The sequence below is a fragment of the Hemitrygon akajei genome, chromosome 31, assembly GCF_048418815.1.
Source record: "Hemitrygon akajei chromosome 31, sHemAka1.3, whole genome shotgun sequence".
Classification (NCBI taxonomy): domain Eukaryota; kingdom Metazoa; phylum Chordata; class Chondrichthyes; order Myliobatiformes; family Dasyatidae; genus Hemitrygon; species Hemitrygon akajei.
This window is the reverse complement of record NC_133154.1, coordinates 176345-248011: the sequence shown is the minus strand read 5'-3', so window position 1 is coordinate 248011 and position 71667 is coordinate 176345. Positions and strand designations below refer to the sequence as shown.

Below are 71667 nucleotides of genomic sequence, written 5' to 3'. Positions count from 1 at the left end.
GGTCTCATCGAAATCTTTCAAATGTTGAAAGGCCTAGATGGAGTAGATGTGGAAATGATGATTCCCATGGTGGGAGAGTCCAGGATGAGAGGGCACAGCCTCAGGATAGAGGGATGTCCATTCAAAACAGAGATGCAGAGAAATTTCTTTAGCCAGAGGGTGGTGAATTTATGGAATTTGTTACCAGGTTGTTGGGTGTATTTAAGGCAGAGATTGATAGGTTCTTGATTGGACATGGCATCAAAGGTTACAGGGAGAAGGCTGGGAAATGGGGTTGGGGAGAAAAAAAAAAGGATCAGCCATGATTGCATGGTGGAGCAGACTTGGTGGGCAAATAGCCTAATTCTGCTCCTATGTAGTGGCACTAGCAGGCTTCCTCACTCTTCTTCTGGCCATTGCCAAATTCAGGCCATCCTCTCAAACCTGAGGATATGGTTCACAATATCATTGCCTTGTTGATAAGGCATCTTCTTCCTAAAAGCATAATTTCTCATCTTTTGGGCAAACAAAGTCTCAGAACAGCTTTTCCATCGAGGGTTTGGAGACTTCTTCCTCCTCTGAGGTCTCCACCGTTTCTCAGGCATCTGCTTCACTTTTCACCACAAGGACTCTCTGTGACCGAGGACCACAATCGCACCCCACTTCTCTCAAAGTTAAAAAACGTTTGTCATTTAAGTTTGCAACGTCAAACTTACAAAAATGAGCAAAAAAGAAAACTGCCAACATTTACAAAAATGTATGTCCTAGTTAACTCATAATTCTTTCAATGAATAATGGACCAGTATTCCCAGACCCTTTTGTTCCACCACACTCCTCAGTGCCCTACTTACTGTCTAAGTCCTACACTGGTTTGTCCCCCCAAAATACTGATAACTTACAGAATTTTTGGATGTGTTGCACTGTACTGCTGCCACAAAACGACAAATTTCAAGACAATTATCAGTGATAATAAACCGATTCTAAGTTCCAATAATAAACATACTTAGATCAGAGAGTGAGGTTGTGTTCATGGGTTCAATGTTCATTAAGAAATCTGATAGTGCAGGAGAAGAAGCTGTTCCTGAATCACTGAGTGTGGGTCTACAAAAGAAAGAGGGCATGCCCAGGTGGTGAGGTTGTATCTGCCTTTTGAAGATGACCCCAGTACTGGGGAGACTAGTGCCCATGAAGGAGCTGGCTATCTGCACTTTTTCCAATCTGTGAATTGGAGCCTCCATACCAATGATACAAACAGCTCTCTACAGTGGAGTGGGGGTGGGAGAGAGAGAGTGAGGAAAGAGGAGGAAGACAGGAAAGGAGAGAGTGAAGGTAAGAGAACGATGAGGAGGAGGGTAGGGAGAGAGGGAAGAGGGGGAATAATTAAGGAGGGGCTTGGTTGGGAGAGGGGTTGAGGGAGAAGTGGAGGGGTGAGGGTCAGGGGGATGGGGCAACACCCGCCCAATGGTAGTAGCGAGGAGAGGGAGATGGACACCAGTTTGTTGACCGCTCTCGGGTCTCTGCTTAATCTGCATTTTTTTCTGCTGTCGTGCATCAATGCAATCTCCACCCCCAGTTATGGTTGTACCAGCACTCTCGAGAGTCAAATTCGCCAAATCCTTCAGATCAAAAAATTCCCAGTTCATTTGCTTTGAAAGTACATGTCTTAAAGAGAAATTAAAGGGTGCGAACTGCAGTTCAGGATATGTAGGAAGTATTTAGTAGCTCTGTGAGCAGCCCGCCCTTTGTCACCGTTTGTTGTCAGTGCCGTCTTTTTGGGACGTTCATTCGTTATGTGCCGTGTCCTTGTAGGACACAGTTAATGATAGGACCGTCAACGGTATTGACCTACAGAGGGATCCTGGGGTCCAAGTCAACAGCTCCCTGGAAGTGGCCGCACAGGTTGACAAGCGTACTGCAATACTTGACTTTATTAGTCGAGGCACTGAGTTCAAAAGACAGGAAGTTATGTTGCAGCTTTTAAAAACTCTAGTCACGCCACATCTGGGGTATTGAATTCAGTTCTGTTCGCCCTATTACAGGAAGGGTGTGGAATTTTTGAGAGGGTGCTGCCTGGATTAGAGGGCATGAGCTGTAAAGAGAGGTTGGACAAACTTTGATGGTTTTCTCTGGAGTGGCGGATGCTAAGGGGAGATCTGATCGAGGTTTATAAGATTATGAGAGGCACAGATAGGCAGCTGGCATCTTTATCCCCAGAGCGGAAAGTTCTAAAGCAGAGGGCATACATAATAAACACAAAGTGCACTGCAGATGCTGTGGTCAAATCAAGACGTACAAAAAAGCTAGATGAACTCAGCAGGTCGGGCAGCATCCGTTGAAAGAAGCAGTCAATGTTTCGGGTCGAAACCCTTCGTCAGGACTAAAGAAGGAATGGGCAGGGGCCCTATAAAGAGGGTGGAAAACCAATCAGAGGAAAGATCAAGGGGTGGTGGAGGGGAAAGGCAGGAGAGGTGAAGAAGGAATCTAAGGAGAAAGCACTATGGGTAGTAGAAGGCAGAGTCATGAGAGGTGATAGGCAGCTAGGAGACAGAGTAGAGGTGGGATGGGGGAAGGGAGAGGGAGGGAATTACCATAAGTTTGAGAATTCGATCGAATTCCCCTTAGATTCCTTCTTTACCTCTTATGCCTATCCCCTCCCCCACCCCTTGATCTTTCCTCTGATTGGTTTTCCACCCTCTTTATAGGGCCCCTGCCCCCTCCTTCTTTAGTCCTGACGAAGGGTTTTGACCCGAAACGTTGACTGCTCCTTTCAACGGATGCTGCCCGACATGCTGAGTTCATCCAGCTTTTTTGTACGTTTTGGGCATACATAAGATGCGTGTCTGTGGGGGATAAATTCAAAGAAGATGTGTGGGGCAATTTCTTTTACATAGGAGGTCAAGAAGGCAGATGTTCAAGGCTGTTAGACACATGGATGTGGAAGGAATGGAGGGATAGTTAGTTATAGACTGTGTAGATAGTGTCTACACGGTAAACTGAAGGGATTAGTTTTGTAAGCTGTTTACTTAGTAGTTTAATGAGTTTGTCACAATATGAGCCAAAAGGCCTGTTCCTCTCTGCGTTTTGTGTAAGTGAGAGGTAATGGAGAGGATGGTGATGAAAACATTTGGTGCCCTTGACTTTGTAAGCTGAGACAAGTACAGAAGTTGGAATGTCACTTTGTAGATGTATATAACATTGCTTGGACCACACAAAGAATATTGTGTATAGTTCTGCTCGCTCCATTACAGGAAGGATGTGGTGGCAATCAAGAGGGTGTAGAATATGTTGTGTTAAATGGAGATGTATAAATCATAAAACAGATACGTAGTTTCCCACAGAAGGCAGAGAGTGGTGATAGATCAAGTGTATTCTGCCCGGAGGTTGGAGACCAGTGGTGTTCCAGTGTCTGTTCTGAGACCACTGCTCTTTGTGACTTTTATAAATGATTTGGATGAGCAAGTGGAAGGGTGGATTAGTAAACTTGCAGATGATGCAAAGGGTGGTGGTGTTGTAGAGTGTATAATGCTGTTGTAGGTTACAACAGAACATAGATTGGATGCAGAGCTGGTCTGAGATGTGGCAAATGGAGTTTAATACAGAAAAGTGTGATATGATACAGCCTGGAAGGTAGAACTTGAATCTCAGCAGTGTGGAGTAACAGAGGGATCTTGAGAACATTCATAGATCCTTCAAAATTTTTGCACAAGTTGATAGCGTGGTTAAGAAGATGTAATAGTCTGGGGATGGAGCTGAAAAGCCACAAGATAATGATGCAGCTTTATAAAATGCTGGTTAGACCATACTTAGAATATTGTGTTCAGTTCTGGTTGGCTCATTATAGGAAGGATGTAGAAGCTTTAGAGAGGGTGCAGAGATTTACCAGGATGCTACCTGGATTAGATAGCATGTCATGAGGAAAGATTGAGCAAGATAGGGCTTTTTTCTTTGGAGCAAAGCAGGATGAGAATTGATAGAGGTATACAAGATAAGGAGGCATAAAGAGAGAGAGAACAGTCTGCACATTTTTCTCAGGGCAGCAATGGTCAAACTAAGAGGACACTTTTAAGGCAATTGAAGCAGTGGTAGAGATCCTTGGAGACATTTAGGATACTCCGAGAAAGGCACATGGATAATAGCAAAATGAAGGGCTAGATGGGAAAATTCAAAAGGGCAAAGAATGCAGGACTGAAGGAGCTGTATTTAAATGTGCGCATTTGGAATAAGGTGGACAAACTCGTGGTGCAATTACAGATTGGTCGTTATGACGTTATGGGCATCACTGAGTCATGGCTGAAAGGCAGCCATAATTGGGGTCTTAACATGAAAGGATATATTTACACATATATTTAAGGTGGAAGTTGACCGTTTCCTGATTGGTCAGGGCACCAAAGGATATTGTGAGAAGGCAGGCATATGGGGTTGAGTGTGATCTGGGATCAGCCATGATGGAATGGTTAGAGCAGTTTAAAAGGTCAGTACACCCTGGGTCAAAGGGCCTTTGCAGTCTGGGTCTTTAAGCCCCTGTACGTCCTCCTGATAGTAACGAGAAGAGGATACAATGTGTCCCAGATGGTGAGGGTCCTTAGTGATTGACATTGCCTTCTTGAAGCACCATGTCTTGGAGATGTCCTTGATAGTGGGGAGGATTTTGCCCGTGATGGAGCTGCAACCCTTTTGTAATCCTGGACATTGGGACCTCCAGACATACTTTATTGATCCCGAGGGAAATTGGGTAAGCAGACCAGGCAGTGACACAACCAGTCAGGATGCTTTCCACCGTACAGACCAGGCAGTGACACAACCAGTCAGGATGCTTTCCACCGTACATTCGTAGAAATTTGTAAGACTCTTTGGTGACATCACAAATCTCAAACTCCTAATAAATTAAAGCCACTGGCATGTTCTCTGAGATGCTGACACCCAGGAACTTGGTACTGCTCACACTTTCCACCACTGACCTCTCAACGAGCACAGGTGTGCATTCGTCCAACTTCCCTATGATTGAACAGCTCTGAGCTCAAAGCTGGAAAGTTGGCACTTATAAGTCATGCCTTCTTTCTGTGGCTGCAGTACAGTATAAATCAAGGAATTGAGATGTTGAAGAATCAGAGTTGTTCATTTCTGACTTTGATCCTCACATGTAATGTTAACTGAGGCAACCTCCTGCATATTTCTTTTTGAGAATTCCAGGGCTTGTTTCACAGTCATGCAACAGATAAACAGGTCATGCCTGTCTGGATTCCTCTCTGAGCCAGTCCCATTTGCCTGCATTTGTCCAATATCCATCTAAATCTTTCCTGTCCATTTGTCCTTTAAATGTTGTTAATGTAACTGCCTCGATCACTTCCTCTGGCAGCTCATTCCATTTATGGACCACCCTTTGGGTGAAAAAATTGCCCCTCAGGTCCCTATTAAATCTCTCCCCTCATCTCAAATCCATGAACTCTGGCTCTTGATTGCTTAACCCTAGGGAAAAGTACTCTGCACATTCTATCTGTGCCCCTCATGGTTTTGAACATACATCAGTCTCCTATGCTTCACGGAGTGAAGTCCCAATCTGCCCACCTTCTTCATAACTCAGTCCCTCAATACTCGGCAACATCCTCATAAATCTCTTCTACACTCTTTCTAACTCCATGGCATCTTTCCTAGGGCTGAACATGTGAATTCTGTGATGAAGTGCTTTGAGAGGTTGGTCATTGCTTGAATTAACTCCTGCCTAAGCAAGGAGCTGGACCCACTGCAATTTGCTTATTGTCACAATAGGACTACAGTGCCTGTGATCTCATTGGCTCTTCACTTGGCCTTGGATCTCCTGGACAACACAGTTACTACCTCACTAGTTTGCTCTGATTTTTAAACAATTTTAAAAAATTACTTGTCATAACAGTATTTTTAACAATACCTACGTCAGACTGATTTTTATTGATTACAGCTCAACGTTCAACACAATTATAATCAACAAGCTCTAAAACTTGGGTGTCTCTACCCCCCCCCCCCCCCCCCCACCGCAACTGGATCCTTAACTTGCTCACTTGGAGACCACAGTCTGTGCAGATCAGAAATAACACCTCCTTGGTGACAATGAAAACTGTGCAACTCAAGGGTGTGTGCTTAGTCCACTGCTCTACTCTTTCTAAACACCTATATATTTGCCAATGACAACTATTGCTGTCAGAATTTCAGATAGGTGGAGTGTGACAGATCAGCTGGCTGAGCAGTTTTGCAACAATAACTTTGCTCTCAACGTCAGTAAGATCAAGGAACTGATTGTGAACTTCAGGAAAGGGAAGTTAAGGGAACACACACTAGTTCTCATCGATGGTAGTTTCAGGAACAATTTCTTCCCCTCTGCCATCAGATTTCAGGGAACCCGTGGACATAACCTCACTATTTTACTCTGTTTTTGCACTATTTACTTATTTAATATTTCTTGTTGTTACATTGTACTTATTTAAATCTATTGCATTGTGCTGCTGCTGCAAAAACAACAAATATCACCATGTTTGTCAGTGGTAATAAACCTTTCTGATTAATAGTACTGTAAGTGCAGTCACACCAACAAGCGGTACAACTACAACATGACGTCCCGACTCCTGTATTCAGTGTCCTTACTGATGTGTCAAATACCTTCTTTACCATCCTTACAGGGAACCTTGTATCTGCCTTCGTAGGTCCCTCTGTTCTACATTTCCCAGGGTCCTACCATTCACAACGAAAGCACTTCTTTGGTTTGTCTTCCCAAAGTTAATGCCTCACACTTGTTGGAATTAAAATTTCATTTGCCATTTCTCGGACCACTTCTTCAGCTGATCCAATATCCCTCTATAACTCCTGATAACCTTCTCCAATTTGGATGACACCAACTATTTGAGCGTCATTCTCAAACTTTCTATGGCGCATCTGTCAAAAACTGCCCCTTTAAATCTCTTTCTTATCTTAATCCTCTGCCCTCTATCTTTAGTCTCTCCCACCCTGGGAGAGAACGACGATGACCATTCCCCTTACCTAAATTTCTCGTGCTTGTATAAACCTTGTCAGGTAGTCCTTCACTCCAAGGAAAAAAGTCCTAGATTACCCAGTCTGTCAATCATAGAGCACTATAACACAGAAACACTTTGACTTATCTACTCCATGCTAAATTGTTATTCTGCCTTGTCCCATCAACATGCATACCGTAAGTCCTCCATACCCTCCCATTCATGTACCTATCCAAACTTCCCTTAAATGTCACAATTGAACCCACATCCACCATTTGTACTGTCAGCTCATAACACACTCTCACCACCCTCTGAGTGAAGAAGTTCTCCCTCATGTTCCTCTTAAACATTTCACACTTCACCCTTAACCTCTAGTTGTAGTTTCACCCAACCTCAGTGGAAAAAGCCTGCTTGAATTTACTCTTTTCTATACCCCTCATAAATTTTGTACATCTCTATCAAATCTCCCCTCATTCTCCTATACACCAAAAATAAAGCCTTTACCTATTAAACCCCTTCCTGTAACTCAGGTCAAGATTTAGCAAAATCCTTGTAAATTTTTTCTCTGTATTTCTTCAATCTTATTGACATCTTTCCCGTCAGTAGGTGACTGCAATAATCCAAACTTGGCCTTATACAACATCAACTCCTTATAGAATCAGAATCAGGTTCAGAATCATTATCAATGGTACCTGTTGTGAAATTGGATGTTTTGTGGCAAGACAAAATTTTCTATAAAGTTACAATAAGGAATTTAAAAAAATAGGTAGTGCAAAATGAGAACAAAATAGTGAGGTAGTGTTCATTGGCCATTCACTCCTGAATGGTGGAGTGTACTTCCCCCCTGACAGTAGTAAAGAGAGGGCATATCTTGGATGGTGAGGGTGCTTAATGATGGATGCCACCTTCTTGAAAATGTCTTCGATAGCAGAGAGGCTAGTTCCCATGTTGGAGTAATACACAAAATGCTAGAGGAACTCAGCAGGTCAGGCAGCATCTTTAGAAAATAAACAGTTGACGTTTTGGGCCAAAACCCTCATCAGGAAAACAGGAAAGTAAGGGACCAGAATAATAGGGTGAGGGGGGTAGGGAAACAGTACAAGCTGGCTGGTGATTGGTGAAGCTAGGGGTGAGAGGCGGATCAAGTAAAAATTTGGAAGGTGACAGGTAGAAAACGTAATGGGCTGAGAAAGCTGTAATCTCATAGAAGAGAAGAGTGGATCAGGGAAGTAAGGGAAGGAGGGGCATTGGGGGTATGTAACAAGAGAGGAAGTTAAGAGGGAAACCAGAGTGGAGAATGGAGAGGGGTGGGAGGGAGGAAAATTACTCTGTTAGAGAAACCAACATACATGCCATTATGTTTAAACTACCCAAATGTTGCTCCTCCAACCTGAGAGTGGCCTCATTGTGACAGTAGAGGAGGCCATGGACTGACATGTCTGAAAGGGAATGGGGACTGGAATTAAAATTATTGACCAGTAGGAAATCCTACTTGTTGTGCATGGAGAGAAGATGCTCCATGAAGCACCACTCAGGCCACATCTGTAGCACTGGATACAGTAGATAAGACCAAAAGATTCTCAGGTGAAGTGTTGCTTCACCTGAAAGGACTTCCCGGGGCCTTGAATGGATGTGAGGGAGGAGATGAATGGGCAGGTGGAGCATGAGCTGGTTGAGTCTGTAACCCTCTGGAGCTTTTTCCAATCCTGTGCATTGGGCCCTTCATACCAGGTGGTGATGCAACCAGTAAGAATACTCTCCATCGTGCGTCCGTAGAAATTTGCTGGTCTCCGGTGACATACAAAACCTCCTCAGCCTTCGAGGAAGTACAGCAGCTGGTGTGCCTTCCTCATGACGACAACCATATGCTGGGCCCAGGACAGATCCTCTGAGATGTTGACACATAGGAACTCAAGCCCTCTGGACAAAGCGGCATCCCCCTGTAAATTTCCTGCAATCTTTTCTCCAGCTTAATTACACCCTTCCCAGAGCTGGGTGCGTGCCCAGTGCTGCACACAGTGACCAACCTCAGCAATGGCTTTGGAACTGATGTTCTGGCTCCTGTATTCAATGTCCAAAAAGAAGAGAGAGGGGGACGGGGACTGAGTGAGGGTGGGGATGGAAGGGAACGGGGTGAGCGAGGGGGGATGGGGTAAGCGAGGGGGGACGGGGAACGGGGATAGCGAGGGGGGCCGGGGTGAGTGAGGGGGGACGGGGAGAGCGTGGGGGGACGGGGGAGAGCGAGGGGGGAATGGGGACGGGGAGAGCGAGTGTGGAATGGGGACAGCGAGAGGGGGACGTGGAGTGCGAGGGGGGGACGGGGAGAGCATGGGGGGGACGGGGAGAGCGTGGGGGGAACGTGGAGAATGAGGGGGGAAGGGGGAGAGCGAGGGGAGACGGGGAACGGGGATAGCGAGGGGGGACGGGGAACGGGGATAGCGAGGGGGGACGGGGAACGGGGATAGCGAGGGGGGACGGGGAACGGGGATAGCGAGGGGGGATGGGGAACGGGGATAGCGAGGGTGGAATGGGGACGGCGAGAGGGGGGCGTGGAGTGCAAGGGGGATGGGGAGAGCATGGGGGGGGATGGGGAGAGCGAGGGGGGGACGGGGAGAGCGGGGTGTGGACGGGGGAGAGCGGGGTGTGGACGGGGAGAGCGGGGTGTGGACGGGGAGAGCGGGGTGTGGACGGGGAGAGCGGGGGGAACAGGGAGCGCGAGGGGGGAATGGGGATGGGGGAGCGAATGGGCAACGGGGGGAGCGAGGGGGGGGACGGGGAGTGCGAGATGGGGACGGGGAGTGCAGGGGACAGGGGAGCGAGGGGGGGAAGGGGGAGAGCGAGGGGGAAGGGGGAGAGCGAGGGGGGAAGGGGGAGAGCGAGGGGGGAAGGGGAGAGCGAGGGGGGAAGGGGAGAGCGAGGGGGATGGGGAGAGCGAGGGGGATGGGGGAGCGCGAGGGGGGAATGGGGATGGGGGAGCGAATGGGCAACGGGGGGAGCGAGGGGGGGGACGGGGAGTGCGAGATGGGGACGGGGAGTGCAGGGGACAGGGGAGCGAGGGGGGAAGGGGAGAGCGAGGGGGGAAGGGGAGAGCGAGGGGGGAAGGGGAGAGCGAGGGGGATGGGGAGAGCGAGGGGGATGGGGAGAGCGAGGGGGATGGGGAGAGCGAGGGGGATGGGGAGGGGGAAGGGGGATGGGGAGGGGGAAGGGGGATGGGGAGGGGGAAGGGGGATGGGGAGGGGGAAGGGGGACGTGGAGAGCGAGGGGGAAGGGGGATGGGGGAGAGCGAGGGGGAATGGGGATCGTGAGAGTGAAGGGGGAACGGGTACGGTGAGAGTGGGGGTGGATGCAGTCGGTGAGTGCATGGGGTGGAGAGTGAGGAGGAAGGGAAATGAGGATGTGGTCTGAATGTTTACAGAAGGAGGAAGGGAGAGAGTAGAGAAAAGCCGCAGAACCATCGTTAAACTGAAGCTATTTCAAGATGTTTCTCAACCTGTGCCTGCGCGCCCAATAACTCACAGCCATCTCTGATGCTCTCTCACCACTCCTTGACGTGGATCTGACTGCTCAGAAAGCAAGACAATAAAACCTAGGAAAAGAATTAGGCCATTTGGTCCATCACATCTGCCCTGCCATTCCATCATGGATTATTATCCCTCAACCCCATTCTTCTGCCTTCTCCCCTTAACCTTTGACACCCTGATTAATCAAGGATCTATCAGCCTCTGCCTTAAAAATCCGCAATGACTTGGCCTGCAAAGGCTTCTCTGCCAATGAATTCCACAGATTCAGCACCCTTTGGCTAAACTTCTCACCTCTCTTCTAAATGGATGTGCCTCTACTGAGGCTGTGACTTCTGGTTCTAGACTCCCCCAATACAGGAAACATCTTCTTCCAGACATCCTGCCAGGATCATGACCAATCAGAACTTCTGTCGCTCAACTCCCTCTTCCCCCCCCAACCATTATTAACTATTATTGACTCAACAGTGCAGGTATCTCCTCATTGCTTCACGCACCACGTCCCTCACCCATCATTTACCCTGTCAGACCCAACAAAACTGGTATCTTCACATTGCTCCAACCCCTTCCTTTCATCCCTCTTCACCTCACCTGTCCTTTACACCCTTCTGACCTAACAAGCCAGAATCTCCTCATTGCTCCACACCCCCTCCAAAGCATTTTCCCTAAGTAACCCAAACACGTCACACCTGCTTTGCAGCACCATCTCTAGCTGGGGGCTGGAACTGAACCCTGTCATGCCAAAGCTGACATAGTGATCCACCATGGCACATCAGTACTTCCTACCTCCAACCCCCACCCTCAAGCCAAAGAACAGTACAGCACGGGAACTGGTCCTTTGCCCTACAATGTTGTGCTGAATTCATTCATGCGCCCAACTCTAAAATGGTAATGTTATAGACTAATAAAGGCCAACACACAATATGCCTTTTTAACCACCTTCATATATGAGTGACATTGCAATTCCTTTACTGATGAGGTCAGTATGCCAAATATTGTCTTCACCGCCCTGTCTACCTGTGACTCCACGTTCAGGGAACCATATATCTCAGGTCCCTATAATATTCTTCTATTTGCAGAATTTCTCCTTTCAGATAATCAGATTTTAGTATCCACTGTCCTGATAGAAAGATCCACACTATCCACCCTATATGTGCCTCTCTGTAAAGCCACCCGCCCAGTATCAATACATAACTCAGCCCTTCGAGTTCCACAACATCCTCGTAGATCTCCTCTGTACTCTTTTCAGTTTCATGACATCTTTACTGCAGAAGGGTGATCAAAACTGAACACAGTGTGGCCTCACAAATGTCTTGTACAACTGGAACATAACATCCCAACCCCCATACTCAGGGCACCTTCTTCACCACCCTGTCTACCTGTACCCAGTGTTCCAGCTGCCTTCCACCTCCATTCTCCTCTCCCATAACTCTGAATGACAGGACAAGGGAAGGTAGAGAGAAAATGTCTTGCCGTAGGTTTTCATTCCTTTTAATCTCTTGTCACTACAAAACTCATGAAGAAATCAGCAAATTGGCAATTGTAGCGAGCTACAACCATCCCCCATACCCCCACCCGCTGAAAACTACTGGTGGGGGTGGGCAGATGAAAGGGGTGGGGAAGTCAATGGACAATCAGTTCTCAGCTTTGCAATGTCGGTCAATTATATGACTAACTGGTCAGCCAATTAGAAGGGGAGCTACCTGGGCAGCCAGTCAATCAGAACTGGAGCTCTCCTGGCCCATGATTAATTGGGCAGGGAGAGCTGGTACATGAATAAGCCAGTAAGAAGGGGAGCTCAGTTTGTAGTCAGCTGATGGAATGAGGATCTCCTTCTGGGAAGGCAGCCAATCAGAGCCAGGGCAAAACACAGTGAGGGCATGACTCCCTCAGACTGGGGCACTCATAGAGCCAGCCAATGGGGCTGGGAGGGCAGCTGGGTAGCTCAGCATCCGATCTAACTCCCAGGGAGTGTTGGCTAGTAGACCATGAGCTGCCCCACTGTGCCGGCCAATTATATGGCTCGTCCTCCTGGAGGGAAACTGCTGATCTGATCGTAAAGAGGATTGAGATCTGGGCTTGGTGCACCAGGTCAAGGGGTCAGGACATTCAGTCACTGTAAGGTGTTACACGGAGTCAGGGTTCAGGAGACACTGAGGGACTGGGACAATGTGCTTGATGGGGGACAAGCACAGGAGTCAGGGTTCAGCATCTGGGGAAGGGGGTCAAGCAGTGTCTGAGGTCAGTGGTTGATAGTTGGAGTCAGGGATCACTCAGGGATGTCGATGACTAGGTCATCGTCACCGTCAATGGGCTCGTCCTCGCTGCCCTCACCAGTGGTGCTAAACATCTGATGGGGGACAGTGCTGAGGATGGTGGCAGGAGGCAGCTTGGATGAGAGGGCAGGGAGAGGGTCCGGGGGCCCTGAGAATGGGAGGCTCACAGAACCTGGGGGGCTGGAACGTAGCGAGGCTGGAAGCTGGGGGTTGGGGTGTAGGGAGTGAGAAAGAGTGGGGTAGGAGATGGGGGAAGCGGAGTAGGGGATGAGTGGGGTAGGAGACAGGGGAAGCGGAGTAGGGAATGAATGGGGTAGGAGACGGGGAAGCAGAGTAGGGGATGAGTGGGGTAGGAGACAGGGGAAGTGGAGTAGGGGATGAATGGGGTAGGAGACAGGGGAAGCGGAGTAGGGGATGTGGGGTAGGAGATGGGGAGACAGGGCAGGGGACGAGTGGGGTAGGAGACGGGGCAGGGAATCGGGGAGGTGGGGTGGGAGACAGGATAAGATCAGGAGCAGGAGGGAGGGGAGCGAGGGGTGAGGGAGGGGGAGAGAGAGAGAGAGACATAGAATTAAAGAACATCACTTACAGAACACAATGTCACTGAGAATCAGTGGTGCAGCTGAGGCACCTCATTACTCCCAACCCCTCACTGCCCCCTACTCTTCCTCTTTGCCTGCATCCCACAACCCTCCCAATCTCTATGTGCCCTTCATTCCTGCTCCTTCTACCATACCCGCTTCTGTCCCCACCATCCTGTCTCCTTCCCCACTCTCTCCACCTCTCACACCCCTGTTGACCCCCTTCCTCTTCCACATCACTTCCTCTCTCCCTCTCACTTCTGCTCCTCCTGGTTTACTTCCCTCTCTCCCCCACCCCCCTTACTCTACTCCACCCTCTCACCTTTGTTCCCTCTCCACCCCTCTCCACGTTCAATCCCTCTCCACCCCTCCTTCATTTCCTCTCTACCCCCAGCTTCATTCCCTCACCACCCCCACCTTCATTCCTTCTCCAACCCCACCTCCATCTTCATTCCCTCTCCACCCCCACCTTCATTCCCTCTCCACTCCCTCCACCATTCTCTCTCCAGCCCCCCCCCCCCCCCACCTTCATTCCCTATCTCGCTTTTGTTTCCACGCACTGATTGTCTTTCCTTCCTGGTCTCACTCCCTTCCCCTCCTATCTCAACTCTCTTCGCCTTCTCCCGTCATCTCCCCCTCTCATCCCTCGAATCTCACCTATCCTCTCTCCATTCCTCACATTCCTTCACACTCTTCTTCACTTGTTCCTGATTCTCTTTCTTCCAATTACTTTGCCCCTTTATCCTTTCCACACATTCCCCCACCCAAACATTCTCTCTGGACCCTTTCAACTTGTCCCCACTCCCCTTGTCTCTCCATCCCTCACCTACTTGCTCCTCCTTCCCTCACCCCTCAGTCCCTCCCCCACTCTCCAGCCTACCTTGCACCTCTTGCCTTTGGGGGGCTTGCCTCTCTTCTCACGTTTGCCCCGGTCACCACGAGTGCAGGGGAGGGGGCCGGTGGGGGTTGCAGGGGGTCCCTGGGGATCTGCATACGTGGAGAGGTACTCACTGGGGAACTGGGTGAAGTTTGGGGAGCCCACCTGTCAACAACACATGGGGGTGAGTGCAAGGGAGATGACATACGAGGTGGGGGAGGTAGATTTTGGGAGGGATGTGGGGGACAGTGTTGGGAGTGGATAACGGCAACGGGGCTGGGGGAGGCAGATGATGGGGGGGCGATGATTTCAGGGTCGGGGGAATGGGCAGCGGCACTGGGGTGAGGCAGGTGACGGGGGGGAGGGAAACGATGGCGACGGGGGCGGGGGAAAGCAGATGACGGGGGGGGGGGGGGGAACGATGGTGTCAGGGCCGGGGGGTGGGTGATGGTATCAGGGGCGGGGGGAGGCAGATGACAGGGGGGGGGGGGAACGATGGCGATGGGGGCAGGGGGAAAGCAGATGACGGGGGGGGGGGAGGATGGTGTCAGGGCCGGGGGGGGGGTGGGCGATGGTATCAGGTGCGGGGGGAGGCAGATGCCGGGGGGGGGGGGGGAATGATGGTGACGGGGGCAGGGGGAAAGCAGATGATTGGGGGGGGGGGGGGAACGACGGTGTCAGGGCCGGGGGCGGTGGGTGATGGTATCAGGGACGGTGGGGGGGAGGCAGATGACAGGGGGTGCAAAGGGACGTTGGGGCAGACAGTTTTGGGTTTTAAGAGTGGGACAGATGGACAGGTGGAGAGATTGGTGGCAGACATTTCTGTACTCACCGTGCCGAGGTAAGGGGATTGTGTTGGGGTGGTACTCCTTGATGGTGGGTACCCTAGGCTTGTCTGCAGCGACAGGGAAGTGGGTGATGTTGATGCTGAACCCCCGAGTGGTGGGCTCCTCTTCCTGGGGAGGGGTGGAATAGACCCTGGTCAGTGAACGGGGAAGTATCAGGGAGGGAATGGAACAGCACTCACTCCATCACTCCACCCACATAGCTATCTCATGTGCATTTTAGCAGTATCTATATCTCTCTCTCTCACACACACACACACGCACGCACACGCACACTTTCTCTGTCACATTGGTTGAGGGGCAAGTAGTGTTAAAGAAACAGGTAGGCTGCAGAACTGGCCAATGAAATACACCATTGAAAAGTGCACGGTCATGCATTTTGGTAGAAGAAATAAATGTGCAGACTATTTACTAAACTGGGAGAAAATACAAAAAGCTGAGATGCAAAAGGGGCTTGGGAATCCTTGGAAGATGGTGGTAGTTGGGAGCTGAATGTCCAAGGTTACACATTATATCAGAGGGCTAGGAAGGTAGGCAGAGCGGCTGGTGTGGCTCTGCTGGTAAAGAATGGCATCAGATCAGTAGAAAGATGTGACATAGGATTGGATTATGTTGTGGGTTGAGTTAAGAAACTGCAAGGGTAAAAGGACCCTAATGGCAATATATATATAGGTCTCCCAACAGTGGCTGGGAGGTGGACCACAGGTTACAACAGGAAATAGAAAAGGCGTGTCAAAAGGGCAATGTTAAGGTAGTCATGGGAGATTTTAACATGCAATTGGGAAAATCAGGTTGGTAATGGATCTCAAGAGAGTGACTTTGTTGAATGTCCAAGAGATAGCTTTTTAGAGCAGTTTGTCATTGAGCCTACTAGGGGATCAGCTATACTGAAATGGGTGTTATATAATGAACTGGAGGTGACTAGGGAGCTTTAAGTATAAGAACCCTTAGAAACCAGTGATCACAATATGATTAGAGTTCAACTTGAAATTTGATTAGGGAGAAAGTAAAGTCTGATGTAGCAGTATTTCAGTGGAGTAAGGGAAATTACAGTGGTATGAGAGCGGAATTAGCCAAAGTAAATTGGAAGGCGCAGGACAAGTGCATTCCAAAAATGAAGAAATACTCAAATGGCAAAATAGTACAACCATGGCCGACAAAGGAAGTCAAAGCTAATGTAGAAACAAAAGACAGGGAATACAACAAAGCAAAACTTAGTGGGAAGATAGAGGATTGGGAAGATCTTAAAAACCTATAGAGAGCAACTAAAAAAAAATCATTAGAAGGGAAAATTGAAATATGAAAGCAAGCTAGCAAATAATATCAAAGTAGAGAGTAAACATTTTTTCAAGTATGTTAAAAATGATAGAGAAATGAAAGTGGATATAGAACAGCTAGACAATGAGGCAGGAGAAATAATAACAGGGGACAAGATGATGGCTGATGAACTAAATGAGTATTCTGCATCAATCTTCACTGTGGAAGACACTAGCAGTTTGCCTGATGTTGTAGTGTGTGAAGGAAGAGAAGTGGGTGCTGTTACTGTTACTAGAGAGAAGGTACTCAAAAAACTGAAAGACCTAAAAGTACATAAGTCACCGGGACTAGATGAACTGCATCCTAGGGTTCTGAAAGAGGTAGCGTTATAGACTGTGGTGGCATTAGAAATAATCTTTCAGAAATCATTGGACTCTGGCATGTTGCCAGAAGACTGGAAAATTGCAAATGTTACTCCACTCTTTAAGCAGGAGGTAGCAGAAAGGAAATTATAGAATCAATTATTAAGGATGAGATGATGGAGTACTTGGTGACACAGGACAAGATAGTACAAAGTCAGCATGGTTTCCTTCAGGGAAAATCCTGCCTGATGAACCTGTTGGAATTCTTTAAGGAGATTACAAGTAGGATAGATCAAAGGGATGCAGTGGATGTTTGGACTTTCAGAAGGCAAGGTGACACATAGGGGGCTGCTTACCAAGTTAGCTCCTTGGTAACTCTTAACTCTTAACCTAGTTAAGAGCTCATGGCATTACAGGAAAGTTACTAACATGGTTAGAGCATTTGCTGATTGGTAGAAGGTAGCCAGTGGGAATAAAAGGATCCCTTTCTGGTTGGCTGCCAGTGACCGGTGGTGTTCCGCAGGGGTCGGTGTTGGGACCACTTCTTTTTATGCTGTATATAAATGATTTAGATGATGGAATAGATGGCTTTGTTGCCAAGTTTGCAGATGATACGAAGAGTGGTAGAGGGGCAGGTAGTGTTGAGGAAACAGGCAGGATGCAGAAGGACTTAGATCAGGAGAATGGGCAAGAAAGTGGCAAATGAAATACAAATGTTGGAAAATGCATGGTCATGCACTTTGGAAGTAGAAATAAATGTCTGGACTATTTTTTTAAACAGGAAGAAAATCCAGGAATCTGAGATGCAGAGGGAGTTAGGTGTCATTTGTGCAGAACACCCTGAAGGTTAACTTGCATGTTGAGGAAGGCAAATGCCATGTTAGCATTCATTTCAAGAGGTCTGGAATACTAAGGATGTGATGCTGAGGCTTTATAAGGCACTGGTGAGGTCTCACCTTGAGTACTTTGGGCTCCTCATCTTAGAAAAGGAGAATGCTGGCATTGGAGAGGGTCAGAGGAAGTTCACAAGGATGATTCCAGGATTGAAAGGGTTGATGGCTGTGGGTCTGTACTCGCTGAAATTCAGAAGTATGAGGGGAGATCTTATTAAAACGTTTCAAATGTTGAAAGGTTAGAAGCCTCAGGATAGAAGGACACCCTTTCAAAATACAGATGCAGAGAAGTTTCTTTAGCCAAAGGGTGGTGAATTTGTGGAACTTGAGGCCAGGTCGTTGGGTGTATTTAAGACAGCGACTGATAGGTTCTTGATTGGATATGGCATCAAAGGCCGAGAACTGCGATTGAGGAGGAGAGAGAAAAAAAGGATCAGCCATGATGAAATGGCGTAGCAGACTCGATGGCCTAATTCTGCCCCAATGTCTTATGGTCTAATTGCCTTCTCGCCAGACCCTTTAGAAAAGAGTACAGTTGAGGTTCTGGGCTGAAACCCTTCAGCAGGACTCTTTTCCATAGATGATGCTGCCTGGTCTGCTGGTCCTCTAGCATTTTGTGCGTGTTGCTCAGATTTCCAGCATCTGCAGATTTTCTCATTTGCCAAATCCCTTGATACCCTGACTGCTAAAGAAACGATCAACTTCCGCCTTAAATATATGCACGATTTAGCCTCCGCTAAAATCTGTGGCGGTAGCAGAGCATTCCACAGATTCACTACTCACTGGCTAAAAAAACTCCTCCTTACCTCTGTTCTAGAAGATCGCCCCTCAATTTTGAGGCTCTGCCCTCTAGTTCTGAAACCCCCACCATAGGGAACATTCTCTCCACATCCACCCTATCTAGTACTTTGAACACTTGGATACTAATTTGTGGAATTTGTTACCACATGCAACTGTGGAGGCCAGGCTGTTGGGTGTATTTAAGGCAGATCTTGATTGGACACGGCATTAAAAGTTACCGGGAGAAGGCTGGGGAGTGGGGCTGAAGAGGGGAAAAAAAGGATCAGCCATCATGAAATGGTGCAGTAGACTTGATGGACCAAATGCCCAATTCTACTCCTATGTCATATAGTCACACACACAGACAGTAGAGTCTCTAACACACGTCTCTCTCTCTGTCACAGTACAGGTATCTCTCTCTCTGTTTCTCACACACACACAGGGTACAGGCATCTCTCACACACACAGTACAGGTATCTCTCCCCCTCCCTCTCTCTCTCTCTCTCTCACACACACACACACTCACTCACTCTCTCTCTCTACTGGTATCTCTATACAGCACCACCTATCAGCTACTTACAATGTAGTCCTAACCTCGCTACCCACAGTCCTAACCCCGGCATCTCCACAGCAGTTCATACTTCTATTTATGCAAAGATTAACGACCCTCTCATTACCACACACACACAGAGTTCAGGTATCCTCTCTCACACAAACAGTACAGATATCGCTCTCTCTCACACACACAATACAGGTATTTCTCTCTCTGTCACACACATGCAAACAGAACAGGTATCTTTCACTCACACAGCACAGGTAACACTTAGACCAGGGGTGTCAAATTCATTTTAGGTCACGGGCCGGATTGAGCAAAATGCAGCTTCATGCGGGCCAGATCAGTCGGACGTGTGCGAACGCAGCTTTCGTTGCCTCCGTTTTCTCAGCCTGCTCTCATGTGTCTCAGTCTCTGCTATAACTACAAAGTGTTTCACTTTACAAATTCCGTTTCTTATGAAGAAGACTGCCGAGCAAGACTGCCGAATAAATAATAAAAACCCTGAAAACCTGGTACCTGAATAAACTCAGCATTAGCCATATCATACGCCATAGGCGCTTCGATTACTGGGGCCAGCTTTAATAGTAATTAGATATTATCTCGCGGGCCAAAGATAATTCCGGATTTGGCCCGCGGGCCTTGAGTTTGACATATATGACTTAGACAGATACACAGAGTACAGGTATCTCTCTCTCACACATGCACAAAGTACAGGTATCTCTCTCACACACCGCACACAGTACAGGCATCACGTGCGCACACACAGCACAGGTATTGCTCACACAGACACAGTACCAGCATCTCACACATAATACAGGTATTTCTCTCACACATGCACACAGTACAGGAATCCCTCTCATATACACACACAGTAAACTCTCTCACTCACACCATACAGATCTCTCTCGCACTCTCACTCACACCGTACAGGTATCTCTCACGCACACACAGACACACAGAGCTATCAGTCACACACACAGGTATCAGTGACGCACACACACAGCCATCTGTCTCACACTCACACACAGGTATCAGTCTCTCTCTCTCTCACACACACACACACCTATCAGTCACATTTTCTCACACACACAGTGTCAGTCTCTCACATACACAGCTATCAGTCACACAAACCCACGCATCAGCCACACACAGCTATCTGTCACACACACATAGGTTATCAGCCTATCTCACACAAACATGTGCAGGTATCAGTCTCACACACACGCACACAAATATCAGTCACACACACCCACATATCAGACACAGACACACACACACGCAGAGACAGACAGGTGTATCAAGTATCAGTCGTACGCGCGCACAGCTGTCACAGGTGCACACAGAACTATCTGTCTCTCTCACACACACACACACACGTATTTGTCACACGGGTATCTGTCTCACACACACACTCAGACAAAGGTATCAGTCTATCAACACACACACACATATCAGGTATCAGTCTCAGACACAGCTATCTGCCACACATGCAGAACTATCTGACACACACACACACACACACACCCCTGCCTGCCTGCCTGCTCCACCCTTTCTATTTCCACATCTCCCTCCCTCTCAGTGCTAGGGCACCTGCTCTGGGTCTGCCTCTGCCATACCTAGCCTGGATATCTACAACCCTGACCGCTAACCCTCCCCATTACCACCTTTATTGCAGTGGGTCCCTCCCAGCTGGTCACCCCTTGTGGGACTCACTTCTTTTGTAGTGGAGTATCGAGGAGCTTGGGACCGTCAGGCTCGCTGTTCTCAGATGAGGCTGTGGCATCCGAATCTGAGTGAGGAACAATAAGAGGGATTTCTGACCTCGCAATCTACTTAGTTATGATCTTACACTCTTTGTGTGCAGTGCACGTTCCCTATAGCTGTAACACTTATACTGCATTCTGTTATTATTTTCCCTTGCACTACTTCAATGAACTGGAAACAAGCCAAGCTTTTCACAGCACCTCAGTACACTGATTTACCAATTACGTCCTCCCTCTCTCCCATTGGGCAGGAGATACTAGAGTCTGAAAACACCTACCACTAGGCGCAAGGACAGCTTCTACTTCACTGTGTTCAGACCATTGAACAGTCCCCTAAATGATAAGATGGACTCTTCACCTCACAAATAACCTCATAGTGGTCCTTGCACCTTATTGAATGCCTGCACTGCACTTTCTCTGTAACCATGACACTTTATTCTGCACTGTTATTGTTTTACCTTGTTCTACCTCAATGCACTGTGTAATGATCTTATCTGTATGAACAGTATCCACGATAAGCTTATACCTGTACCCAAGAAGAGTACTGTGAACTCCTTTAATGACTATCATCCAGCAGTACTCAAATCCACAGTGATGAAATGCTTTGAGAGGTTGGTCATGGCTAGAATCAACTCCTGCCTCAGCAAGGACCTGGACCAACTGCAATTTGTCTATCACCACAAAAGATCTATGGCAGACACAATCTCAATGGCTCTTCACACACCCTTAGATCACCTGGACAATACAGACACTCCTGCGTCAGGATGCCGTTCGTTGACTATAGCTCAGCGTTTAACACAAATACTACTATAATCCTGACTGATAAGCTACAGAGTCTGGGCCTCTATACCTTCCTCTGTAGCTGGATCCTCTACTTCCTAATAGGGAAACCACATTTGTGCGGATTGGTAATAACATCTCTTCGCTAACGATCAACACTGGTGCACCTCAGGGGTGTATGCTTAGGTTAGTGCTCTACTCCCTCTATACCCATGACTGATAGATAGATAGATAGATAGATAGATAGATAGATAGATACTTTATTCATCCCCATGGGGAAATTCAACTTTTTTCCAAAGTCCCATACACTTGTTGTAGCAAAACTAATTACATACAATACTTAACTCAGTAAAAAATATGATATGCATCTAAATCACTATCTCAAAAAGCATTAATAATAGCTTTTAAAAAGTTCTTAAGTCCTGGCGGTTGAATTGTAAAGCCTAATGGCATTGGGGAGTATTGACCTCTTCATCCTGTCTGAGGAGCATTGCATTGATAGTAACCTGTCGCTGAAACTGCTTCTCTGTCTCTGGATGGTGCTATGTAGAGGATGTTCAGAGTTTTCCATAATTGACCGTAGCCTACTCAGCGCCCTTCGCTCAGCTACCGATGTTAAACTCTCCAGTACTTTGCCCACGACAGAGCCCGCCTTCCTTACCAGCTTATTAAGACGTGAGGCGTCCCTCTTCTTAATGCTTCCTCCCCACAAAGAAGAGGGCGCTCTCCCAAACTGACCTATAGAACATCTTCAGCATCTCACTACAGACATTGAATGACGCCAACCTTCTAAGGAAGTACAGTCGACTGTGTGGTGATAGCTCAAATACCATCTATAAATTTGCTGATGATACAACCATTGTTGGTAGAATCTCAGATGGAGATGGGAGGGTGCACAAGAGTGAGATTTGCCAGCTAGTCGAGTGGTGCTGCAGCTACAACCTTGCACTCAACGTCAGTAAGACCAAAGAGCTGACGGTGGACTTCAGAAAAGGCAGGAAGAGGGAACACAAACTAATCCTTATAGAGGGATCAGATGTGAAGAGAGTGTTGAATTTCAACTTCCTGGGTGTCGAGATCTCTGAGGATCTAACCTGGTCCCAACATCAATGCAGCTATAAAGACGGGAAGACAGCGGCTGTATTTCATTAGGAGTTTGAAGAGATTTGGTTTGTCACCTAAAACACTTGAAAACTTCTACATGTAACATGGAGAGCATTCTGACAGGCTGCATTGCTATGTGGTATGGAGAAGGGGGGTGCTACTGCACAGGATCAAAACAAGCTACATAAAGTTGTAAAATTAGTCAGCTCCACTTTGGGTATTAGCCTCTGTAGTATCCAAGACATCTTCATGGACTGGTGCCTCAGAAAGGCAGTGTTCATTATTAATAACCCCATCACCCAGTACACGCCTCTTCTCTTACTGTAATTGATTTACTTATTTATTTTCTCTATATCATCATGTATTGCACAGTACTGCCGCTGCTAAGTTAACAAATTTCACAAACGTATGCCAGTGGTATGAAACCTGATTCTGACTATCTTTGTCTTTGGTCACTAAGCTGTTGGAAAGACGACATTATATTGGAACGGGTGCAGAAAAGATTTATGGGAATGATACCAGGTCTGAAGGGCTTAAATTATAAGGAAGACATTTGTCCCTGGATGGTAAGAGGTTGAGGGGTGACCTTATAAAATCCTGAGGGAAATACATGAGGGATGACGTGGAAAGTCACAGGGTAGGAGAGCATAAAACTCAAGGTATACACTCAGTAGTCACTTATTAGGTACTTCCTGTACTTAGTACTAAGTGGCCATTGAGGGCATGTTTGTGGTCCGCTGCTGTAGCCCATCCACTTCAAGTTTGATATCTTGTGCATTCAGAGGTGTTCTGCACAACACTGTTGAAATGCACAAACTTGGCCACAGAGCCATTAGCTCCGTCAAACAAATCATTAATCTTCATTGAGGATCTCACCCATTTTCTTGCCTCCACACCAAGGAATCCACTTTGATCCTTGAGGGTCTCTCTCTCCTCCTTCCCTAACAATTTTTTTAATTTGTAGATTCATCACAGTAAAACGCCCTTCCAATACAATGAGCCTGGATTGCCTATTTACACCCTTGCGAGTAATTAACCTGCTAACTTGCAAGTCTGTGGAATGTGGAAGGAAATCCCAGAGGAAACCCAAATCATCACAGGGAGAATGCACAAGCTCCTTACAAGAAGAAGTTTGAATTTTTGAACTTAGGTTGCTGGTGCTGTAAAGCATTGTGCTAACCATTATGCTACTGTATCACCCTTATAAACTTTTCGGGCATTCTCCCTAATCTTCTCTGCTAAAACTATTCTGTGCCAGTTCTTATCCTTGTTGCCGGAATTAGAGGGCTTGAGCTATAGGGAAAAACTTGGGTAGCTTTCTCAGGAAAGGCTGAGGTGAGATCTGATAGAGATTGATAAGATAACGAAAGGCACAGATAGAATAGAGAGCTAGTATCTTTTTTCCCGCAGAGTAGAAATGCCTAATACCAGAGGGCATACATTTAAGGTCATGGAGGGGAGGTCAAAGATCCAGGGGGAACTGGATAACTGGCTTGACGGTGGAAAGCAGAGGGTGAGGGCAGGAGGTTATTTCTGGGACTAGAGGCCTGTGTCTGGTGGTATTCCTCTGGGGTCAGTACTGGGCCTATTGCTGCTTTTTCATTTATATGCACAAGATGCTTGTTGAGTATTGCATTCAGTTTTGATCGCCCTGCTATAGGAAAGATACCATTAAGCTGGAAAGAGTGCAGAGGAGACTTACAAGGATGTTAGGATTTGAGGGAGATTGGGCCATCCAAGGAATAATGGAACCCATTATTTCTTGGAGCGTAGGAGACTGAGAGTGACCTTACAGACATGTATAAAACCATGAGAGGCACAGATAGGATGAATGCATAGTTTTTTCATCCAGTGTTAAAGAATCACAAACCAGAAGGGACAGGCTTAAAGTGAGATGAGAGAGATTTAAAAGAGACTTGAGGGGCAATATTTTTCCATGCAGAGGTTGGCGAGTTTATGGAATGGGCTGCCAGATGAAACATAGAAAACTTACAGTACAATATAAGCCCTTCGGCCCACAATGCTGTACTGAACACGCACTTTCTTTAGAAATTACCTAGGGTTACTCATAGCCCTCTATTTTTCTAAGTTCCATATACCTATCCAGGAGTCTCTGAAAAGATACTATCATATCCGCCTCCACAACCGTCACCGGCAGCCCATCCATGCACTCACCGCTCTGCATAAAAAACTTACCTGAGACATCTCCTCTGTACCTGCTTCCAAGCACTTTAATACTGTGCCCTCTCGCGTTAGCCATTTCAGCCCTGGGAAAAAGCCTCTGACTATCCTCATGATCAATGCCTGTCATTACCCTATTTACGTCTATCAGGTCACCTCTCCTCCTCTGTTGCTCCAAGGAGAAAAGGACAAGTTCACTCAAACTGTTCTCATAAGGCAAGCTCCCCAATCCAGGTAACACCCTTGTAAGTCTCCTCTGCACCCTTTCTATAGTTCCCACATCCTTCCTGTAGTGAGGTGATCAGAACTGAGCACAGTACTCCAAGTGGGATCTGACCAGTGTCCTATATAGCTGCAACATTACCTCTCGGCTCTTAAACTCAATCCTATGGTTGATGAAGGCCAATGCACCGTATGCCTTCTTAACCACAGAGTTAACCTGTGCAGCAGCTTTGAGTGTCCTATGGACTCAGGCCCAAAGATCCATCTGATTCTCCACACTGCCAAGAGTCTTACCATGAATACTATATTCTGCCATTGTGGTGACCCACTTTCCAGCGCACTCAAACCGGCTCACAAAATGGTGCGTGCCGGCAGAGAGGCCGGCCCCAAAAAGGGCACCAGGCCTTCTTCACCAGCAAGGGGAAAAGCCCACGCGCGGGAAGGGACTGTGAATATGCGCTCCCTACATCATTCCCGCCCGGGGAGGGCAGAAACGGGAAGGCTTAAAAGCGAGGCTGTGAAGTTTGAATAAATCTTTAACGCAACTGCAACTCACCGTCTGCATGTCGTTATCCCAGCGCTGTGTGCAGCACACCGCTACAATTGGTGACCCCGACGGCCCAAACGATATTTGGACCGAAGATGAACGACGCTGCATCTGTTCATGCAGTTTCGTTAAAACTGCCAAGCTTCTGGACGCTGCGACCTCACCTATGGTTCCAACAAGCAGAAGCCCAATTCCACGTTCGGCAGATAACCTCGGATTCCACACGTTACTACTTCGTGGTGAGCTCCCTCGACCAGGAGACAGCCGCCCAGGTTGAGGAGATCATACAGTTGCCCCCAGAGGACTGCAAATACACAGCTTACTGCACCTGGATGGTTTGGGAGACAGGCCGCCATCCGCATTAATGAACGAGATGCTGGCCCTGGCTGAAAGACACAAGTCCTGCCTCATGTTTCAGCAAGCGTTCCTAGAGCAGCTGCCCGAGGACATACGCCTGCTGCTGTCCGACGCGGATTTCAGCGACCCCTGGAAGGAGGCGGCCCGGGCAGATGTGCTGTGGAAAGCCAAGAAGGAGAGTGGGGCATCCGTCGCACAGATCACCAAGCCCCGCGCCCAACAACAGACCAGACCAGGCCCGGTAGCAGAGCTCACAAAACCCAGAGGCAGGAGTGCGAAGGCCAATGAACAATGGTGCTTCTACCACCAGCGATGGGGCACAGAAGCCTGCCGCTGTAGCCCGCCCTGCAACTTCCCGGGAAATGCCAGGGCCAGCCACCGCTGATGGCTACGGCGGCTGGCAATCTGGATAGCCTCCTGTATGTCTGGGACAAACAGTCGGGACGCTGCTTTTTGGTCGACACCGGAGCCGAGATCAGCGTCTTACCTCCGACGAGTTATGACACCCTCAACAGAGAACCGGGACCCACCCTGAGGGCCACAAATGGCAGCACAATACAGACCTACGGCACCCGTACGGTGCGACTACAGTTCAGCTCCAGTCGGTTCACGTGGGACTTCACACTGGCCGCCGTGGCCCAATCACTCCTGGGGGTGGAATTTTTGCAAGCTCACATCCTGCTGGTCGACCTGCAAGGGAAGAGACTAGTCCACGCCAAGACTTTTCAAACGTTCTCCCTGGGTGAAGCCAAATTGCCAGCCCCACACCTGGACTCCATCACGCTGTCCGACACGAATTCACCAGAGTCCTGGCGGACTTCCCATCAGTTCTGGCACTGCAGTTCACAGCAGCCATGCCCAGACATGGAGTACAGCACCACATCCCGACCCAGGGTCCATCCCTCCACGCCCGAGCTCGAAGGCTTCCCCCGGACAAGCTCCGACAGGTGAAGGAGTAGTAAAAGAGGATGGAGAAATTGGGGATCATTCCGACAGCCCATGGTCCTCCCCCCTGCGGCGACTACCACAGACTGACCGAGGCTACAACACCGCACCGCTACCCTGTGCCGCACATTCAGAACTTTGCACCAAACCTGCATGGCACAAGGATCTTTTCCAAGGTAGACCTCGTCTGGGGATACCATCAAATCCCAATGCATCCGGACGACATCCCCAAAACAGCACTCATCACTCAGTTCGACCTTTTCGAATTCCTCCGAATGCCATTTGGCCTAAAGAATGCCGCACAGACGTACCAGCGGCTCGTGGATGCGGTGGACCTGGACTTTGCAATCATCTATTTGGACGACATCTTCATAGCCAGCAGTAGTCGTCAGGAGCATCTGTCCCACCTCTGTCAACTCTACGCCTGACTGGGTGAATACGGCCTAACAATCAACCCGGCCAAATGCCAGTTTGGGCTCGACACCATCGACTTCCTGGGCCACAGGATTACTAAAGACTGGGCAACCCCCCTGCCCGCCAAGGTAGACGCGGTCTGCCACTTCCCCCGACCCAACACACTCAAAGGCCTGCAGGAACTTGTGGGTATGATGAATTTCTACCACTGCTTCCTCCCCTCAGCAGCCTGAATCATGCGCCCCCTGTTCACCCTGATGTCGGGTAAGAGCAAGGACATTACCTGGGACGAAGAGGCCGCAGCCACTTTCGTTAAAACCAAAGAAGCCTTGGCAAACGCCGTGATGCTAGTGCACCCCAGAACAGACGTCCCTACTGCCCTCACAGAGGACGCAACCAACACAGCATTCGGTGGAGTGCTGGAACAACTCATCAAGGGTCTCTGGCAACCCCTGGTGTTTTTCAGCAAACACCTACAACCACCCGAACTCAAATACAGTGCTTTCGACCAGGAGCTGTTGGCACTATACCTGGCAATCCGGCATTTCAGGTATTTCTTAGAAGGTAGGCCCTTCACCGTGTTTACGGACCACAAACCGCTTACCTTTGCGTTCACGAAGGCGTCCGATCCCTGGTCGTCCGCCAGCAGCGACATCTGTCCTACATCTCCGAATACACGACGGACATCCGGCATGTCTTGGGAAAGGGCAACGTCGTGGTGGACGCACTATCCAGACCTACCATCCAGGCCCTGTCCCAGGGGGTGGACTATGCAGCGCTGGCAGAGGTGCAGCAGGCAGATGATGAGATCCCTAGTTACAGAACTGCAGTCTCCGGTTTGCAGCTCCAAGACTTCCCCGTTGGCCCAGGTGAGAGGATCCTACTGTGTGACGTAGCTACCGGCCAACCTCACCCCATTGTCCCAGCAGCCTGGCAGCAGCGAATTTTCAACTCCATTCACAACTTAGCACACCCCTCCATCTAGACCATCGTCCGGATGGTCTCCAACAGGATCGTTTGGCATGGACTCCACAAGCAGGTCAGTGAATGGGCCAAAACGTGCATACAGTGCCAAACAGCCAAGGTGCAGCGGCACACCAAAGCCCTGCCACAGCAGTTCCATCCCTCCCGCCGGCATTTTGACCACATTCATGTGGATATCGTGGGGCCCCTGCCAGTGTCGCGAGGAGCGCGGTACCTCCTAACTATCGTAGACCGGTTCACAAGATGGCCAGAGGCAGTCCTGCTCACCGACACCACCTCCAAATCCTGCGCCCGAGCACTGATTGCAACCTGGGAATCTCGCTTTGGTGTACCGGCCCACATTACCTCCGACAGAGGCGCCCAGTTCACCTCTAGCCTGTGGTCAGCTATGGCCAGCCTTTTGGGAACACAGCTACACCACACAACTGCCTACCACCCACAATCGAATGGACCAGTGGAGTGTTTCCACCGTCACCTGGTCGGCTCTCATGGCCCGCCTGAAAGGGCCTAACTGGGCGGATGAACTTCCCTGGGTCCTGCTTGGAATCCGCACGGCGCCCAAAGAGGATCTGCACACCTCGTTGGCCGAGTTGGTGTACGGCGCACCCCTGGTCGTCCCAGGAGAGTTCATACCAGCCCCAAGGGGGCAAGAGGAAGAACCTGCAGCAGTCCTGGACAGACTACGTGAGAGGCTCAGTAACCTGGCCCTCATACCTACTTCACAGCATGGACAGAGCCCAACCTGCATACCCACCATCTGCGTGTCGTTATTCCAGCGCTTTGTGTAGCACACCACTACACCATCATACTTGACCTGCCACCTCACACTTATCTGCCACTTCTCAGCTCATTTTTTCATCCCGTCGATGGTCCACTGCAACCTCTGACAGCCCTCCACACTATCCACAACACCCCCAACCTTTGTGTCATCATCAAATTTATTAAACCATCCATCCCTCCACTTCCTCATCCAGATCATTTATAAAAATCATGAAGAGAAGTGGTCCCAGAACAGATCCCTGAGGCACACCACTGGTCACCGACCTCCATGCAGAATATGTCCCATCTATAATCACTCTTTGCCTTTTGTGGGTGAGCCAATTCTGGATCCACAAAGCAAGGTCCCCTTGGATCCCATTCCTCCTTACTTTCTCAATAAGGCTTGCTGATATCCAAATACACTGCATCTACTGCTCCACCTTCACAGGAAGTTGATGAGACAACTACAAAAGTATCACTGAAGAAGCACTTGAACAGGAACATGGGGGCCGGGGTCTTAGAAGGATATGAGCTAAATGTAGGAAGTTGGGATAAGCTGGGTGAGCACTGTGGTTGGCATGGAATTGGTGGGCCAAAGGGCCTGTATCTGTGCTGTGATGTTATTGCTCTATAGCTGGACGATCAGAACCACACTAAATACTCCAAAGCAGCCTTCACCACTTTGCCCCAAACATCTCCTCTGAACTTATCCCTCTTACCTTGTATTCATATTGGATATTTCCACCCTGGAGTAAAGGATACCAACTGTTTACTCTATTTATGCCTCCTGTAACATTGAAAACTCTACCAGGTCTCCTCTCAGCTTCCAAAGAAAACAACGCAAGTTTGTCTGACTGCTCCTTATAACTGAGGTCGCTAATCCAGGCAGCATTCTAGTGAACCTGCCTGATGTCCCTCTCAAATTCTCTCTAAGTCGCTTCTCTCTTCCTTTAAATTTGTCCCTCTGGCGTCCCTCTAGACTTTGAACACCTCTATAAGGTCTCAGCCTCCTTAACTCCAGGGAAAACAGTCCCAGCCTGTCCAGTCTCTCATTAACTCAAGCAGCCTGTCCAGTCTCTCATTAACTCAAGCAGCCTGTCCAGTCTCTCATTAACTCAAGCCCTCCAGTCCTGGTGACAAGCTGGTGTATTTATTCTGCACCTTCTCCAGCATAATCCCAACCTGGGTAAGAAGAACTGAACACAATACTCCGAGTGCGACCTCACCCATGTAATGTACAACTGCAACATAACATCCCAATTCCTATACCCAGTCTCCTGACTGATGAAGTCCACTGTGCCAAATGATTTCTTCACCACCCAGTCCACTTGTGATGCCACTTTCAATTGTACTCTTGGGTCCCTGTGTTCCAGGACAATGGAGAGGAAAACAGTTACTTACCAGAGGAATCATCGTTGACATTCTCGTATTCGAGTAATCGATCCAAAAGGAAGCTGAGTGTTGGGAAATAAAAGGGGAGGGGTACAGAGAAAGATTGTTCATCTTCAAATTGACATTGGTAATTGATTCTCTATGATCACTAGTACCGACATACAATGCAAGGCATCTAGCCAGAAATCAGATGCACCATAGAAAGAATCCTATCTGGATGCATTGTGGACAAAACTCAGCCCATAGTATACAGAATAAGCTAGATGATCTTGTGGCAGTTAGAGATTGGCAAGTACGATGTCATGGGCATCACTGAGTTATGGCTGAAAGCAGATCATTGTTGGGAGCTTAACATCCAAGGATACACTTTGTATCAAAGGGATGGGCAGACAGAGGGGGTGGGGTATCTCTGATGGTTAAAAAAAACAAATCTTTAGAAAGAGGTGACATAGGGTTGGTAGAATCCTCAGGGTTAGAGTTAAGAAATAGCAATGGTAAAAGACTGATGAAAATTATATACAGGCCTGCAAATAGTAGCCAGAATGTGGCTACAAATTACAACAGGAGATATCCAGAAGATTGGGAAAATCAGGATGTTGCTGGATCCCAAGAGAGAATTTGTAGAATGCCTATGAGATGGCTTTTAGAGCAGCTTGTGGTTGAGCCCACTAGCAGAAAGGCAACTCTAGTTTGGATGTTGTGTAATGACTCAGATTTGATTAGAAAATTTAAGGTAAAGGAACCCTACAGAGACAGTGATCATAATATGATAGAATTACGTGTGGTTAGGCATAGCTCAAATACCATCTACAAATTTGCTTACGATACAACCATTGTTGGTAGAGTCTCAGGTGGTGACAAGAGGGCATACAGGAGTGAGATATGCCAACTAGTGAAATGGTGCCGCAGCAACAACCTGGTACTCAATGTCAGTAAGACAAAATAGCTGATTGTGGACTTCAGGAAGGATAAGATGAAGGAGAACATACCTATCCTCATAGAGGGATCAAAAGTGGAGAGAGTGAGCAGCTTCAAGTTCCTGGGTGTCAAGATCTCTGAGGATCTAACCTGGTCCCAACATATCGATGTAGTCATAAAGAAGGCAAGACAGCGGCTATACTTTATTAGGAGTTTGAAGAGATTTGGCATGTCAACAGATACACTCAAAAACTTCTAAAGTTGTACTGTGGAGAGCATTCTGACAGGCTGCATTACTGTCTGGTATGGAGGGGCTACTACACAGGACCGAAAGAAGCTGCAGAAAGTTGTAAATCTAGTCAGCTCCATCTTGGGCACTAGCCTACAAAGTACCCAGGACACCTTTAGGGGCGGTGTCTCAGAAAGGCAGCGTCCATTATTAAAGACCTCCAGCACCCAGGGTATGCCCTTTTCTCACTGTTACCATTAGGTAGGAGATACAGAAGACTGAAGGCACACTCTCAGCGATTCTAGAACAGCTTCTTTCCCTCTGCCATCTGATTCCTAAATGGACATGAAACTTTGGACACTACCTCACTTAAAAAAAATACAGTATTTCTGTTTTTGCACATTTTTGAAAATCTTTTCAATATATGTAATTGATTAACTTATTAACTATTTTGTTTTATTTTATTATTTTTTTCTCTCTGCTAGATCATGTATTGCATTGAACTGCTGCTGCTAAGTTAACAAATTTCACATCACATGCCGGTGATAATAAACCTGATTCTGATTCTGAATCATCTGCAGCTTAATGTGAAAAAGACTAAGGAGCTGGTGGTGGACCTGAGGAGGGCTAAGGCACTGGTGACCCCTGTTTCCATCCAAGGGGTCAGTGTGGACATAGTGGAGGATTACAAATACCTAGGGATACGAATGGACAATAAACTGGACTGGTCAAAGAACACTGAGGCTGTCTACAAGAAGGGTCAGAGCCGTCTCTATTTCCTGAGGAGACTGAGGTCCTTTAACATCTGCCGGACGATGCTAAGGATGTTCTACGAGGCTGTGGTGTCCAGTGCTATCATGTTTGCTGTTGTGTGCTGGGGCAGCAGGCTGAGGGTAGCAGACACCAACAGAATCAACAAACTCATTCATAAGGCCAGTGATGTTGTGGATGTGGAACTGGACTCTCTGACGGTGGTGTCTGAAAAGAGGATGCTGTCCAAGTTGCATGCCATCTTGGACAATGACTCCCATCCACTCCATAATGTACTGGTTAGGCACAGGAGTACATTCAGCCAGAGACTCATTCCACCGAGATGTAACACTGAGCGTCATAGGAAGTCATTCCTACCTGTGGCCATCAAACTTTACAACTCCTCCCTCGGAGTGTCAGACACCCTGAGCCAATAGGCTGGTCCTGGACTTATTTCCACTTGGCATGATTAACTTATTTTTATTTAATTATTTATGGTTTTATATTGCTATATTTCTTCACTATTCTTGGTTGGTGCAGCTGTAACGAAACCCAATTTCCCTCGGGATCAATAAATTATGTCTGTCTGAATTCACCCTGCAGTTTGAAAGGGAGAAGATGAAGTCAGACGTATCAGTATTATAGTGGAGTAAAGAGAATTATAGAGGCATATGAGGGAAGCTGACCAAAATTAATTGGAATGGGCCAGTGGCAGGGAGGACACCAGAACAGCAACGGCAGGTGTTTATGGGGGGAAATTTGGATGGCGCAACATAGATACATACCAAAGATGAAGAAGTATTCCAAAGGGAGAATGAAGCAACTGTGGCTGACAAGGGAAGACAGACCGTATAAAAGCAAATGAAAGGACATAATACAGGAAAAATTAGTAAGAAGCTTTTAAAAGCCAACAGGCAATTAAAAAAAATCCATAACAAGAGAAAAGATGAAGGTAAGCTAGCCAATAATATAAAAGAAGATACCTTTTTTTCCCCCAGAGTGGATACTGGACAGCTTGAAAATTACACTGGAGAGGTAGTAACAAGGGACAAAGAAATGGTGGATGAACTTAAGTACTTTGTATAGGTCTTCACTGTGGAAGTCACTAACAATATGCCACATATTTGAGAGTGTCAGGGGGCAGAAGTGAATGTAGTAGCTATTACTAAGTTGTCTGGGAAGCTGAAAGGTCTTAAGGTAATTAAGTCACCTGGACTAGATGGACTGCATCCCAAGGTACTGAAACAGCTGGCTGAAGAGATTCTGGAGGAATTAGTAATGATCGTTTTTTAAAAAAAACTTTTTTTATTGTGTTTTCAAATAGTTACAGAATAAAAGTGTGTGAAAATGAAAATATGTGTTACCCATCCCCCCTCCCCTTAACCCCTCCCCCCTAACATCCCTATTGAAAGAAAGAAGAAAGAAAGAAAGAAAAAAAAAGGAATGCCTGGATATTGAAAGATCCCCACATGCTCCATGGAGTTCGTAATAACTTTAGTATATATATTTATTTCTTTCCCCAAGTAACCAATTGTTTCATCTTCGGAGCACCTATATATTTAATCCTGTCTTTTGTAAATAAGGGCGCCAAATTTTCAAAAATGTTTCATATTTATCTCTTAAATTATAAGTATTTTTTTCAAGTGGAATACAGCCATAAATTTCTTTCTTCCAACAATCTATACTTAAATATGTATCCGATTTCCAAGTAACTGCAATAGCTTTTTTGGCTACTGCCAATGCAATTTTTATAAATTCTATGTCTTGAAACAAGACTATGTCTTGAGAGTATGACAAATACAATAAACGTCCGATTAAGATTAGTGCAATACAATTTTTTACATCAACTATATATTACACCACAAAAAATAAATAAATTAAACCCAAATTTATCTGATCAGTGTTTCCGATGTAACCAAGAAATTGGTACTTTTTTACATTCTACTTGGTCTTGTTCTAAAATTCAACCTTTTTGGACAAATTTAAGAGTTTTACTGGAACAAATTATTGGAATACAACTTCCACATAATCCAATATTACTTTTACTAGGTGATATTGAAGGGATAAAACCAATATCCAAATTGAATAAATATCAGTAATGATCGTTAAAGAATCACTAGATTCTGAAGTAGTACCAGAAATATAGAAAGAACCTACAGCACAATACAGGCCCTTTGGCCCACAATGCTGTGCCAAACATGTACGGTACTTACTTTAGAAATTACCTAGGGTTACCAATAGCCCTCCATGTGCCTATCTAGGAGTCTCTTAAAAGACACTATTATATCCACCTCCAGCCCATTCCACACGCTCACCACTCTCTGCATAAAAAGCTTACCCCTGACATTCCCTCTGTACCTACTTCCAAGCACCTTAAAACTGTGCCCTCTCATGTAAGCAGTTTTAGCCCTGGGAAAAAACATCTGACTATCCACACGATCAATGCCTTTCATCATCTTATACACCTCTATCAGGTCATCGCTCATCCCCTGCTGCTCCAAGGAGAAAAGGCCAAGTTCACCCAACCTAAGGCATGCTCCCCAATCCAGGTAATATCCTTGTAAATCTCCTCTGCATCCTTTCTATAGTTTCCACATCCTTCCTGTAGTGATATGACCAGAACTCAGCACCGTACTCCAAGTGGGGTCTGACCAGGGTCCTATATAGCTGTAACATCACCTCTCAGCTCTTAAACTCAATTCCACGATTGATGAAGGCAAATGCACCGTACGCCTTCTTAACCACACAGTCAACCTGTGCAGCAGCTTTGAGTGTCCTATGGACTCAGACCCCAACCCGAAGATCCCTCTGATTCTACACACTACCAAGTTTTACCATTAATTCTATATTCTGCCATCATATTTTACCTACCAAAATGAACCATCTCACAGTTATCTGGGTTGAACTCTATCTGCCACTTCTCAGCTCCGTTTTGCATTCTATCGCTGTCCTGCTGTGACCTTTGACAGCCCTTCACACTATCCACAACACCCCCAACCTTTGTGTCATCAGCAAATTTACTAACCCATCCCTCCACTTCCTCATCCGGGTCATTTATAAAAATCACAAAGAGTAGGGGTCCCAGAACAGATCCCTAAGGCACACCACTGGTCACCGATCTCCATGCAGAATATGACCTGTCTACAACCACTCCTTGCCTTTCGTGGTCAAGCCAATTCTGGATCCACAAAGCAAAGTCCTCTTGGATCCATGCCTCCTTACTTTCTCAATAAGCCTTGCATGGGGTACTTATCAAATGCCCTGCTGAAATCTATATACACTACATCTACATCATCAAAAGGTCTGGAAATTTGGAAATGTTACTCCACTCTTTAGAAAGAGAGGCAAAGAGGCATAAGAAAGGAAATTATAGGTCAGTTAGTCTGCCTTAAATGATTGGGAAGATGTTGGAGTCCATTATTAAGGATGAAGTTTTGTGGTACTTAGAGGCTCATGATAAAATGGGCAAAAGTCAGCATAGTTTCCTTAAGGGGTAACCTTGCTCTATTTCCTCTGTTGAGAGGAAATAACAGGTAGGGTAGACAAAGGAGTGTCAGTATATGTTGTGTTCTCGATTTTCAGAAGGCCTCATTTCAAAAGGTGTTACACACGAGGCTATTTAACAAGATAAGAGTCCATGGTATTACAGGAAAGATACTAGCATAGCCTGGTTACATCACGGTCTGGGACTGCAATTTGAATGCATACAAAGCAGGTTTTCTACGTTTCTATGAATGTAAATAGCTGCAGAGATAAGTGGACCCAGCATTATATATTAAGGGCACAGAATGATCACAGTCTTTGTCTCCAGGTTAGGGCAATCTTAAACAAACAGCACAGGTTTATGGTGAGAAGGGAAAGGCAGGTTTTTACCGATGCACCATAGGGATTATTCTATCTGGATGCATCACAGCTTGGTGCAGCAACTACTCTGCCCGTGACCACAACAAACTGATGAGAATTGTGGACACAGCTCAGGACATCACAGAAACCAGCTGCCCCAACAGGGGCTCTGTCACCACTTCCACTGTCTCGGTAAAGCAGCCAACATAACCAAAGATCCAACCAATTCCAGACATTCCCTCTTCTCCCCTCTCTCATCGGGCAGAAGATAAAAAAGCCTGAAAGTGTATCCCACCAGGTTCTAGGCCAGTTTCTACAATGGACTCTTGACTTCACAACCTACCTTGTTATAATCTAGCACCTTACTGTCTGCCTGCACTGCCCTTTCTCTGTAACTGTAACACATCATTCAGCATTCTGTTACGAGAAAATGTACAGGCTTGGTGGAGCCTTTAATTCTATTTCTTGCTTTAGTGAGGGAGCAGGAAGTGTAAACTCAGCCCATGGACGGGAGGCCTGTTTCCGTGGTGTGCTGAGCTGTGTCCACAACTCTCTGCAGTTTCCTGTGGTCATGGGCAGAGCAGAGTAGCTGGGAAGGCAGGGCGAGGAGGGGCGTGAGGAGCAAAGAGAGAGGGAGGAATAGGAACGGAGAGGAAAAGAGGGAGGGACTCACCTTTTGTCCCGAGACACTTTAATGAATTTTCTCTGGGCCTTGCGGAGTTCCAGCTGGAAGCATTCCTGCTCCTGTGGTCAAGATAAGGTGGAGAGAGATGGGAAGGGGGGTGGGAGGAGAGAAAAAGAGCATTAGACCAGAATGATGATCTCTGAGCGAAGAGGATTAAAGCTGTGGTGAGGGGAATAATGGATGTGTGGATTTAGGTAGCTGGGACCCTGAGGTACAAGAGGGATATACTGTATGAACAGTGCAGTTTGGCAGGCCAGTATGCTGTATTGGGAGAGACAACATACCGGGGAGGAACTGTCAAGGTTTTGAGACAGAATGCTGTATTGGGACAGATGGTATACAGGGGAGGAACTGTCTCGGTTTTAGCTCAGAATGCTGCATTATACAGAGAATGGAATACAGTGTGGGAGTAGTGGGACAGAGAATACAAGGACGGGGGAAGGTGCAATTGAGCTTGAGAGGAAAGGTCAGAAGGAGATAAACAAGAACACAAGGATTCTACCGGAGTCACAGAGTGAGAAAGTACAGAAACAGGCCCTTTGACCCAACTGTTCCATGCTGACCCAAATCCTTATCTGTCAGCTTTTGGCCCAGCCCAGACTGGTTTAAATGATGAAATTACGGTGCCAGTAGAGTTTAAATCTAGCACATAGAAAATACATACTCTCTTTTTGCTGTCTAGGTCATCACTGGCTGGAGTTTGCGGTGTCATTGAAATGACATTCGCCATTGTATGTATGATCAATGTCTGTTTTGTTCTGTTATTTCAAGCACTCAGTTTAGATAAGTATTTGTAACCAACTGTAACTCGAACTTGCATCTCCATCCACTCCCCATACATCCACAATCCATTGTCCTCCATTCCCCATATATCCATGATCCATTCCCTGTACATTCAAAAGGATATTATAGGCCAGTTAGATTGACCCATGTGGCTCGGAAGATGGTGTAGTCAATTGTTAAGAATGTTGTTACGGGGTACTTGGCGGCACACGATAAAATAGGACGTAGTCAGCATGGTTTCCTCAAGGGAAAATCCTGCCTGACAAATCTGTTCAAATTCTTTGAAGAAATAATAAGCTGGATAGACAAAGGCAATCAGTTGATGAGTGTACTTGGATTTTCAGAAGGCCTTTGACAAGGTGCCACATGAGGCTGCTTAACAAGAGCCCATGGTATTATGGGAAAGATCCTAGAATGGATAAAGCAGTTGCTGATTTTTAGGAGGCAAACAGTGGGAATAAAGGGAGCCTTTTCTGGTTTGCTGCCAGTGACTCGTGGTGTTCCATAGTGGTCTGTGTTGGGACTGATTCTTTTTACATTATATGTCAATGATTTGCATGACAGAATTGATGGCTTTATTGCAAAGTTTGCAGATGATACAAAGTAAGGTGGAGGGCCTGGTAGTCTTGAGGAAGTAGAGAGACCAGAGATTAGGAGAATGGGCAAAGAAGAGGTAGATGGAATACAATGTTGGGAAGTATATGTATGGTCATGCGCTTTGGTAAAAGAAATGAAAGGGTAGACTATTTTCTAAATATAGAGACTATACATAAAGACTTGGCCTCCACAGCTGTCTGTGGCAATGAATTCCACAGATTCACCACTCTCTGGCTAAATAAATTCCTCCATTCCAAAAGGATGCCCCTCTATTCTGAGGTTGTGTCCTCTGGTCTTTGACTCTTCCACCGTAAGAAACATCCTCCCCACATCTACTCTCTCAATGCCTCTCACCATTCAATAGATTTCAATGAGGTCATCCCTCATTCTTCTGAACTCTCAGAGCCATCAAACATTCTTCATATGACAAGCCATTTAATCCTGGAATCATTTTCGTGAACCCACTTTGAACCCTCTCCAGTTTCAGGACCCTCTTTTTTAGATAAGAGGACCAAAGCTACTCACAATACTCCAAAGCCTCACCAGTGCTTTATAAAGTTTCAACATTACATCCTTGCTTTTATATTCTAGTCCTCTTGAAATGAATGTTAACATTGCATTTGCCTTCCTCAACACAGACTCAACCTGCAAATTAACCTTTAGGGAATCCTGCACAAGAACTCCAAAGTCCCTTTGCATCTCTTTTTTTTGTATTTTCTTTCCATTTAGAAAATACAGTCGGCCCTCCTTATCCATGGGGATTAGTTGCAGGACCCCCCGGGGATACCAAAAAACGTGGATGCTCAAGTCGGTGGACTTTAGGACCCGGCGAAGCTCCGGCGCTTATTTAACCTGTCTCAGTGCGGTGGACTTTAGGACCTGGCGATTTAGAGAATAATCTACACTAAATAATCCATTTAGAGAATAATCTACATTTTTATTCCTTGTACCACAGTGTATTAGAACACTAGAATACTACAGCACAGTACAGGCCCTTCAGCCTTTGATGTTGTGCTGACCCATATATTCCTTAAAAAAAGTACTAAACCCACACTACCCTGTAACCCTCTATTTTTCTTTCATCCATGTGCCTGTCCAAGAGCCTCTTAAATACCCCTAACGTTTTAGCCTCCACACCATCCCTGGCAAGTCATTCCAGGCACCCACAACCCTCTGTGTAAAAAACTTACCCCTGATGTCTCCCCTAAACTTCCCTCCCTTAACTTTGTACATATGCCCTCTGGTGTTTGCTATTCGTGCCCTGGGAAACAGATACTGGCTATCCACCCTATCTATGCCTCTCATAATCTCGTAGACCTCTATCAAGTCCCCTCTCATTCTTTTACGCTCCAAAGAGAAAAGTCCCAGCTCTGCTAACCTTACCTCATAAGACTTGTTTTCCAGTCCAGGCAACATCCTGGTAAATCTCCTCTGCACCCTCTCCATAGCTTCCACATCCTTCCTATAATGAGGTGACCAGTACTGAACACAATACTCTAAGTGTGGTCTCGCCAGAGATTTGTAGAGTTGCAACATGACCTCTCTACTCTTTTCAACCAGAAAAAGCTCCCTTTATTCCCACTCTTTGCCTCCTGCTAATCAGCCAATCTTCTATCCATGCTGGTATCATTCCTGTAATACCATTGGCTGTTAATTTGTTAAGCAGCCTCATGTGCAACACCTTGTCAAAGGCTTGCTGAAAATCCAAGTACAGATCATCCACTAATTCTCTTTTGTCTATCCTGCTTGTTATCTCCTCAATGAATTCCAACAAATTTGTTAGGCAAGATTTTTCCTTCAGGAAACCATGCTGATTTTGTCCTGTTTTATCATGTGCCTCCAAGTACCCCATATCCTTAGTAATCGACTCCAACACCTTCCCAACCACTGAGATCAGGATAACTGGCTGTAATTTCCTTTCTTCTGTCTCCCTCCCTTCTTGAAGAGTGGAGGAACATTTATAATTTTTCAGTCCTCTGGAACCATCGCAGAATCTAGTGATTCTTGAAAGGCCATTACTAATCCCACCACAATCTCTTCAGCTACCTTTTTTAGAACCCTGAGCAGTAGTCTATCTGATCCAGGTGACTCACCTACTTTCAGACCTTTCAGCTTCCCAAGCACCTTCTCCCTGGTAATTGCAACTACATTCACTTCTGTCCCCTCACACTCTCAAACTTCCATTGTTCCCCTCCTTCTGACTTTTTTAAAGTTACCTTCTGTTGGTTTCTAAAATCTTTTCAATCTTCCAACTTCCTACTAATTTTAGCTCTATTATAAGCCCTCTCTTTTGCTTTTATGTTGTTTCTGATTTCCCTTGCCAGCCATGATTGTGTTATCCTGTCTTTAGAATACTACTTCCTCTTAGGGATGCATCTTCTTCAGGATCTCACGTGGTCTGTACAAACTGACTGTGTGGCAAAAAAGGCATAACAGCACCTCTTTCACCTCAGCTGGTTGAAGAAGTTTGGTATGGGCCCCCGAATCCTAAGAACTTTCTACAGGGGCACAGTTGAGAGCATCCTGACTGGCTGCATCACTTCCCTCAATCGCAGTACTCTGCAGAGAGTGGTGCGGATAGCCCAGCATATCTGTAGATGTGAACTTCTCACTATTCAGGACATTTACAAAAACAGGTGTGTAAAAAGGCCCCGGAGGATCATTGGGGACCCGAGTCACCCCAACCACAAACTGTCCCAGCTGTTACCATCCAGGACACGGTTCCCCAGCATAAAAGCCAGGACTAACAGGTTCCGGGACAGCTTCTTCCACCAGGCCATCAGACTGATTAATTCACGCTGACACAACTGTATTTCAATGTTATATTGACTGTCCCATTGTACATACTATTTATTATAAATTACTGTAAATTGCACATTACACATTTAGATGAAGACGTAACATAAAGATTTTTAACTTCTCATGTATACGAAGGATGTAAGTAATAAAGTCAATTCAATATGTCCTGTGCCTTCTGAACTGCTCCAAGAAATTCCAGCCATTGCTGCCCTATTCCTGCTAGTGGCCCCTTCCAATCTATTTTGACCAGATCTTCTCTCATGCCTCTGTAATTCTCTTTCCTCAACTGAAATACTGATACGTCTGACTTTATCTTCTCCTTCTCAAATTGCAGGGTGAATTCTATCATATTGTGATCATTGTCTTCTAATGGTTCCTTTACGTTAAGTTCTTTAATCAATTCCAGTTCATTGCACAACACCCAATCTAGAAAAGCAGATCACATAGTGACCTCAACTATACTCTTAATAAAACATCTTGTAGGCATTCGACAAATTCCCCCTTTGGATCCAGCATCAACCTGATTTTCCCAATCTACCTGCAAGCTGAAATCCTCCATGACTATTGTAACATTGTCCTTCTGATATAAGTTTTCTATATCTCATTGTAATTTGTAGACCACATCCTTACTGCTCTTAAGGGCACTGTATACAACTCTCATCAGGGCTGTTTTACCCTTGCAATCTCTTAACTCTACCCACAAAGTTTCTACATCTTCCGAACCTATGACCAACATCTCCCTTCCACCACATCTCTCCCCTCCACACCCCTCCTAATTTCTACCCTACTACATGCCTTCCTCACATATCTCTTTCCCCACACCATGGCCCTCGACCCCCTTCATTCCTCTCTCCCCCCACATCCTCACACCTCATCATCGCGCCCTTCCCCGCTTAGTCGCCTACATTCACCCCCTTGCCATAACCTCCCGCTCCCCATTATCCACTGTTCTCACATAAAGCAGCAGTTTCAGCTTCCGCTTCAGGTTGCGGTACTTGCGCCGATAGTCGCTTTCACCAGGGCCACTCATCCCCGCCGGCCAGCCCACCACTCGAGCATCGAGGCTCTGGAGGCCGCTAAGGCCTCACCGGAAGTGCCTGTCTGGAAAAATTGGACTTCAACTCCCGGCCTGCACCACGGACGGAAGCATGTGCGATCAACCCAGGCGAGAAGGCCGCGCCCACTTATTAGGCGTATATCAACTCTACGAAACAAATCCGGCAAATACTGGTTCCGTCACGATTCGCTCTGTAACTCTGCTCCCTATGCGGTAACCATGCCTTGCTCTGTAACCCGGCCGTTTCACTGAAAATTCTCCTGTTTAAAAACCACACCGCTTTACTGTACAACTCGCTGATACCTTCTCTTATTTACCCCTTTATCATGACCCTGCTAAGGAGCACCAGGCTATTGTCTCCCACACCATCACCAACCTTATCAGCTCTGGGGATCTCCCACCCACTGCCACCAACCTCATAGTTCCCATACCCTGCACTTCCCGTATCTACCTCTTACCCCAAGACCCAGAAACCTGCCTGTCCAGGTAGACTCATTGTCTCAGCCTCAGCCTGTTCCTGCCCACCGAACTCATTTCTGCATACCTCGACACTTTTTATCCCCCCTTGTTCAATCCCTTCCCACCTATCTTGGTGACATTTCTCACGCTTTGAAGTTTTTCAATGATTTTAAGTTCCCTCACCAACCTCATAGTTCCCATACCCCGCACTTCCCGTATCTACCTCTTACCCCAAGACCCAGAAACCTGCCTGTCCAGGTAGACTCATTGTCTCAGCCTCAGCCTGTTCCTGCCCACCGAACTCATTTCTGCATACCTCGACACTTTTTATCCCCCCTTGTTCAATCCCTTCCCACCTATCTTGGTGACATTTCTCACGCTTTGAAGTTTTTCAATGATTTTAAGTTCCCTCACCAACCTCATAGTTCCCATACCCCGCACTTCCCGTATCTACCTCTTACCCCAAGACCCAGAAACCTGCCTGTCCAGGTAGACTCATTGTCTCAGCCTCAGCCTGTTCCTGCCCACCGAACTCATTTCTGCATACCTCGACACTTTTTATCCCCCCTTGTTCAATCCCTTCCCACCTATCTTGGTGACACTTCTCACGCTTTGAAGTTTTTCAATGATTTTAAGTTCCCTGGCCCCCACGGCCTTATTTTCACCATGGATGTCTAGTCTCTATATACCTTCATCCCCCACCAGGAAGGTCTCAAAGCTCTCAGCTTTTTTGATTCCAGACCTAACCAATTCCCCTCTACCACCACTGTCCTCCATCTAGCGGAATTAGTTCTTACACTTAATAATTTCTCCTTTGGCTCCTCCCACTTCCTCCAAACCAAAGGTGTAGCCATGGGCACCCCCCCCCCCCCCCAGCTATGCCTGCCTTTTGGTTGGCTTTGTGGAACAGTCCATGTTCCAAGCCTATGTGGGTATCCGTCCCCCACTTTTCCTTTGCTACATTGGCGCTGCCTCCTGCACACATGCTGAGCTTGTTGACTTCATTAACTTTGCCTCCAACTTTCACCCTGCCCTCAAATTTACCTGGTCCATTTCTGACATCTCCCTACCCTTTCTTGATCTTTCGGTCTCTATCTCTGGAGAGGACTTATCTACTGATATCTATTATTTGCCTATGGACTCTCACAGCTACCTGGACTATTCCTCCTCCCACCCAGTCTCTTGCAAAAATGCCATTCCCTTCTTGCAATTCCTCTGTCTCCGCCGCATCTGCTCTCAGGATGAGGCTTTTCATTCCAGGACGAAGGAGATGTCTTCCTTTTTTAAAGAAAGGGGCTTCCCTTCCTCCACCATCAACTCTGCTCTCAAACGCATCTCTCCCATTTCATGCACATCTGCTCTCACCCCATCCTCCAGCCACCTCACTAGCAATAGGGTTCCCCTTGTCCTCATCTACCACCCCCCCAGCCTCCATGTCCAACATATAATTCTCCGTAACTTCCGCCACCTCCAATGGGATCCCACCACCAAGCATCTTTCCCTTTCACCCTCTTTCTGCTTTCCACAAGGATCGCTCCCTATGCAACTCCCTTGTCCATTCGTCCCCCCAATCCCTTCCCACTAATCTCCCTCCCAGGACTTATCCTTGTAAGCGGAACAAGTGCTACATCTGCCCTTACGCTTCCTCCCTCACCACCATTCAGGGCCCCAGAAAGTCCTTCCAGGTGAGGCGACACTTCACCTGTGAGTCAACTGAACTGATATACTATGTCCGGTGCTCCCGGTGCAGCCTGACGCAGACTGGGAGACCATTTCGCTGAACACCTATGCTCTGTCCGCCAGAGAAAGCAGGATCTCCCAGTGGCCAGACATTTTAATTTCACGTCCCATTCCTATTCTGATATGTCAATCCATAGCCTCCTCTACTGTACCTTGTATTCCGTCTGGGTAGCCTCCAACCTGATGGCATGAACATTGATTTCTCTAACTTCCATTAATGCCCCTTCCCCTTCTTACCCCATCCCTTATCTATCTATCTATTTATTTATTGTATTCATTCATTCAATTAATTAATTTGTATGTTCATTCATTTATTTATTTATCCTTTTTTTTCTTTTCTCTCTTTTTTCTCTCTCTGTCCCTGTCACAATCACTCCTTGCCTACTATCCACTTCCCTTTGGTGCTCCCCTTCCCTTTCTTTCTCCCTAGGCCTCCCATCCCATGATCCTCTCCCTTCTCTGTATCCCTTTTGCCAAATAAATTTCCAGCTCTTAGCTTCATCCCTCCCTGTCCTGTCTTCTCCTATCACTTCAGATAACCCCCTCCCCCTCCCACTTTCAAATCTCTTACTATCTCTTCTTTCAGTTAGTCCTGATGAAGGGTCTCGGCCCAAAACGTCGACTGTACTTCTTCCTATAGATGCTGCCTGGCCTGCTGCGTTCCACCAGCATTTTGTGTGTGTTGCTTGAATTTCCAGCATCTGCAGATTTCCTCGTGTTGCTGCTTTACTGTACCCTCTCCCTGCCTGTAATCCCTCCTGCTTAATCTTAACTCTGCCCCCTATATTGTAACTCTGCCCCTCCATTGTATCCACTCCCTCTCTATCACCACATTTTACTGTAACCCTGCCCCCACTATAATCCCACTTCTGCAACTCTGCCCCTCCCACTGTAATCCCACCCTATTTCCACTCCTGTAACTGCTCCTCACTGCAACACCACCCACTTCCAAGTAACCCAATGTACATTCCCTCGCTGTGATCCCGCCCATAATCCCACCATTCAATGTAACTCTGGTCCCCTTGTAACCTTGTCCACTAAAATCATGACCACTTTCATTAACCCTGAACCCTCAATCTGAGCACTCCACACTCTGAATGGAAACACACCCCATCAATGTAAATCTGCCCCCTTGTTCTATGCATACCTCCACAATGTAATCATACCCTCCCCAAATGAACCACATTCCCTTAATGTAATTGAGCCCCCTACTCTAACTGCAACCTCACACTGTAACCATGCTACCTCAATATAACCTGCCCTTTCAATGTAACCCACACCCAATCCACTATAAACTGTGTCCTGACAGTGTGACCCACCACCTTGCTATAATTTTACCCCCTCAATGTAACTTTGCCCTTAGTAAATTGTAAATTGTAAACCCGCCCATTACTCTAACCACAGCCTTCACTGTAACACCTACCACCACCCCTACTGTAATTCACCCGCTAACACTAAACCTAACTCTAATCCCAACCATCATTCTAACTGTGATGAGAATCCTCCCTGGGCACCGAATCCGCCAAGATCCCATGTGGTGTGTAGCTGCAGTGAGACCCCTATATGGGCGTGAACTGTGGTGAGAATTCCCCCCCTCCAATGCTGAACAGTGGTGATATCCTTCCCTTGGCACTGAACTGTAGTGAGATCCCTCCCTGGCACTGAACTGTGGGGAGATCCCTCTGTGGGCACTAAACTGTGGCAAGATTCTTCTCTAGGTGCTACATTGGGGCAATATCTTTCCCTGGGTGCTTAACTATGGTGAGATTCCTCCCTACTGCTGAACTCAAGGGAGATCCCTCCCTGTGGTTGAACTTGAGAGTGATTCCCTCCCTGTGCTTGAACTCGAAGGAGGTCACTCTCTGGGTATTTAACTGTGGTCCCTGGACTCTAAGCATTTCTCTCCCCTTACCAATGCTGAAGTGATCACCCCCCCCCCACCCCCCAGTGGTAAACTCAGGCAAGATCCTTTCCCATGTGCTGAACTGTAGTGAGATCCCTTGCTAGGTGCTGAACTGTGGTGAGATCGTTCCCTGGGCGCGGTCTCTGACCACAGCCTGTGCAAGTCATCTTGCCGCGCACGCATTCATCACCTCCTACATCCTGTCAGCGCTCCTGGCAGCAACGTACGATGAGCCTGTGAGATCCCTCACACGTCTGGTCCCTGCTGTCCTTTCCGTCCAGGAGGGATCACCCAATTCCCGCAACGGCTGGGGCTCCTATCCTGGTGAGTCAGTCCATGTTTTGGAGAGAGGGGTGATTGGAGGGAGAGAGGGTGTGTGGTGGTGGAGATTGATCACAGAGAGAGAGAGAGAGAGATTGATGGCGAGTGAGATGGTAGGAGTGGAAAGTGGAAGGGTAGGGATATAGGGAGAGCAGGGAGGAGGGAGAAAAGATGAGAGAAGGACAGAGAGAGTGAGGGAGAAAGAAGGTGAAGTAGGGAAAGAGGGGAAAGGAAAATAAGGGTAGAGAGAGGGAGAGAAAGGGGAGTGGAAGAGAAAATGGGCAGACAGCCAGAGAGAGAGAGAGAGTGAGTGAGACAGACAGAGAGAGAGAGAGAGAGAGAGCAAGAGAGAGAGAGACAGGGTGAGAGAGAGAGAGAGAATGAGACAGAGAGAGAGAGTGAGACAGAGAGAGACAGAGAGAGAGAGAGAGAGAGAGAGAGAGAAAATCAGCACGTAAACAGTAGTAGGCCATTGGTGTAACCACATCCCTTTGCTCGAGGTTCAGACAGTTAAGGGAGGCAGTGAGAGGAAGCATGAAGGGGAGAGAGAGTGCTGGGAGGAGAGAGGGAGGGAGAGACAGAGGAGAAAAGAGAGGTAACAGAGGGGATAGAGAGTGCAAAAAGAGGAAAGAGAGGGAGAGAGGGAGAGGATGGGTGGAAGATGGGGAGATGAGATTAGAGAGAGTTGGGGAGAGATGGGGAGAGGGAGTTTGGGGATGAGCGAGAATGGGGAGAGAAGGGAAGTGGAGAGGTAGGGAGGGGGTGAGAGAGAGTGTGGAGAGCTTGAAGGAGTGGAGATGAAAGTGGGAGGGTAGATGAGAGAGAGTGGAGGGGAAGGGGGAAATAGAATGAGAGAAAGTGGGGAGAGAATGGGAAGAAGGGGGATGAGCAAGAAAAAGGAGAGGGAGGGGAAGAAGGGGAATGGGGAGGAAGGGAGGGAGGGGGAGAGTGGGGAGAAAAGGGGAATGGGGAGGGAGACAAAGGAGGGGATGAGGTGGTGGGTAAAGGGGAGAGAGGGAGGGAGGGACAGAGGCGATAGGAGAGAAGGGGAAACGAAAGAGAGTGGGATTAAAGGGAGTGGGGAGAGTAGGGGGAGGGGAGAGAGAGGGATGAGAGAGTGTGGGGAGGGAAGGGGAGTGGGAAAGAGAAGTGTGGAGAGGAGAGAGAGGGGATGAGAGGTGTGGAGAGAAGGGTAAGGAGGAGAGAGAGTGGGGAGAGAAGGGGAAAGTGAAAGAGAGGGAAGGGAGGGAAGGGGAAGGGGGCATAGTGTAGGAGAGAGTGAGGAGAGCATTTTGCTGACCTTTTACTCCATTGTCAATCTACCCTCCCACACAGACTTCAATTTTTCTATCATTCGCGTGCCTTTCTATGAGTTTCTTAAAGTTTTTAATGTGTCTGCCTCTACCACCACCCATCAGGGTGATCCACACACCCACCGCGCTCTGTGTAATAAAATGTCTCTGACGTATCTGTCTCTACCACCACTCCTGGCAGGGCGATCCACACACACCCAGCAGGTCTGTGTACAAAACCTATCTCTGACATCCCCTCTGTACTTTCCTCCAATCATTTTACACAAACACCCTCTGGCATTAGTTACCCTGGTAAAAAAGTGTCTGCTTGATTTGTATTTCTTATCATCTTATACACCCCTATCAAATCACCTCTCATTCTTGATCATTGCAAAGAGAAAAGCCCTAGCTCTCAATCTTTTCTCATAAGCCATGTTCTCTAATGCAGAGAACCCTGATAAATCTCTGCACCCTCTCTAAAGCTTCCACATCCTTCCTATAATGATGCAATCAGAACTGAACACATATTCCAAGTGTGGTCAAACCAGGTTTTTATTGAGCTGTAACATTACCTCACAGATCTTGAACTCAATCACCTGAGTAATTAAGGCCAGCACACCATACGCCTTCTTAACCACCCTGTCACATAGAGATGTACAAAATGATGAGGGGTATAGGCAGGGTGAATGCTGGCAGTCTCAGCTTTGGTGAGACTAGAACCAGAGGACATAGGTTAAAGGTGAAAGGTGAAGTATTTAAGGGGAACCTAAGAGAGAAATTCTTCAGTTAGAGTGTGCAAAGGGCTTCCAGCAGAAGTGGAGGATGTGGGTCCAATATGATGTGGGTGCAGTTCAGTGGGACTAGCTCAGCATGGACTAGAAGTGTCTGTTTTTGTACTGTAGTGCTCTATGATTCCATGTCAGTGACCAACCACAGGGGAGCCAGCACCAATCCCTGTGGCACATAACACACCAACCAGAAATCACAGATGTGGGAGTGTGTAATGGAACAGTGTGGAGGAAGCTTTTGTCTGTCTGACTCTGGGAGTGTGTGATGGGATGGTCTGTATGTCTGGATAGAGTGCTCTCTATGGAGTATTGATAAAAGTAGAGGCACATGACAAATTCCTTTAGCTTCCTGAGGAAGTCGAGGTGCTGCTGATGCTTCTTGGCAGTGGTTTCTATGTGGTTTGACCAAGACAGGATATTGTTGATGTTCAGTCCTTGGACTTTGAAGCTCTTGACACTTTTGACCTCAGTACCATGGATGTAGATAGGAGGGTGTTGGTATCTGGAATGTGGTAGTGAGGTCAGGATCAATCAACATGTTTAGATGGGATCATGTGCACTGCCCACCTTCCTGAAGTTGACAATGAGCTTGTTGGTTTTGCTGACACTGAGGAAAAAGTTGTCAAAATGCCATGTCACTAAGATCTCACTCTCCTTCCTGTACTCTGATTTAAGAAGGTTGTTGTCAGAACACCACTTCACTAAGAGCTCACTCTCCTTCCTGTCGTCTGATTCATTGTTGTATGAGTGGTTACTTTTGTAAACTTGTAGATTAAAGAAGTCAAAAAATTCCTGGGAACTATAGACAATAATTTAAACATGCATGGTCAGTAAGTTAATGGAGTGGATTCTGGGATAGGATACACATACATTTGGAAAGAGAGGGGTTGATTAGGGATAATTTGTGTGTGGGAGATATTGCCTCATGAACTTGACAGAGTTTTCTTTTGAAGGTCGATGAGAGCTGAGTAGTAGACATGGTCTATATCAGTGGTTCCCAATGTGGGGTAATTTGATTTTTAAGGGGGGCAATTCGAGAATGAGTTATTAACAGTGAATTTTCTCTAGTAAGTCTGTGTGAGTATGAGTGTGTGTGCGAGTTAATACATATGTGTATGTACAGTATGCATACATAAAAATACTTGTGTGTATGTACATGTGTAATTGCGTATGTACTGTATATATAGTGTATCACCATCATTACAACCATCAAATGGCTTTCATAATTAAATTAACTGATGTAGGAAGGAACGAATGAACAAGTCCAAACGCGTAAGAAACTCGTACGAGGTCGCGCCAATGCTGCTTTTTGCAGTAGCTTTCGGTTCTTGGTGGTGTGAAGGTGTGTACATTGCGTCATCTCTTTTAAACAGTGTATCTGTCTTTGTATGCTGTAGAAACGAATCGGCATTGTTTTATTTATTTATTATTATTATTATTATTTTAATATCACTTAATGTTCTTTTTTTTTACAATTTCTTAGTCATTTCTTCCTCAGAACTTTAACAGTCCTTTGGTTCTTTTATTTTTCTCTTTCATGAATGCCATGTTCTTTGGAAGCTTGTTTAAACCAAGTTAATGGTCTTTTAGGCTTCCTCCAGGTGAATAGGAGTTCACTTTTTGAATAATAAGAATTATATATCACCACAGGGGGCATCAGGATTTTAGAGGTGATTAGGTGGGGCATGGCCAAAAAAAGGTTGGGAACCACTGGTCTATATGGTATTCAGTAAGGCCTTTGATAAGATTCCACATGGTTGGATGCTCTAGAAGGTTAAATCCAAAGGAATACAGGGAGAGCAGGACAATTGGACAAACAACTGGCTTGACGGTGGGAAGCAGAGGGTGAGGGTGGGAGGTTGTTTCTCGGACTGGAAGTCCGTTACTAGTGGTGATCCTCAGAAGTCAGTGCTGAGCCCTCTGCTGTTGTCATCTGTATCAACTATTTAAATAAGAATGTACAAGATGTGGTTGTTAAGTTTGTAGATAACACTACAATTATTTGTGTGGTCATCAGTGCAGATTGCTATCAGGATTTACAGGGGGTTCTTGATCAGCTGAGAAAGTGGGATGAAAAATGGCAAATGCAGTTTAATTCTGATAAGTGCAAGGTGTTGTATTATGGAAAGACAAACAGGGTAGGACTTTCACAGTGAATGGCAGGGCTCTGGGGAGTATTGTCGAACAGAGAGACCAGGGGTTCCCTGAAAGTGGACAGGATGGTGAAGGTGTTTGGTATGTTGGCTTTCATCATTCAGAACATTGAGTACAGGTGTTGGGACGTTAGGTACAAGACATTGGTGAGGCCACACTTGGAGTATTGTGTTTGGCTTTGGTTGTTCTGCTGTAGGGTAGATGCCATCGAAGTGGAAAGAGGGCAGAGGAGATTTAGGAAGATGATGCCGGGACTTGAACTCTGTTCGCTCTAATCAAGGATTGATGGTCTGGAAGTGTGAGGATCAGGTTGTGTCTGTACAGAGAAACTGGGGCAGGAAGGTAACTGATAAGCGTTGAGCTGTGGATGTTGTCTAAATGGACTTTATAATGAGGTGTTCAACAAGGTCCTTCATGGAAGGCTTATACAGAAGGTTAAGATGCATGGGATACACAGTGAATTGGCTGTTTGGGTTCAGAATTTGCTTGCCACCACCCAGAGGGTGGTGGTTGATGGACTAAATTTAACTGGAGGTCTGTGACCAGTGGTGTTCCACAGGGATCCAGCAGGGACCTCTGCCACTTGTGAGAGATATAAATAACCTGGACGAAAATGTGAACAGGAGGGTTAGTAAGTTTGCAGACTGGTGGTGTCCTGGATAGTGTAGAAGACTGGCAAAAGATACAGTGGGATTTAGATCAGTTTCAGATATGGGCAGAGAATTGTCAGATGGAGTTTAATCTGGACAAGTGTGAGGGGTTGCACTTTGAGAGATCAAATGTAAAGGGACAGGACAGAGTTAGTGGCAAAACCCTTAACAGTGTTGACTTGCAGAAGGCACTGGGGTCCAAGTCCACAGCTCCCTGAAAGTGGTTGCACAGGTCGATAGGGTGGTAAAGACATACAGCATGCTTAGTTGAAAAGTTGGGAAGTCACATTGCAGCTTTATTGAACTCTGGTCAGGCCAAACTTGGAGTATCGCTTTCCTTTCCAAATGTCCCATTATAGAAAGAGCATGGAAGCTTTGGAGAGGGTGCAGAAGAGTTCTAGGATGCTGCCTGGATCAGAGGACATGAGGTATAAGAGGTCAGGCAAACCTTGCAGCCACCACAGTAGTGTAGCTGTTAGCACAACACTATTACAGCATGAACCATCGGCATTTGGAGTTCAATTCTGTAGGGAATTTCTATATTCTCCCCATGATTGCCAGATGCTCCAGTTTCCTCCCACAGTTCAAAGATATACAGGTTAGTTGGTCATTGTAAATTGTCCTGTGATGAGTTGCTGGGTGGTGTGACTCAGTGGGCCGAAAGGGTCTGTTTCGTGCTGTGTCTTTAAATAATATAAACCAAACGGGTTCTCTGGAGCAGTGGAGACTCAGGGGAGACCTGATAAAGATTTATGTTGTTTATCTAAAATAAGCTTTGTGAGGCACAGACAGAGAAGACAGCTGATAACTCCTGTACCTAGTAAAGCGGCCACTGAGTGTATGTTCATGGTCTTCTGTTGCTGTGGACCATCCACTTTCAGTTTCAATGTGATGTGAATTCAGAGATGCTCTTCTGCACATCACTGTTGTAATGCATGGTTATTTGAGTAACTGTCACATTCCTGTCACCTTGAGCCAGTCTAGCCAATCTCCTCTGACCTCTCTCATTAACAAGACATTTTCACCCACAGAACTGCTGCTCACTGGATGTTTTTATTTATTTTATTTGCACCCTTCTCAGTAAATGCTAGAGGCAGTTGTGAATGAAGAACACATAAAAGCAGCAGCTTTAGGGGCACTCAAACTGCCCTGTTTGGTACTAACAATCTTTCCATGGTCAAATCACTTAGTTCACATTTCTTCCTATTCTGATATTTGGTTTAAACAACAACTGGACCTCTTGACCATGTCTGCATGCTTTTATGCCACATAATTGACTGATTAGAGATTTGCATTAATGAGCAGGTGTACAGGTGTACCTAATAGAAGGGCACTATTGGTCACTGCGTGTACTTTTCCCTAGTCTGGAAATATCTTATACTAGAGGCCATATTTTGAAGGTTAGAGTGGGAAAGTTCAGAGGAAATGTGTGGGGCACTGGGGAATATGCTGCCAGTGGTGGTGGTGGAGGAGGCAGATACAAATCAGAATCAGAATCAGGTTTAATATCACCAGCATATGTCGTGAAATTTGTCAACTTTGTGGCAACAGTACAATGAAATACATGATAAATATAGTAAAATACTTAATTACTGGAACTATATACGTATATCTCCATTAAATAGTTAAATTAAGATAAATAATGCAAAAATATAAATTAAAAATAAATACTGGGGTAGTGTTCATGGGTTCAATGTCCAATCAGAAATCAGATAGTGGAGGGGAAAATGCTGTTCCTGAATCTCTGAGTGTGTGCATTCCTGCTGGAACAATGAGAAGAGATCATGTTCTGGGTGATGGGCATCCTTAATGATGGACGCTGCCTTTCTGCGACACCCGCTCCTTGAAGATGTACTGGATACTATGGAGGCTAGTGCCCATGATGGAGCGGATTAATTTTACAACTCTCTGCAAATTACTTCAATCTTGTGCAGTAGCTGACCTCCACCCATACCAGACGGTGATGCAGCCAGTCAGAATGCTCTGTAGAAATTTTCCAGTGTTATAGGTGACAAACCAATCCTTCTCAAACTCCTAATGAAATATAACTATTGTCTTGTCTTCTTTATACCTGCATCGATATGTTGGGACTGGGTTAGATTCTCAGAGATATTGACATCCAGGAACTTGATTGCTTAGTCTCTACACTTCTGATTCCTCTGTAAGGATTGGTGTGTGTTCCCTTAATTTACCCTTTCTGAACTCCACAATCAGCTCTTTGGTTTTGCTGATATTGAGTGCAAGGTTGATGCTGCAATACCACTCAACTAGTTGGTGTATCTCGCTCCCGTATACCTTCTCATCACCATCTGGGATTCTGCCGAATTTTTGTAGAATCAGCAAATTTAAGATGGTATTTGAGCTATTCCTAACCACGCAGTCATGGGTATGGAGGGAGTAGAGCAGCAGGCTAAGCTCAGAACCATAAGGTTCACCAGTGTTAATTGTCAGCAAGCTGGAGATGTTATTACCAATCTACACAGAGCCACATAGATACAATAGAGGCATTTAAAGACTCTTAATTAGGCATATGGATGCACAGGGAATGGAGGAGATAAGCTTTGTGTAGGCTGAAGGGATTAAATTAGCAAGGTATTTTAATGCCTATTTTAAAGATCTTGGGTGGAAACTGTAGGCTATTATGAAGTTATCAGTACTATTATTAAGTATACCAGATGAGCCATTTGGAGGAGACTCTGATCAATGTGATATCTTCTCACAAGGAACTTCAAAGAGGATTTGCAAGAATCTGACCTGCGTTTTTCTTGAGAAGTGACTCACTAAATACACGCCTGAACTTCACAGCGATAACAAGGTACAGAGAGAAAAAAAAACTTCCTGTTCAGTATCAAGTAATACTTCCTCTGTGAAACCATCATCAAGAACAATGGTGCAGCATTACACTGAGGGGTGCAGGGAATGTCGGCGTTACGGTGGGAGGTGTGACAGATTTACGGTGAGGGGGTGTGTCAGTGTTACAGTGAGGGATATGTCAGTGTTATGGTGAGGGGTGTGTCAATGTTGCAGTGAGGGATGTGACAGTGTGACAGTGATGGGTGTATCAGTGTTATGGTGAGAGATATGTCAGTGTTACAGTGAGGGGTATGTCAGTGGTACAGTGAGGGATATGTCAGTGTTATAGTGACAGGAGTGTCAGTGTTACAGTGAGGGCTGTGTCAGTTTTACAGTGAGTGGTCTATCAGTGTTAGGGTGAGGGTGTATTAGTGTTACAGTGAGGGGCATATTGATATTAGAGAGAGGGATGTATCAGTGTTACAGTGAGGGGCATATTGATGTTAGAGAGAGGGATGTATCAGTGTTACAGTGAGGGGCATATTGATGTTAGAGAGAGGGGTTCGTGTCAGTGTTAGTGAGGAATGTGTCAGTTTTACAGTGTGGCGAGTGTCAGTTTTAGCTGAGGGAAGTATTAGCGTTACGGTGAGGTGCATTTTGGTGCTACATTGATGGTGGGATCAGTGTTACTGTGAGGGGTGTGTCACTATTAGTGTATTGGTGTTACAGTGGTGGGAGTGTCAGCGTTACGATGAGGGGTGTGTCAGTGTGAGGGTTTGGTGTGTGTCAATATTACAGCGAGTTGTCTGTGTGTCAGTGGCGGGTATGCCATTGGTACAGTGAGGCATGTGTGTGTAGTGGTGAGGGAAGTGGCAGTCATACTGTGATTATGTGTCAGTGTTACGGTGAGTGTGTCAATGCTACAGTGAGGAATGCATCACTGTTACATTGAGCAGTGTGTTGATACAGTGATGGGTGTGTCAGTGTTATAGTGAGGAGCGCATCAGTGTTACAGTGAATGGTGTATCAGTTTTAGGGTGAGATGTGTACCAGTGGTTGGGTGAGGAGTGTGTCAGTGTTAATTTGAGGTGTGTGTTCCTGTTACAGCAAGTGGTGTGCCAGTGTTATATTAAGGAATTTGTCAGCATTACATTGAGGAGTGTGTCAGTGTTCCAGTGACGTATGTGTTGGTGTTAAGGTGAGATGTGTGTCAGTGCTTCAGAGGGGTGTATCAGTGTTGCAGTGAGGGTTGTGTCAGTGTTACAGTGTGGTGTGTGTCAGCATTACAGTGAGGGGTCCGTCCATGTTACAGTGGCGGGTTTATCAGTGATACACTGAGGGTGTCTCACTGTTACAGTGAGGAGTGTGTCACTGTACAGTGATGGGTGTTATCTGGGATGGGTGTTGTTACAGTGATGGGTGTGTCAGTGTTACGGTGATGGGTGTGTCAGTGTTACAGTGAGTGGTGTCTTAGTGTTGTTACGGTAAGGGGTGCGTCACTTTTGTAGTGAGTGTTATTTGTAGTGTTAGTGTATCGGTGTTACAGTGAGTGGTGTGTTAGTGTTACACTGATGGATGTGTCAGTGTTACTGTGAGTCGTCTATTGTCACGATGTGGCATGTGTCAGTGATGTATACGTGAAGGATACTGATCTGTGCGAACTGTTGCTGATTCTTTCCCGCTCTACACAGTTTCCATGTCGTTCTGTTTTCCCAGATTGTTCTGCCTGTGTTACTGCTGATGTCATAGGATGAACACCGGACACTTCTTCACTCTGGGGCTGCTCTGGGGATCAGGGCTCCCCTGGATCTTCGCCGACTATCCTTCCAGTCCGCTCAATTCCTCGCAAGTACCCTCGTCTGGACATGGCTGGAGGGAGAATGGCTCCTCCTCCTCTGTTCTCTCACACCCCACTAGTTCTGCCCCCTCCAGTGAAATCACCTCTCCAGACGACTCCATCCGTGGTGGTACACCTTTACTGCTCAGTACTCCCACTACTTCCAATTTAGTTGTGAACAGTGTGCCATCTACCAGTGGACCCATCTCCTCAGCCAGTGTGCCATCTACCAGTGAATCCATCTCCTTGGCCAGGTCAATATCTGCCAGTGGACCCGACGCCTCAGCCAGTGCAGCCCGTGAATCCACTGCACCCATGTCCAGCACACCGGCTTCCTCCATCTCAGTTCACATTAGCACCAAGACCAGTGCACTGTTGGAATCCACTTCAATGATCACCACATCACTCAAATCCAGCACCGCCACCCTCACCACTGCACCACAGGAATCCCGTGAGCTAATGACCAGTGGCCCTGTCACTTACAGCACTGTGCCACTGAAAACCAATTTGACTGCAATCAGTGGTCTCAACACTACTGCCAGTGCACATTCAAAGTCCAGTGCCCCCAACATCACTGCCAGTGCCGTACCGGAATCCACTGTAAGTGAGAGTTGGGACACCGACCACAGTGCCAATGCGACTGTGTCACCCCCAGATAGCACAACCAGTTTGGCCACTAGTCGACCCAGGGTATTTGGCACCACCTTGGCAGCCATCTTAGCAGTGGTTATATTGATCGTGGTGGTGGTGGTGGTGGCCCTGGCCTGTAGCCGTTGCCGCCGGCGACGAGGGGACTATGCGGCCGGGCGTCCTGCCAAGGCTGGGGACCCATGGGCTGGGCCCGTGGCCCTGGGGCCCGAGGAGGGAGGAGGGGGTGGCACAGAAGAAGATCCTAACGGCCCACCTGGTGAGGAGCCTCCACCTGGTGCTTCCCACCGCCATTCCCTTGGCACGTTCTTCCACAAACGTAAATCCCGTGCACCCTCACTTGTCCTTGAGGCCTTCTCTCCCATTCCTGAGGGCGAAGGCGTAGAGGGTGGTCAGGAGCAGAGGTTGCTGGGGGATGTCCCCTCATCCACCACCTCCCCCGACCCTCCCTCTCCTCCTCCACCTGAAGCAAATGGTGACCTCCCCGGGACCATCCCTGAGGACATGACTGCCCTCCTACCTCCTCCTGTCCCATCTCAGGAGGGAGAGGGGGGTCCTGAACTTGTTTAGGAAGTCCCTGCCTTCCTATATCCTCCTCTTCCCCTGCTCTCCTCCTGTTTCTCCATCCTATCTCCCCTCCATCTCACCAGACCCAGGACAATACTTTCTCTCATCCTCTCTCCAAAAGGGAGAGAGAGGGCATACTGAGGCATACTTTCTCCCTCCAGCCCTTCTTCCCCTTCCCCCTCTCCCCTCTGCCACATCACTCCCCATCCCATCAGGTACTAGACAACATTTCCCCTCCCCTCTCCCCTCCTAGGACAGAGAGATAGAAGATCTGCTTCACGATCTAACTCCTCTCCCCTCCTCCCTCCATCCCAGCTCACACGTCACCTCATCTAACCTTCCCCCGTCCTGCTGGAGGAGTGGTGGGGAGGGGGATGTGCCCCAAACTGGTTTAGTAGCTCAACCACTCCTTCACCACTACCTCTTCCTCCTCTATGCATCCCACCGGAAATGGGATGACACTACCACACCCTGCCTCATTACAGGCAAAATCCCACCCACCAGCATAGCTCTTCCGACAAATAAAATCGCTTTCTGCAAGACAGAGATGGAGGCAGTTAAAGAAAGGAGATAGAGGGAGAGACAGAGAGAGGGAGACAGATGAGGAGAGTGATAGAGAAGGATGGGAAGAAAGATAGAGAAGGAGTGAGAAGGAAAGAGGGAGAGAAAGAGTGAGCGGGTGGGGAGAGAGAGAAAGGAAGAAACCAGGGGTTCCCACCTGCGGTCCATGGATCCTTTGCTTAATGGTAGTGATCCCAGGCATTAAAAAGGTTGGGAACCCCTGGAAAGAAGGGGGGGGGGTGGGGGGGGGGGGAGAGAGAGAGAGAGAGAGAGAGCGAGAGAGAGAGAGAGAGAGAGAGAGAGAGAGAGAGAGAGAGAGAGAGAGAGAGAGAGAGAGAGAGAGAGTTAAAGAGAAAGGAAGGGGAAGGAAGAGAGGTAGAGGGAAAGAGGGCAGTGAGGGAGATAGAGGGGGGGGGGTGTGGAGAGGCTGAAAGAAAGAGAGAAAAACATTGAATTCCTCCCCACTGCACTGTGCAACTTACCTGCCTTCTCCTTCGTCCATCTGTTTCCCAAGTGGGAGACTGAGGTGAGAGGCAAAACTAGAGAGCAGCAGGAGAGGGGAAGGGGGAATGGCTGTGGACAATGCCTCTCCCCATTGTTTTCTGGGGGAATCTCCCCTTCACGTGGAGATTTGATCAATGTTTCCTGAAAACTGTACAATCTGAATAAAGCTACATCAAACACACTTCTGTCTTGTGGTTCAGGATCCTCTTGAAAAGAGTGATCACAGTATGATTGAGTTTCTCATACAAATGGAGGGTGCAATAGGCCGATCTAAAACCAGTGAATTATGCTTAAACAATGGACACTGCTATGGGATGAGGGAGGATTTAACCTGTGTAGACAGAAGCTATATGGAAGGACAGTTAAGGAACAGTGGAAGATTTCCAAAGAGATTTTTCAAGGTGCTCAACAAAAGTATATTCCAGTTAAAAACAGGGACTGTAAGAGTGGGGAGAGCCAGCCTTGGATAACTAAGAAAATATGGAAGGCATCAAATTAAAAGCTTGTGCGTACAAAATCACCAAGTGTAGTGGGAAACTGGAAGACTAGGAAAACTTTAAAAAGCAACAAATAATCACGAAGCAAGTAATAAAGAAAGGGAATCTAGATTATGAAAATAAATTAGCATAATATATAAAAAGGATAATAAAAGTTTTTTTAATTATGTAAAGTGGAAAAGGGTGGCTAAAGTGAATGTAGGTCCCTTGGAGGACGAGAAGGGGGAATTGATATTGGGTAATGAGGAAATGGTAGAAGCTGTGAATGACTATTTTGTGTTAGTCTTTATGGTGGAGGACACATCTAAGATGCCAAAGAGAGAAGTTATGGATGCATTGGGAGGTGAGGACCTTGATAAAATAGCTATTATTAAAGAGGTACTGCTGAGCAAACTCATGAGCCTGAAGATAGACAAGTCCCCTGGTCCTGATGGAATTCATCCCAAGGCACTGAAAGAAATGGCATAAATTATAGTAGAGGGTTTGGTGATAATTTCCCAAAATTCTCTGGACTCTGGGTAGGTCCTGACTGATTGGAAGACACTGAATGTCACACCATTGTTCAAAAAAAGATGTAGGCAAAAGGCAGGAAACTATAGGCCTGTTAGTTTAACATCTGAAGTTGGGAAAATACTTGAAGCTATCATTAAAGAAGAAATAGTGAGGCATCTGGAAAGAAATAGATCCATCAGGCAGATGTAGCATAGATTCAGCAAAAGCAGGTAAACTTACTGGAGTTCTTTGAAGATATAATGAGTGCAGTGGATAGAGGTGAACAGATGGACATTATTTACTTGGATTTCCAGAAGGCGTTTGCTAAGGTGCCACATTAAAAACTTATCCATAATGTACAATGTACCGTGTATGTAATCAAAATGGCTTCTTTGGTTTGCTAGAGTAGGAATGCTTTTATGTCTGATGTGTTTTTTTCTCGCAGTTGTTTAGCTTTGGACTTGCTGATATGGGGATTGTATTCATTTGTTAACCAATGGGAAATGTTATTTTGTCTTGTGGGGCTGGGAGCTTGGGGGGTTTCGCGGTCTTTAGAGGAGAGGCGGGAAGGAGACGCCGAGGAAGGTGGACGTGCACTGCACTGCTCGGTCGACCACCGGGTGGTCCCAGGTGCGAAGACGTGGAGGTTGAAGGAAAGTGACGAGGGGTCAAATGGTTTGATGGTTGAGCTCCAACGATGTGCACTAAACTGACTGAACTTTGATAAGTTGGCGCCTTTTGTTTTTTCTTTTCTTTTATATATATTGTATTGCCTAGTACTCTTTTAGTTTTAGTAAATTCTTTAAAGTGTATTTCATAATGGTATCTGGTGTGAATTTGATACTGTGTGCGTGCGCGAGGCATAAACTTGATTCCCACAGCACCTGCATGTACGGGAGGTGGGGGTGGTGAGTGGCTGGATCTCCTTTTCCCCTAGACATATACCAGCCTTTTGGGTGAGTGTTACAATAAGATAAAGATGTATAGAATTGGGGGGGGGGTGTGATGCATTAGCTTGGATAGAGGATTGGTTAACTAATAGAAAGCAGGGAGTGGGATACATGGGTGTTACCCTGGTTGACAAGCAGTGGTGAGCAGTGTGCTACAGGGCCCACAACTGTTCACAATATACATTAACAATCTGGAAGAGGGGACTGAGCATAGTGTATATAAGTTTGTTGATGCTACTAAATTGAGTGGAAAAGCAAATTGTGCAGAAGATACAGAGAGTCTGCAGAGAGATATAGATAGGTTACATGAGTGGGCAAGGGTCTGGCAGATGGAGTACAATATAGGTAAATGCGAGGACATCTACTTTTCAAGGAAAAATGAAAGAGCAGATTATTATTTAAATGGTAAAAGCTGCAGTATGCTGCTGTGCAGAGGGACTTGGGAGTGCTTGTACATGAATCACAAAAGATTGATTTGCAGGTGCAGCAGGCCATCAAGAAGGCAAATGGAATGTTGGCCTTCATTGCTAGAGGGATTGAATTTAAGAGCAGGGAGGTTATGCTACAACTGAACAGGGTTCTGGTGAGGCCACACCTGGAGTACTATGTACAGTCTGGTCTCCTTACTTGAAAAAGGATATACTGCCTTTGGAGGCAGTGCAGAGGAGGTTTACCAGGTTGATTCCTGGGGTGGGCCTGACTCAGGCGATCACAGAGACAGAAACTGTGAACTATGTTTCTGGTGTGGGTCTGACTCAGGAGATTATGGAGATAGGAACTGTGAACTATGTTCCTAATATGGGTCTGGTCCAGGGATCTGGAGACTGGAATTGTGTACGGCGCTTGTGGTGTGTGCCTGACCCAGGGATACAGAGATGGAAACTGTATATGATGTTCCCAGTGTGGGTCTGACCCAGGGATATGGAGATTGGAACTGTGTACACCTCTGTTGTGTGGGTGATCCAGAGATACTGAGACAGGAACAGAGCATGGTGCTCTAGGTGTGGGTTTGACCCAGGGGGATATGGTGTCAGGAACTGTGTATGGTGCTCCTAGCTTTGTGAAAAAGTTGTGGTGATAGAAAAATGATGCAAGGTGAGAGGAGGTAGATGAAGGTGAGAGGAGATGGAAACAGGTTAGGGGAGATGCAGGCAGGGAGGTGGGAAGAGATGGATGGAGGGAGGAGATGAGAGAGAGGGAGGGAGATGGGGAAGTGAGGAGAAATGTAGAGAGGAAGATAAGGGCACATGGAATGAAGTTAGGTGAGGGAGGGAGTGAAATGGGGGAGATGGAGGGAGTTGAATGAAATAAGGGAGGTGAAGGGGAGGGAGTGAAATGAGGGCAGAAGGAGGGAGGTAGGTGATGGGAGATGGAGAGCGATGAGGCACAGAGGGGGAGAATAGACATGGAGGGAGGTGAAGTGAGATGGAGAGAAGTGAGTGTAGATGGAGTGTGGTGAGGGGAGATGTAGAGAGGGACATTAGGAATTAAAGTGAGGGAAGTTAGAGGGTGATGAGAGGAGAAGGAGGGAGTGAGTGAAGATGGAGTAGGGAGATGGAGGGTGGTAAGGAGAGATAGAGATGGGGGAGGTGTGGGTACATGTGGGCAGGGAGGTGAAGGGTGATGGAAGGAGATGAAGGGAAATAGAGGGGGGATGTGAGGAAGATGGAGGTAGCTGAGGGGAGATGGATGGAGAGAGGTTAGCAGAGATGGATAGAGGGAGCTAGAGGAGATGGAGGGTCAGGGGAGGCAAGATGGATGGGGGAGTGTGGAGAGATGAGGGAAGATGGAGGAAAGGTGATGGGAAATGGAATGTGGTAGGTGAGGGAGTAAGGAGAGGGGTTATAGAGGGAGTGTGGTGAGGGGAGATGAAGGGAGGGAAGTTTGGGGAGAAGGACGGAGTGAAGTGAGGTGAGATGATGGGGAATGAAGGAAGGAGAGGAGAGACAGGGAAGTGAGGCATGATATGAAGGGGGTTGATGAGGGGAGAATGACTAAGTAGAAGGGGAGATGGAGGGAGGTGAGGTGAAAGGAGGTAGAGGGTGAGAAAAGAGGGGATATGGGGGATGTGAGGGGAGATAGAGGCAGGGAATTGTGGAAAGATGGTGGGAGGTGAGGGGAGATGGAGGGTGGTGAAGTGAGTGGAGATGGTTGGAGGAGAGGGTGGGTCAAGGGAAGGTTGAGGAGAGATGGAGGGAACGGAGTGTTGATGGTTGGAGGGATGTGAGGGTGTGTGGTGTGGGGAGATGGATGGAGGTGAGGTGAAATGGAGGAAGTGAAGGGAGCTGGAGGTAGGGAGGTTAGGGAAGATGGAAGGAGTGAAGAAAGATGGAGGGAGCTGAGGGGAGATGGAGGAAGATGTGGAGACAGAGGAAGGGAATGAGGGGAGATAGAGGGAGGAGAGGGGATATGGAGGGTAGGTGAGGGGAGATGGAAGGGTGTGAGAGGATGGGAAGTGAGGGAGATGGAGGCAGGTGAGTGATGTATGGAAGGAGATGAAGGGAGATGGAGGAAGGTGAAGGGAAGTGGAGGGACTGAGACGAGGGGAGTTGGAGGGAATGAGAGGACATGAAAAGAAGGGAGGGGAGGTTGATAGATGTATGTGAGGGGAGGGAGTGGAGATTGAGGAAGGTGAAAGGAGATGGAATGAGGAGAGTTAGACTGTAATAAGGGCAGATGGAGGTAGGGAAAGAGGAGAAAGAATAAAGAAAAGGAGGAGAGGAGTGATGGAGGGAGGGAAGTGAAAGCAGATGGAGGGAGGGACATGAAGGATAGAGGGCCTAAGGTGAGAAGAGATGGTGAGGGGAGATGACTGGATGGTGGTGTAGGGAGGTGAGGGGAGATGAAGGTGAGAGAAGATGGAGGTAAAGGGAGGGAGTTGAATGGAGATGAGGGAGGTGAGGGGAGTTGGAGTGAAGTAAGGACAGATGGAGGAAGGTAGGTGAGGGGAGATGGATGGTGGACATGAGGGAAGATCAAGGGGTAGATGAGGGAAGAAAGTGTGAGTGAGATGTGGAGATGGCGAGAGGGAGGTGAAGGGTTAAATGTGAAGGAATTGAGTGGAGATGGAGGATGGCGAGGGGAAAAGGAGGGAGTCGAGGGGAAATTGGAGGAGGGAGATTGGGGAGTTGAATGGAGGTTGGTAGAGGAAATGGATAGGTAGATGTAATTGAGGGGAGATTATTGTGAGTGGAAATGGAGGGTAGGAATTGAGGGAGATGAACATAGATGAGTGGAGACACATGGAGGGAGTAGGGGAAATGGACAGATGAGGGGAGATGGAGGGAGGAATGTGATGGAGGGAATTGAATGGCGATTTGGGGGGGATGAAGGTTAGTGAGGGCAGATAGATGGAAGTAGGTGAGAGATAGGGGAAGGGACGAGGGATGGAGGGAGTAAGCTGATGGGAAATTGAGGGTGATAAGGTGTGATTTAGGGATTGTGGAGTTGGAGTGAGGTGAGTGGAGATAGATGGAGTGAAGGAAGGGTAGATGGGGAAGTGAGTGGAGATGGAGGGAGGTGAGAGGAGGTGATTGAGGTGAGGGAAGAGGGGGAGAGAGGTGAGGGTAGGTAGATGGAGGATTTGAGGAGTGATGGAGGGGGTTGGTGAAGGGTGATGGAGGGAGATGAGGGTAGATGGATGGAGGGAGGTGAGGTGAAATACTGGGAAAGGTGAGAGGATATGGTGGCTGAACTTTAGGGGAGATGGAGGGAGGGTGATGAAGTGAAATGGTTGGTGGTGAGGGGAGATGTGGTGAGATGAGTGGAAAGAAATGAGTGGAAAAAATAAATGATGGAAAAGGGTGAGGGAAGGCGGAGGTAGGGTGGTGAGGGAAAATTGAAGAAAGTGAGATGTAGAGGGGAAGGTGAGGAGAAATAGAGTGTGGTGAGTATACATGGATGGAAGGAGTTGAGTAAATGGAGGGAAATGAGGTGAAGGTGAGGGGAGATGGAGTGAAGTGAGTGGAGATGGAGGAAGTGATAGGGGAGATGGATGGAGGGAGATGAATGGATAATGATGGAGGGAATTGAGTGGAGATGGACAGAGGAAGGTTCAGGGAAATAGAGGATATGGAGGGAGGTGAAGAACGATATAAGGAAGGACATGAGGGTGAGAGGAGATGGAGGGAGTCAGGGGATATGGAGTGTGAGAGATGAGGGGAGATGAAAGAAATTAGGGGAGATGGAGGGAGGTGAGGGCAATATAAGGAAGGACATGAGGGATGGAGGGAGTGAGATGGGAGACAGAGGGAAGGACTTGAGGGATGGAAGGAGTAAGGTGAGGTGAGATGGAGGTGATGAGTGATGAAGGACAGAGTGAGGGAAGATGGAGGGACAGAGATGTGTAGATGTAGTGAGCTGAGTGTGATGTAGGGAGGGATAGAGTAGTGTGAAGAGAGATGGTGGGAGAGGGTGAGGGGAGATGGAGAGAGGAAGGTCAGAGGAGATGGAGCGAGGTGAGGGAAGATTAAGGGAGTTAAGAGAGATGGATGGATCTGAGATAGATGGAGGGAGTTGAGATGAGATGGAGAGGGAGGTGAAGGGAGATGGATCAAGGGAGGTAAGAGGAAAGTGAGGGAGTGATGTGGGAGATGGAGCATAGGAGGTGAGGGGGCAATTGGGGGAATAAGATGAGGGCGATGGAGGAACGTGAGGGCAGATGAAGGGAAGGAGGAGAGGATAGGAGAGAGGAAGTTTATGGGAGGGAACTGAGGGAAATGGAGGGGAGATGGATGATAGAAGGTGAGAGGAGAAGGAGGATGTAAAATGGGGGAAATGAAGGAAGGTGAGGGGAGATAGAATTAGGGGAAATGGAGCTGAAATAGATGGAAGGAGGTGAGGGGAGATGGTGGGAGTGAGTTCGGGGAGATGGACAGAGGGTGAAGGAAAATGAAGGGAGTTGGGGAGATGGATGGAGCTGGGATAGATGGAGGGAGGTGTATGGGTATGGATAGAGGGAATTGAGTGGATGGAGGGAGATGAGAGTAGATGGAGGGAGGTGAGGAGAGATGGAGGGAAGGAACTGGGTGGAGATGGACAGAGGAGGGTTCAGGAAGATGGTGGTGAGGGGATATGGAGGGAGGTGAGGGGCGATATAAGGAAGGGTGTGAGGGATGGGGGAGTGAGGGGTGAGGGGAGATGAAGGGAGTTGAGATGAGATGGAGGGAGTCAGGGGAGATAGAGTGTGGGAGGTGAGCGGAGATGAAGGGAATTAGGGGAGATGGAGAGAAGTGAGGGGAAATGGACCGAGGGAGGTAAGGGAAAATTGAGGGAGTGATGTGGGAGAGATGGAACAGGGAGGTGAGGGGGGATTAGGGGATAAGTTGAAGGAAGATGAAGGAAAATGAGGGGAGATGGAAGAAGGGAGGTGAGGATAGAAGGAGGGAGCTGAGGGAGATTGAATGGGTGAGGGGAGATGGGTGGTAGACCTGAGGGGAAATGGAGGGAGGAAAGAGAGGCTTGATGGCAGGTGGGAGGTGAGAGTGTAGGAGGGTGGTGAGGGGACATGGAGGGAAGTGAGTGGCAATATAAGGAAGGACATGAGGGATGGAGGGAGTGAGGTGAGATGGATGGAGGAAGGCAAAGGGAGATGAGGGATAGAGGGAGGGACTTGAGGGATTGAAGGAGTAAGGTGAGGTGAGATGGAAGTGATGAGTGATGAAGGAGATATGGGGAAGATGGACAATAGACAATAGACAATAGGTGCAGAAGTAGACCATTCGGCCCTTTGAGCCTGTACCACCATTTTGAGATCATGGCTGATCAACTACTATCAATACCCGGTTCCTGCCTTGTCCCCATATCCCTTGATTCTCCTATCCATAAGATACATATCTAGCTCCTTCTTGAAAGCATCCAGAGAATTGGCCTCCACTACCTTCCGAGGCAGTGCATTCCAGACCCCCACAACTCTCTGGGAGAAGAAGTTTTTCCTTAACTCTGTCCTAAATGACCTACCCCTTATTCTCAAACCATGCCCTCTGGTACTTGACTCTCCCAGCATCTGGAACATATTTCCTGCCTCTATCTTGTCCAATCCCTTAATAATCTTATATGTTTCAATCAAATCCCCTCTCAATCTCCTTAATTCCAGCGTGTACAAGCCCAGTCTCTCTAACCTCTCTGCGTAAGACAGTCCAGACATCCCAGGAATTAACCTTGTGAATCTACGCTGCACTTCCTCTACAGCCAGAATGTCCTTCCTTAACCCTGGAGACCAAAACTGTACACAATACTCCAGGGTGGAAGGTGAAAGGTGAGTGTAGATGGAGTGAGCTGAGAGTGATATAGGGACGGATGAGAGTAGTGTGAGAGATGGTGGGAAAGAGGTGAGGGGAGATGGACGGAGCTGACGGAGATGGACGGAGGGTGAGGGAAGATGAAAGGAGTTAAAGGAGGTGGATGGTGCTGAGATAGATGGAGGGCAATGAAGGGAAATTGAGGGAATGATGTGGGAGAGATGGAGCGGGGAGGTGAGGGGAGATTGGGGAACTAAAATGAGAGGAGATGAAGTAAGGTGAGGGGAGATGGAGAGAGGGAGATGAGGGAGAGAGAGGATGTAAAATGAGAGGAAATGAAGGTCAAATATGATGGCAGAATATAGTATTAATGGTAAGACTCTTGGCAGTGTGGAGGATCAGAGGGTTCTTGGGCTCCGAGTTCATAGCACACTCAAATCTGCTGCGCAGATTGACTCTGTGGTTAAGAAGGCATACAATTCATTGACCTTCATCAACCATGGGATTGAGTTTAAGAGCTGAGAGGCAATGTTGCAGCTATATATGACTGGTCAGACCCCACTTGGAGTACTGTGCTCAGTTCTGGTCACCTCACTACAGGAAGGATGTGGAAACTATAGAAAGGGTACAGAGGAAATTTACAAGGATGTTGTCTGGATTGGGAAGTATGCCTTATGAGAATAGGTTGAGTGAACTCGGTCTTTTCTCCTTTGAGTGACGGAGGATGAGGGGCGACTTGATAGTGGTGTATAAGATGATGAGAGGCATTGAATGTGTGGATAGTCAGAGGCTTTTTCCCAGGGCTGAAATGGCTAGCATGAGAGGGCACAGTTTTAAGGTGCTTGGAAGCAGGTACAGATTAAGTTTTTTACTCAGTGGTGAGAGTGTGGAATGAGCTGCCGGTGACAGTGGTGGAGGCAGATATGATAGGGTCTTTTATGAGTCTCCTGGATAGGTACATGGAGCTTAGAAAAATAGAGGGCTATTTTTAATTTCTAAAGTAAGTACATGTTCAGCACAGCATTGTGGGCCGAAGGGCCTGTATTGTGCTGTAGGTTTTGTATGTTTCTATGAAGGAAGCTGAGGGGAGATCCATGGCAGTGAGAGGGAATGGAGGGAGGGAGGTCAGGGTAGGAGCAGGAAGGGAGCTAAGGGGAGGTGGAGTTAGGTGAGAATAGATGATGGGAGGGAGTTGAGCAGAGGTGGAGGAAGGTGAGAGGTGTGACGAAGAGAAGTGAGTGGAGGGAGGAGATGGTAGGTGGTGGGATGGAGGTGAGCGGAGCTGGAGAGGGGGGGAAAATGAGATTTGATGGACAGAGGGGCATGAAGGATGGAAGGTGTGGGGTGAGATAGCGGGAGGAACGTGATGGGAGATGGGAGAGTGAAATGAAGGGAGATGTAGGAAGGTGAGTGGAGTTGGAGTGAGGGGAAATGGAGTGAGATGAGGGAAGATGGACTATGGACGGTAAAGAGAGATGGAGGGAGGTGAGGGAAAATGGAGGAAGGGAGGTGTGGTGTGGGTGGGAGATGAGTGGAGATGGATGGAGGGATGGAAGAGAGGTGAGTGGGGATAGGAGGTAGGTGAGGGGAGATAGATGGAGGGAGTTGATGGTAGATGGCGGGAGATGAGGGCAGATGGATGGAAGGAGGGAGAGAAAATGGAGGTAGGTGAGGAAAGATAGAAGGAGGGAGGTGTGGGGAGGGTGGGAGAGGAGTGGGTAGACAGAGGTGTGGATATGTAAGGTGGTGAGGGGAGATGGAGGGCACTGAGGGTAGAGAGGGGGAGGGAGGTAAAGGGAGATGGAGGGATGGAATTGAGGAAAGATGGAGTGAGGTGAATGGAGATAGAGGCAGCTGATGGGAGATAGCGCTAGGGAGGTGAGGGGAGATAGAGGAAGGGAAGTGAACGGATATGTAAGTGGTGAGAGGAGGGGCAGAGGTGTGGGGAAATGGAGGAAGGTGAAGGTAGATTGAGGGATGTGTGGGCTAATGGATGGAGGAGAGGGGAGTTGGAAGGAGTTAAGTGGGTGAGGGGAGATAGAGGGAGGGGAGGGCAGATGGAGGGAGATGAGGTGTGGGAGAGAGGTGGGGAGTTGGAGAAAGGTGAACAGAAATGTAGGGAGTTGAGAGGAGATGGATGGAGTGAGTTGAGATCAAATGGATTGAATGAGTTGAGGGAGATGGTGGGAGTGAGTTGAGGGGAGATGGTGGGAGTAAGGTGAGGGGAAATGGGGGAGGTGAGATGCAGGGAGTTGAAGAGCTATAGAGGGAAGTGAGGATAAAAGGAAGGAGGGTTGTTAGTGATGGAGGGTGTGGGGAGATGGTGGGAGCTGTGGTGAGGTGGAGGGAATGAGGGGAGGTGGGGGGATGGACGTGCAGGTAGATGGATGTAGGTGAAGGGAAATGGAGGGAAGGATGAGGGGAGATGGAAGGAGGGAGATGAGTAGAGATTGGGGATGGTAAAGGATATGAGGGGAAATGGAGGGAGGTGTGGGATTACGGAGGGAGGAAGGAAGATGGCTGGAGGTGGAGGGAGGGAAGACTGATGTGAGTAGACACATTTCCTGTCAATCAGCCCTGAGCCAAACAGGAAATGTTTACCACATACTGTATCCAGTTCGAGCCCACAGACACACTTTGAGACACAGAGAGCCACTTTCACACAGACTGACACACACACAGACACTCTCATTCACACCCTTGTGTACACACACACACAGACTGAAACAGCACACAAACACACTGAACTTTGAATTTTTCCCATTAGATGGGTACACACATCAATGTCACTCCTTACTCACCTCCTTCTTTTGCTCCATCTCTCCCTCCCCATCTCTTTCCTCCTCCTCTCATTCCCACTGCTGTCTCTCTCTACCCCCTTTCCTTCTGTCTCTCCACTTCTCTTCCCCTCACTCTTCTCTCTCACTTTCCATTCGCTCTCTCTTTCTCTCCCTCTTTCTCCTCCCTCTCTCTCTTCTACTCCCCTCTCACTTCATAGCTGCACCTTTCTCCCCAACCAGCCCCATCTGTGGTAGGTAAGTTGGTGGAGGAGATTCTGAGGGATAAGATGTTAAAGTCAAACTCAAAGTAAAATAAATCAGATTTATTTTCTTGAAGGCATTTACAGGAAAATAAAGAAATACAATAGAATTAGTGAAAGTTATAACCATATAACAATTACAGCACAGAAACAGGCCATCTTGGCCCTTCTCGTCCGTGCCAAATACTTACTCTCATCTAGTCCGACTGACCCCCACTCAGCCCATAACCCTCCATTCCTTTCCTGTCCATATACTTATCCAATTTTACTTTAAATGACAATACTGAACCTGCCTCTAACACTTCTACTGGAAGCTCGTTCCACACAGCTACCACTCTCTGAGTAAAGAAATTCCCCCTCGTGTTACCCCTAAACTTTTGCCCCCTAACTCTCAACTCATGTCCTCTTGTTTGAATCTCCCCTACTCTCAATGGAAAAAGTCTATCCACGTCAACTCTATCTATCCCCTTCATAATTTTAAATACCTCTATCAAGTCCCCCCTCAACCTTCTACGCTCCAAAGAATAAAGGCCTAACTTGTTCAACCTTTCCCTGTAACTTAGGTGCTGAAACCCAGGTAACATTCTAGTAAATCTTCTCTGTACTCTCTCTATTTTGTTGACATCTTTTCTATAATTCGGTGACCAGAACTGTACACAATACTCCAAATTCGGCCTTACCAATGCCTTGTACAATTTTAACATTACATCCCAACTCCTATACTCAATGCTCTGATTTATAAGGGCTAGCATACCAAAAGATTTCTTCACCACCCTATCCACATGAGATTCCACTTTCAGGGAACTGAAACACGGTCAATGTCTGACAAACAACAAATGTGTAAGAGAAGACAAGTTGCACAAAGGAAAATTAACACTGACAGGGAGTTGTAGACTCCTTGAAGCAGAATCCATAGGTTGTGGAATCAGTTCAGTGTTGAGTAGAGTGAGGTTATCCATGGTGGTTCAGGAGGCTGATGGTTGAGGGGTAATAACTGTTCCTGAACCTGGTGGTATGGGTCCTGAGTCTCCTGTACCTCTTTCCTGATGGCCGCAGTGAGAAGACAGAAATGGCCTGAATGATGGGGTCCCTGATGATGGATGTGCTCCAGAAAAATGTGCTCAATGGTGGGAACGGCTTTACCCAAGATGAACTGAGCTATATCCAACAGTTTCAGTAGACTTTTTCTGTTCAATGAATTGTGTTTCCATGCCAGGACATGAAGCAACCAGGCAGGATCCTCCCCACAACACATCTATAGAAGTTTGCCAAAGTTTTAGATTACATGCTGAATTTTCACAAACCTCTAGGAAAGTAAAGGTGCTTCATTGTAGTTGCACTTACTCGCTGGACCCAAGATAGATTCTCTAATGTGGTAACACCATGGAATTTAAAGTTACTGAACCTCTCCACCTCTAATGCTCTGATGAGGACTGGCTCATGGACCTCTGGTTTCTTCCATCTGTTTCAATAATCAGCTCTGTGGTTTTCATGATGTTAACTGAGAGAAGGCAATGTTCACCATCAAAGATCCCAACTGGAGGCCCAATCAGCAGTGGGAACAGAACACTTCGAGGAGGTTACTCACAGGTCAATGAAGCTTGTATAAAAACATAGAACATAGTACAGCACATTACAGGCCCTTTGGCCCACAATGTTGTGCTGACCCTCAAACCCTGCCTCCCATACAACCCCCCACCTTAACTTCCTCCATATACCTGTCTAGTAGTCTCTTAAACTTCACTAGTGTATCTGCCTCCACCACTAACTCAGGCAGCGCATTCCACACACCAACCACTCTCTGAGTGAAAAACCTTCCTCTAATATCCCCCTTGAACTTCCATCCCCTTACTGTAAAGCCATGTCCTCTTGTACTGAGCAGTGGTGCCCTGGGGAAGAGGCACTGGCTGTCCACTCTGTCTATTCCTCTTAATATCTTGTACACCTCTATCATGTCTCCTCTCATCCTCCTTCTCTCCAAACAGTAAAGCCCTAGCTCCCTTAATCTCTGATCATAATCCATACCCTCTAAACCAGGCAGCATCCTGGTAAATTTGCGCTGTACCCTTTCCAATGTTTCCACATCCTTCCTATACAGAGGCGACCAGAACTGGCCACAATACTCCAAGTGTGGCCTAACTAGAGTTTTATAGAGCTGCATCATTACATCACGTCTCTTAAACTCTATCCCTCAGCTTATGAAAGCTAACACCCCATAA

At 47.2% G+C, this 71667-nt stretch overlaps 2 protein-coding genes across 4 annotated transcripts; one reads left to right on the top strand and one right to left on the bottom strand.

Moving 5' to 3' along the window:
• Window positions 1-11952: 11952 nt before the first annotated feature.
• On the bottom strand, window positions 11953-42086 carry ino80e (INO80 complex subunit E). Of its 2 annotated transcripts, XM_073033732.1 has the most exons (7): window positions 41912-42080; window positions 36766-36836; window positions 30362-30414; window positions 20618-20693; window positions 15044-15167; window positions 14215-14376; window positions 11953-12956 (listed from the first exon to the last, which is right to left on the bottom strand). In XM_073033732.1, exons 1-7 carry the CDS (start codon window positions 41984-41986, stop codon window positions 12747-12749), a joined length of 771 nt encoding a protein of 256 aa, XP_072889833.1. In that variant the 5' UTR covers window positions 41987-42080; the 3' UTR covers window positions 11953-12746. The 2 variants fall into 2 exon arrangements, with proteins under 2 accessions (XP_072889833.1, XP_072889834.1); XM_073033733.1 differs by lacking the exons at window positions 30362-30414; window positions 36766-36836 and having other exon boundaries at window positions 15044-15189; window positions 41912-42086.
• A 4085-nt stretch (window positions 42087-46171) lies between these two features.
• LOC140719249 (uncharacterized) lies at window positions 46172-57935 on the top strand. Of its 2 annotated transcripts, XM_073033730.1 has the most exons (3): window positions 46174-46439; window positions 54044-54135; window positions 55830-57935. In XM_073033730.1, the coding sequence occupies exon 3, from the start codon at window positions 55864-55866 to the stop codon at window positions 57166-57168; it is 1305 nt and encodes a 434-aa protein (XP_072889831.1). In that variant the 5' UTR covers window positions 46174-46439; window positions 54044-54135; window positions 55830-55863; the 3' UTR covers window positions 57169-57935. The 2 variants fall into 2 exon arrangements, with proteins under 2 accessions (XP_072889832.1, XP_072889831.1); XM_073033731.1 differs by lacking the exon at window positions 54044-54135 and having other exon boundaries at window positions 46172-46439.
• The last annotated feature ends 13732 nt before the right edge of the window (window positions 57936-71667 follow it).

Bases quoted from the DNA above. Each gene is read 5' to 3' on its own strand.
- LOC140719249 (XM_073033731.1), top strand. From the start codon at position 55,864: ATGAACACCGGACACTTCTTCACTCTGGGGCTGCTCTGGGGATCAGGG.
- ino80e (XM_073033732.1), bottom strand. From the start codon at position 41,986: ATGAGTGGCCCTGGTGAAAGCGACTATCGGCGCAAGTACCGCAACCTG. The intron at 36,837-41,911 runs GTGAGAACAGTG...TCTTGACCACAG, and splicing joins AGCTGAAACTGCTGCTTTAT to GAGCAGGAATGCTTCCAGCT. The intron at 30,415-36,765 runs GTGAGTCCCTCC...CCCAACACTCAG, and splicing joins AAAGTGTCTCGGGACAAAAG to CTTCCTTTTGGATCGATTAC.